Source organism: Leopardus geoffroyi, chromosome B2, assembly GCF_018350155.1.
Source record: "Leopardus geoffroyi isolate Oge1 chromosome B2, O.geoffroyi_Oge1_pat1.0, whole genome shotgun sequence".
NCBI lineage: Eukaryota > Metazoa > Chordata > Mammalia > Carnivora > Felidae > Leopardus > Leopardus geoffroyi.
This window is the reverse complement of record NC_059332.1, coordinates 14,303,954-14,375,573: the sequence shown is the minus strand read 5'-3', so window position 1 is coordinate 14,375,573 and position 71,620 is coordinate 14,303,954. Positions and strand designations below refer to the sequence as shown.

The following is a 71,620-nucleotide window of genomic DNA, read 5'->3' as shown; positions in this document are numbered from 1 at the left end:
GTTTACCTAATCGCAAGATTAAGTGGATCTCTTCTGTCCTAAGTCAGTTCTCCATCAACTTTCCCTGAAGAACTTTGGTGAGCAACCAAAGGGGGGGAGGGGGACACACTATGGTCCTATCTAAGCGCCTTTAACTCACAATCCCAGCAAGGTTGTCTCCCCACCAGCTATCAATTAAAGAAGAGAGGGGATAAAATAATGAAGCATACAGAAAACAGGGAGAAGTGACAAAAGAGCCACCAAACGAGGAGGCAGGAAAGTTAGAAACAACTTTATGAGAATTATGAGTTAGCGGTAAAGACCCCTATACATCTCCCTAAACCCTGGGGATATGGATACATATTTTTTGAAAACACTGTAGTATACAAAGTCCAAGTTTCTTGCATTATTGTATTAATAATTAATTGTTGCATTAACTAATGATTACACTGAAACTACTTAATCCTTTCTTCATAACTCACCTTTCATTGTTTAAAAGGCAGGAAATACCTGTGATATGTTTCAGTGAAGCTTTATGTTAAACACAGAGCGTGTGCGAAGGATAGCTCATCGTAAAAGCTTCTTGCTTTTTGTTTTCCACTATCCCTTTAAATCTGTGCTGTGGGATAATGGTTTCACTGTTGCTGGATGAAACTTCTGGAAATCCCCATGATTTTTCCGGTTCTCTTAGGTAAAGTCTGACAGTCCAGGGCGAGGGACCATTTCCTTGTGCCTTCTGCCTACAGAAGGCACTTATGAATCCTGAGTGGTCCCACCGAAGTCCTTCCTTGCTTTGGGGGGATTGGTTGCCTTATTCTAAAACCCTCCTTGTAAGCTCTGCCTTGACTTAGCCACAGCTGGGTGAAAGACCCAGGAAGTAGGGCACAGAAGTTGTGCGATAATTTTACAAATATTTTTGTCTCAGCACTTACGTCCTGGTCCTGTCTCACACCTCACTCTGCCATCTGATATTTATGGGATCTCGTTTCCTTGGTCCGAATTTCCAGTTTAACATTTGGTGACATTGGAAACTTCCCACGTAGAATAATATACGTTGGGGAGGGGAATGAAGTGTTCAGCAGCATGCAGAATTACGCATTTACCAAAGGGTCTGGATAGCTCTTTTACATCTCCTATGTTGGGAAACATCCGAATTTTTCATGAAATGTTTCCAATTTAAATCCAGCTGTTTGAGATCATGTAAGTAGCCAAAAGTTAGAAAAGTTAAGTTCAGAATAGCAAAAGAGCTCTGTTTTTGCTATCATTTTTTAGAATTCCACACTGGAATTATATACAATGGAATTATATATCAGAAAATCGAATGCAAGTCCAGATTTGGATGCTGAATGTTTCTATACCTAGAAGAAGCTTACTTAGGCTTCTGAACTCAATTTCTCCATAACCAATAAAGAGATTTATGTTCTGTATCCTGAGAATCTAGTAATGTAAGTAGCTACCCCGCTTGTGAAAGACTCATATTTTGTTCGGGACATAATTTCCAAACGTAACTTATGCCAAAGAACTTGTGTTGCTTTTACCACATGTCCCCAAAGCTTTTTGGTACTCCTTCCTTCAGAAAGTAGAGTCTAATTCTCTTTCCCTTAAGTGCGAGCAAACTTACTTCTAGCAAATAGAATGTCGACAAAGTGACAGCGCCTGGCTTCCGAGATAAAGACATAAATGGCACTGCGGCTTTTTCCTTTCTCTTATATCACTCTTTCTGGGAGAAGCCCGCCACCACGTCATGAGGACACTCAGGCAGTCCTACGGAAAGGTCCGCATGGTGAGAACCCGAGGTCTCCTCCCAACAGCACGTGAGGGAGCCATCTTGGAAACAGACCCTCCAGCCCCGGTTAAGCCTTCACAGGTAGATCCCACCATTGACAGCACGACTGCCATCTCATAGGGGACTCCAAGCCAGAAAGACCCAAAAGACCATGAGTGAGTTTTAACTCACTGAGCTTTAAGGTAATGTGGGTGCAAGCATAAGGAACGGACACAGAATTGAGCAGATGTTCTTTCTTTCTTGTTTTTTTTTTGTTAAGATTTTCTATTTTGTCTGTTCTGAGAATCAACAATCCTCATGAAATCGATGATTTAAAAACAAACAAACACAGAAAACAGAAAACCCACAAGTCTCACTTTTTTAATTGAAAGAATAGCATTTCTGGATGTTTATCATTGATGTTCTACTTAAGACACAATTCTCGAATGTGGTTCCTTTAAACAAATAGCTCATCGAAGGTACTGGGTATACTCAACAAATTCACATGGACACGAAAATTATTTTTAAATGAGCGGCAAAAGCACAGATTTTCACTACTCTAAACTGCTATGTTTGGGGCTGACACTGAAAACCTTAACGATGCATCTAAAGCCACTTCCGGATATGTCTTGTGTTGGCTTTTTTGTAAGGCTATCAGTTTGCTTTTTATTTATTTTGGAACTTATTTTTTTTTTAAGTTTATTTATTTTGAGAGAGAGAGAGAGCAAGAGTGGGAGAGGGGCAGAGAAAGAGGGAGAGAGAGAATCTCAAGCAGGCTCCATGCTGTCAGCACAGAGCTGGGTGCAGGGCTTGAACCCACGAAGGCGTGAGATCATGACCTGAGCTTAGATCAAGAGTGGGACGCTCAACTGACTGAGCCACCCAGGTGCTCCTGGAACGTATTTTTATTTATTTATTTATTTGCTTAATGTTTATTTATTTTTGAGAGAGAGACAGAGACAGAGCATGAGCTGGGGAGGGACAGAGAGAGAGGGAGAATCTGAAGCAGGCTCCAGGCTCTGAGCTGTCAGCACAGAGCCCAACGGGGGGCTGGAACCCATGAACCGTGAGATCAGGACCTGGGCAGAAGTCGGACGCTTAACTGACTGAGCCACCCAGGCGCCCTGGAACTTATTTTTTAAGTAGGACAGCAGATACAGGCTTCTTATGAGATAAAACTAATCTTTCATGAGAATAAGATCAAAAATTGCACTAAGGGCTCTAAACGATGCTTACGCAGTGCATAGAACAATGACAGCGGGTGTCTGTGGGGAGTTTACGGCTCCATGGTCATATCTCATTTAATCATCCCAACAAGACCAGGGAGGAGGAATTATTTTTCCCATTTTGCATACGTGACGGTGCAAAACCTACTTACGTGAGAATCGCCCACAACTCACCTCCTCTCCCACACTCCCAAAGATAACCCTCTGTGCCCAGTTTCTCCTTTGCTTTCCCCTCCTAGAGATGCAGAATGCTTCCTGGAGGGAGGCACAACCAGAAGTGTTGCGGATGCACAAGTCTCACCAGCTACAGTTAAGAGAGTGGAGGACAAGTCCTCTGAGACAGGATGTTAAGGACAGAGAGACATTGGGGCAGCTGTGGGGCATGAGCCAAGGAAGATTTTAATATATGTTATGGACTATGTATTTGCATCTCCTTTGACTTCATCTGAGACATGTGAGGAATTAGTAGAATTTGGTTTTGTTATTTTTGCCTATTGAACTGCTCCTTCAACACATCGCTTTACAACTCCTGGGTTTTCAGGCGGCACATTTAAGAATGTTCAGGTGCCGAGTGTATAAATGACCTTCCCGAGAATCCAGATCTTCTACTTAAATCAAGCGTTCCATCCCACTTCGTCACGAGGCCTTCTCGTTCGTTCACTCCTGCAACAAGCAGCCACTGATCGCGTAAGAGACCGGGCGCTATCCTAGGCCTGGGGGAAATGACTTGACTTGAAACTGCAAAATCGGTCCTTTTGAATCTCAGCAAAAGAGTGAGAGACCGAAATTCAGTCACGTTTGGGTCTGATTGTCCCCCATGTTTGGAATAAACAACCTGGGGGGACCCTTTAATCGCCCAAATGCAAAGCAAACACCCACCTGTTATTCAGAGCGGACGCTCAGAAATGACAGCGATGCCGTGTTTTAGGACGAGAACAAAAGCCTTCTCTGATTGTAAATTTTTACCTGCGGTTGAGCCAAAGCTTTTGTTGCTTTGCTTCTTTTGTTGGTGTTCTTTTATTTATTTACTTATTCGTTTAGAGACTGAGTGGCAGGAATATGCCTTTTCTCCACGCGGATCTGGTCGTACCCCGTGCCAGCGAACCTTTGTTTCTCCTGAGGAGAGAAGGACATTCAGGCGTGATCCTAACGTGGGGATAAAAGAAGGTTCACTATTGAAATGGGCTTTTTGCGGTTCAGGCTGTTCTAAGACGTGGGTGTCCTGCACACCGCGTTATTCAAGACCAAATAAAACGCGCCTTGGGAAATGTGTCAGTGTTGGAATACCGCGTTCCCCTGTGCTAGCCTGTTGGGCTCTTCCCACTGCCTTAGAACACAGAAACGAGAGCCTGAGAAGTGGCCCCAGGCCTGGCGGAAGAAGGAAACCGTGGACGTTTCTCTGTCTTCTTGTGCAAGCGTTCCACATTCCACCTGACTGCTTCCTCGATCCTGAAATTCTCTCCTCATTTGGCTTCTCAAACTGTCCTCTTTTTTGGTTCTCCTCCTACAGCCCTGGATCCTCTTGTTCAAACTACTTTTTTGGCCCTCTTCCTCAAGTTCAATGACCTCAGGCCCTGGTGGCTGATCTTTTTCTCGTCTGTAGTTGCACCCTGTGCCTCCGTGGCCTCAGCCTCTCCTGGGGCTTGAACTACCATCCCTATTTTGATGACTCTTAAATTTATATCTCCAGCCCTTAACTTTTCCTTGAACTTGAAACTTGCATATCTAACTGCCTTCTCGATGTGGACCCTTGCTAGCCAAGAGTCATCTCAACCGGAACTTCTAAGATGGCCCTTGATTTGGGTCCCAAGCCTTTCTTCCATAGATATTCCGCTTGTAATAAGCCCACTCATCTGCTCAATGAACAGTGAGTGTCAGGTTCAATTCTTCCCTTTTCTCCTGCATTCACAGCCGGTCAGAAGGTTGCTTTTGGTTCCATGTCCAATGCACCCCCACTCCTTCCCATGCCCATCTCCGCTGCTATCACGCAAGGTTGTTCCAACAGCCTCCGACTGGCCTGCCTGCTTCACCACTCTGCTAGTTATTCAACACCAGAGTAATCTCTTAAATAAATTTTAGCAAATCGTGACCTTCTTTGAGGTCTCCTGCTGCATTTGGAATCAAAGTCAAACTCCTTATCATGTCTGCAAGCCACCTGCCTCTCTAACTTCATTCCCCTTCCCCTTCACTTCCACCATGATGGCTTCCATTCAAGGGAAGGAAAACCTCGCCGTCACAACCCTGCATGTCGGACTAACAGTAACGGCACTGTCCCAAGGGGAATGGGTGGTCCTAGACCTGCTGGGAGACAACAGCGGGATCTCAATGCAGATCCTCAGGACAAAGAGACAGACGCAACCTCACAGATTCACCTCAACTGGGCACCTTGGACGTGGGGCACGCTGAGAAGCGCTGAGAGAACTGGAGAGGCCAGGGGACATCGGAAGGGGGGGAGGATGGGTTGCAGCTCCTACCTGCTGTAATCCACAGTATTAAGAGAGAGGTGACCTCACCACTTTGTGACAAGCACCTAAGGCATTCAGTTTTTCTACCGATGAATCAGCTAAAGCCGCTGCCCTGTAGGACTTTCCAGCCTAGTTGGAGAGACAGACAGATAAACAAATAATGGCAAAACAGTGTGATAAGTGCTCTCGCAGGAATAGCTAATAAGAATGATAGCACAAAGGCAGCACTGTGTAATACTTGTTCCAGGGGGGCACTAAGCAGACACGGCTATCGGAGGATTATTCCACTGTGGCTGGAGTGATGGCGCCTATGGGCTTTTCTAGAGAAAATTTCCAAATGATCACATTTTAGATGTCAATATTAAAAAAAAAAAAAAAAAAAAGACTAGTGCTATGTTTAGAGAGACAAAGAAGACCATCTTTACTAGATGGTGCTCTTGATTTAAAAGTGCCACCGAGGGACGCCTGGGTGGCTCAGCTGGTTAAGCGCCGACTTCGGCCCAGGTCATGATCTCACGGTTGGTGAGTTCCAGTTCTGTGTCAGGCTCTGTGCTGACAGCTCGGAGCCTGGAGCCTGCTTCGGATTCTGTGTCTGCCCCTCCCCGGCTTGCACTCTGTCTCTGTCTCTCTCAGAAATAAATAAATGTTAAAGAAATAAATAAATAAAATATTAAAAATGTTAAAAAAAAATAAATAAATGTTAAAGAAGGAAAGACAATTAAAATGTTAAAGAAATAAATAAATGTTAAAGAAAAAAATTAAAAAAAAAAAAAGTGCCGCCAAAAATGTGAATTTGCAATTTTTACCAAAGGTGGGGGAGAAACCCATGTAACTTGTATGTACTCTGTGTACATTTTCTTTTTTTTTTTTAATTTTTTTTTAACGTTTATTTATTTTTGAGACAGAGAGAGACAGCATGAACGGGGGAGGGGCAGAGAGAGAGGGAGACACAGAATCGGAAGCAGGCTCCAGGCTCCGAGCCATCAGCCCAGAGCCCGACACGGGGCTCGAACTCACGGACCGTGAGATCGTGACCTGAGCCGAAGTCGGACGCTTAACCGACTGAGCCACCCAGGCGCCCCTGTGTACATTTTCTAGTGCCTTGCTGATATGATCACCTCTTTCGGGATCTGTTTTTTATTACGGTCCCTGAAAATTGGGAAGCCACCCAGGCGAGCAGTGAAGATGCTTTAATTACTGCAGAACGAACACCAGCATTTTGAGGGTAGCAGGAAGGCAGACACAGGTGTGTGGACAACCGTTTCAAAAGCCAAGAGAGGCCAGCAAAGGCTGCTTTACCTCCTTTCCTCTGTGGCCCGAAGGACGCGTTTGAGTCTCCTGCCAGTTTTCCTCTGTGGGGAAAGTTAGAAGGGAAACTTCATCCTGAATATTTGTGACTCTTCTCCTGTGGGGATCAGAGATATTTTTCCTAACACTACTGTTGGGCAGTTTCTAGACTCGCTTCCATTCCAGAACTGTCATAATGGAGTAGCCTTTCCGATACACGGATGGGTCATCATTTTAATACGCCAACCATTTGCTAATGATAAGGAGCATAATTAGATTAGTTTTCTGGAGGCAGGAATCAATATCCTGGTGCATGAGGACCTGATTAGCCATTGCTAATTAGAGCTCTCAGACATTAATCAAATACCATGTTTAGGGTCAACCAACCTATGTGGGAAGCAAAAAAAAAAAAAAAAAAAAAATCTATAGTCTCCCCTTGAATTCTCCAACCTGGTTCTCCTTGAAATCAAATCCGAAGACAGAAATCCTGGTGTTAGGTCTGCATTAACTGAGCAGGGAGGCTGTGCTCTTTCACGGGTTCCTGGGCCTTCTGGAGTATAAGGTCAATGACGTGATGTCATTGCCCTCCTTCTTAAACAAACACACGCTCCATTCTGCAGCCTGGATGCGCTTCTCACGGACAGTGTGGCCACTATGGACATGTGCCAGCTTTAGGCTGGACCCGGGGAGTCAGACCAACACTCTTAGGCCTAAACAATAAATAAAAAGAAATGCTCACTAATATATTATTCATGAAATAGCCCAATTGCCCATCATGGCACGGACTTGTACTCCTACAATTATTCCTGTGTGTTTAAATAATGAATGTTATGGTTGTGTTTACCAACACAAATCACTCATTAATCAGTATTCAAACCAAACAGTGCCTTATACGAACTCTTTGAAAACTGTACTTGATCAGCTCGCTGACCTCAATCTGGGGACCGTCTTCATAACGCTAATTCTAAGACACGGGATGTGGCCATTGAATTTGACAAAATCTATTGGATACAGAGGGCTTGAATAAAGATTCTGCTGATAATGAGGGGCAAATCCAGATATGATTTAAGATTTGTGGAATATATTACAAATAATTCCAGCGCCTTTGTTCTTAATGCCTGATTCTTTAATGCTTCTAAATGTTACCTTGCAAAAAGCTATTTATTGCCCCACAAGCACTGTCAATGTCTTCATAATCTCTTTTAAAAAGATACTTTGCTAGAAAGCCACAGTATGTATGCATACTATCATTATAATTTCTTCCTTCAGAAATAGAAAGTCAGATTTGAATGAACTCAAATCCCGAAAGGCTTACGTGAGATTTGAAATTCACAACCTACAAAGACTAATCAGTTTTTAGGCTCGAGGAAAGCATGTTTTTCCAACCAATCTTTTTTTTTTTAACGTTTATTTATTTTTGAGACAGAGAGAGACAGAGCATGAACAGGGGAGGGTCAGAGAGAGAGGGAGACACAGAATCTGAAACAGGCTCCAGGCTCTGAGCTGTCAGCCCAGAGCCCGACGCAGGGCTCGAACTCACGGACCGCGAGATCGTGACCTGAGCCGAAGTCGGACGCTTAACCGACTGAGCCACCCAGGAGCCCCGACCAACCAATCTTAACATTATCAGTTCTAGACTTCAGCCAGGAGAGAGAAATGGACTTAGTTTCAGGGCAAACGGAACAGCAGTGGGAGAAGGATTGGTACCAAATAATAGTAAGTATGGAATCCCATGTTGCTTGAATCCTAATTGGCAACATATCAGTTGCATGGCCTGGACACAAAATCCGAATCTGAGTCTCTAAATTCTGAATCTCTAAGATGAGGGCAGCTATGCCCGAGGTCACAGTGTGGCTCTGAAGGTGATGTGAAGGTAATTATGAGGGTGCTTGCCACAAGGTGTCCCTAGAGTTAGACATCACCAAGTGCTGCTTCCCTCGGCCTCTTCCCTTAATTCTGGTTCTATAGACCAGAATGTTTTGGAAAGCAAGAATTGCATCTGTATCTTGGGTGCCTAGCACTGCGGTGCATACATTAGACTCAATAAACCATTATTGAGCCAAAATGAACTACCAGAAAAGCCACCAAAAGGACATTTAGGGGACATGTGAATGTTTCTTTTCCCTCTTTCCCAAAAGTCAATATTGCACAGAATCTCTAAGGCAGTCATTTCCAGAAATCAGAAGAAATATTCCAGAAGAGCCAAAGCAAATCCCTCCTGTAATTTCAGGCGTTGAAAAGTGTGGTTATTAGAAAAAAAAAATCTTCCCTTTCATTTCTCTGACCTCTTCCTCTCATAATTTTGGTGATTTTCATGCATGGAAAATGTTGGCCAGAGCACAGAACACAAATATGATGGGTATCCAAATTATTTATTTTAACTCCAGATAGACCGTCGGTAAAAACATAGAAGATGCATAGGTATGAGAGAAAAGGCAAAACTTAAACGAGGGAGATCATTAATATCTGATGGGATCCTTAAGATAAATATATCCAGTGGGAAGCATCTTGAGTGTTGATCAAGGATACACCATGAACTTCCACTTAATTCAGGTACTGAGAGGAGAGATAAAGCGGTGTATCTTTATAATGTGCCTGGGCCATCGAGAAAAAGGTGGTGTATATAGAAAAACAGGGCAAGCAGTCACTTATCAGACACTTACTGAAAGGACTGGCTTTGAACAAGGTCATAAAATGTAACCAAGGGCATGCCTTTCGATTCGAAATTATGTCCCTTTCTTAAAGTAAACAAATTCAGTACAACGTAATTTTTAAGCGGAAATTTATATTGCCCATATGTCATGATGGTGACCAATTAAGAGTTGAAAACCTTTACAGAAGTTAGAAATGTGTTGCCTTATCTCTCATCTGTTGATTCTTTCATGGATTCTCTAGCATTGCCCGTGTCCAACCAAATCCCACCGTGACACTTTTTTGCAGGCAAATTGGGAAGGAAGATCGCCCACCAAAGAGATCTCTTCTGCCAAGTTCTACGTTACTGTTGGTCTCAGCTGAACTGTCAGGTTTCCCCCCCCCCCCACACACACACACAATGATTCTCAATTTAGCAAATCACAAGTCTTTATTTACAACTTAAGAATAGCTAAACTGAATAGTCGGCACCAACTCTTTCTGTGTGCTTAGGAATTAAATCTCTGCCATTTGGAACCAAATTTCCAGTTCCAAAAATATTGGGAGTCCCCACATGAGCCCAGGGCTCTCCCAGGGACTCCAGAGCGTGGTAGAAATTCAACAGAGTCACATCGGAGAGCATCTGGCAGCTAAGCCTTTGCTACAGTGGTTGTTCTGTCTTTATTCAGATGGATATGGGCTTTGCGAGCCACTTTGTGTTCTAGAAGGAAAACAACAGATGCTGACGCGCAAGAAGGAGAAAGGGCTGAATTTTTCCTTAAAAATCCAAGCCTCTGAATTCATGTTTTCATCCCCAAACCCCCTTTCCAGTATTTCCCCTGCCAGAGCTCTATTCATTAGACTCCATCATCCCAAGTCAGTTCAAAGAGTCCAAATCTCCTATAATGAGGGACTGTTAAGACACAAACACTACACATCCGTGTTAAGTCTCAAGTCTCAAGTTTATAGTATTGGCATAACTTTAAATATTAAACAACCTTCCCAGCCTCTGATTATTGTCACTCGCTGCAGTAGACATATGTCATATTATCTGGCCCACATTGTTTCTCCTTTTCAGGCACAAGCACCCCCTTTTCTTTTAGGTAATTATCTTTCATGCCAATTCATATGGTTCCGGGGTATCTGGAGAGATAATGGCTGCCTAAGGGGAACCATCTGAGACCTTCCCCGGATTTTACATGTGGACACTGAGAGAAGACAGTCTTATTCTTTGAGTGTCACTCTCTGTGGCTTTAGAAAGCCTGGAGCTCTCTCTGAAGACTTGCCCACCCCACACCCAACCCCTGGCTGTCTGAAGGCCAACCAAAAAGATAAAGTAGAGACCTGATGACATCAGCTAGATCCTTGGATCTGGTCATTCTTGAGGCCACTTCAACCTCTGCACTGCCAACTTACCCGGGCCGTTATAAAGCTCTTGTAACTTCGAGTCTTTTCTATGACATGCACATTTTTTATTCCACAGATCCCACTTTTAGACTCCTTAATTTATTACTCAACATGTCTCCTACCCACAAGGCTGGGTTGAAAACGTCCTTCCCACACACCTAAATACAGAACATTGGTCTTTTCTTTTCTTGGGTACAGATCCAGCCAATTTCATTTCATGACAAAAGTGCTTGCCTTACCAATTTAGCTGCTATCCTTAGGGATCCGTCCCCCTGGAAAGTTCTAGCGAAACTTTCTTCTCATTAAGACATTGGGTTCTTGTTTTACTTCCCTGATATAACTGTCTCTAATTATACTGTCTAGATTTTCCCTTCTACTACTTTCTTGGCTGGTCTTATTTTCTTTCTTCCTTTGATGTCTTTTCTTTTCATGCTTTCCTACAGCAGGTTTATTAACAGGGTCTATAGACTATCCATTAATGGGCCTCAGGGATTTCTCAAAGTCTCTTGAAATTGTGTGCAAGTTTTGCATGAAAAAAAAATATATATATATACACACACACACGTATTAGTTATCAATCCTGTGTAACAAATTACCCCATAAATTAACAACTTTAAACAATAAAAACCAACTATTTAGCAGTTTCTATGGATCGGAAATCCAGACATGGATGAAGTGGGTGTTTCTGCCTCTCTCAAAATGCAATAATCAAGGCGTTGGTCAGGGATCTGTGTTGCACTCAAAGACCACAGTAAAGGAAAATACACTTTTAAGTTCACTCACAAGGTAGTTGACAGGACTCAGTTTCTCATGGGTTGTTGCCTGGGGACCTACCAGTTCCTTGCCACTTGAGTCTTTCAAAGGGCAGCTCATGACATGGCAGAACCAGCCAGGGACAGTAAGAGAGGGTGAGCAAGACAGAGGTCACAGTCTCTTTGCGATCTGATCTCAGTAGTGACATCCCATCCCTTCTACTGTATTCTGTTGGTCAGAGGCCAGTCACTGGGTTTGGGCCACAGTCAAGAGGAGGAGGTTACACACAATGTGAATGTCAGGAAGTGGGGATCATTGGGGGTGGTCGGTCATCTTACGGGGTGCTACAACACACGGCGAAGAGGAAAATGATCCGTACTTTTCATCATATCTTTTATTTCTGAATCAACGTTTGTATTTTCTCTTTGTTTCTGTCCCAAGGATTGGTTTCGCCCAAAGTCTTCTACATTTTCACAAGTTGCCGGAAATTGTCTGTCTGCACCAGGTTCTTCTTATTTATTCCCCTCTTACAACAGTCTCTCTACAATAGTCTTTGTATACCCTCCCCTTATCATTTTTTTAAGTTCATTTATTTTGAGAGAGAGAGAGAGAGAGAGAGAGAGAGAGAGAGAAGAGAGCACATGAGCAGGGACAGAGTTGGAGAGAGAGAATCCCAAGCAGGCTCCACACTGTCAGCACAGAGTCCAATGTGGGGCTCAAAACCGCAAACCATGAGATCATGACCTGAGCTGAAGTCAAGAGCCGGACGCTTACCTGACTGAGCCGCCCAGGTGCCCCTCCTTCCCTTACCATTTTTATGATGTAAGATCCTACGTTGTCACTCGTACCCAGACACACACACACACACACACACACACACACCACATTTTAGTCCATTGTCAGTTGTGAGAGATGGAGTGTTTTGATTAGACAGGATAAGATTCTTGTCTTGTAGAACACTGGTTCTCACACTTCTTAGTCTCAGACCCCTTTACACTCCTAAAAATCATTGACGACTCTGAAGAGCTTCTCTTTGTGTAAATTATATCCACGGATATATGCTGTGTTAGACATGAAAACTGAGACATTTAAAAATATTTATTCTTTTAAAAATAATAGACCTGTTCTACGCGAGCAAATATTTTTATGAAAAGTAAAAATATTTAGCTTTTTCTATAACAAAAAAAAATATTAAGAAAACTGACAATGTTTTACCTTTCTAAATTTTTTCTGATGTTTTATTTACTTTTGAGAGACAGCACGCAAGTGGGGGAGGGACAGAGAGAGGGGGAACCGAAGATCTGAAGTGGGCTCTGGGCTGACAACAGCAAGCCCAATGTGGGGCTCGAACTCACAGACTGTGAGATTGTGACCTGAGCTGACATCGGACGCTCAACCGACCGAGCCGCCCAGCTGCCCCAATACCTTACATCGTTAGAACTCTCTTTCGGGTCTGGCTACAGAGAAGACAGGTGGCGTCTCATCTCCTTCTGTACTCCAGCTTCACCACTATTTTGTTTTGGTGCAAGTATGTGAAAAAAATCTGCCATACAGTCACGCAGGTGTGTCACTGACAAAAAGCGAAATCTCTTTTTTTTAACGTTTATTGATTTTTGAGACAGAGAGACAGAGCATGAACGGGGGAGGGTCAGAGAGAGGGAGACACAGAATCTGAAACATGCTCCAGGCTCTGAGCCGTCAGCCCAGAGCCTGATGCGGGGCTCGAACTCACGGACCGCGAGATCGTGACCTGAGCCGAAGTCGGCTGCTCAACCGACGGAGCCACCCAGGCGCCCGGAAAAAGCGAAATCTTTCCATAGCCTCTTGATGTAATTATAGATATTCTTTTTTGATATTTTTCTGATACCCCCAAATTTGATAATGGTAGTTTCTTAAAGGCTGTGGAAGGCAACGTGAAACCATAATAAGGACTTCTTTTCACCTTCTGTTACACGAAAATCCACTGGCCTACCTCATTCGTAAAGTGGGTCTTTTACCAATGCATGATTTGTAACATCATGCATTGGCCATTTGAAAAATATATATATATACACCGATTCACTGAGATACACAGATCTTCACACGGCGACAGATTTTGTTCTGAAATATCAAAAAAAAAAAATCCCACATTCATAAATATCTCAATCTCATTATGAGCCTGGAGGTGTTAGAAAGCAGTCAAGCAGCTTCCTGATGCATGACACGAGGTTTCCGAAATTCTGATTTTTCACTTGAAAGCTCAAATTTCGTCATTGGTTATAAACCCTACTAGTTCTGTTCCTGGAAGTAACAGGCCCACTTCATTCATTTCTGAGAAAATATCTGCCAAATACCCGGTCTACAGAACCAATGTGAGTCAGTTGTTCGTTCAAATAAAAATAGCGTTCCACGGAAAAAGGGAGCTAATTCAACTCAGAAGGAGTGCTTCTCTTTGAGACATCCAATGAACTTTGGTACGCAGGATGCTTGATTCGTCCATCCCGTCTCATCACATAGCACACTAAAAAGATGTAAAGTGTTGAGATTTAATGAAATTAATCCTGTTTACTGCTTTGCCAAGATCACTTTGAGTGACCCTGGCTTTTCTGTTTGTCTGCCAGAATACTACAGTCCCCACTGGTGCAATCTGGTGCCAATGCCTGGAACCACCTTAAGACACGGGCACACCATCCACCGTGTTGAAGCTTTTGCATCAACAGTGGAAATGTCAACAGTTGACAAAAGTAAATCACACCTTAGTATTCTTTTGAAAACATTTTGAAAATAGTACTATTTTGAAAATATTCAACATGTCTTGGGGACCCCCCAGGGCTCTATGACTATACCTTGAAAACCACTATAATAGACCGTCTTAATTCTTTTTTTTTTTTTTCAACGTTTATTTATTTTTGGGACAGAGAGAGACAGAGCATGAACGGGGGAGGGGCAGAGAGAGAGGGAGACACAGAATCGGAAACAGGCTCCAGGCTCTGAGCCATCAGCCCAGAGCCCGACGCGGGGCTCGAACTCACGGACCGCGAGATCGTGACCTGGCTGAAGTCGGACGCTCAACCGACTGCGCCACCCAGGCGCCCCATAGACCGTCTTAATTCTAATACGTCATATTACACTGGGGGAGCAGAATTTGAAATATTATGTACTCGCGTCTGCTTATCTAGATCTGATGGGAGAAGAGAGTCCTCTAATAAAATTAGTGTTGATTTATTGAGCATGAGCCGTCCAATATTCCCCAAATGTCACTAATTCACAAGTTTTGCCCGAGAAATATAGCCATTTCTTATACTTAAATATTTTAAAAGACCTTTTATCAAGCTGAAGATGAATACCACAAATGGAAGAAATATATTAATACCCTTAAAATAAATATATAACTCCTCAAATTTTTAGAGAATTGTTCATCGAGTGCACTCCTTCAGATCATTCCAGTAACCACCACGGACGCTTCTGGAAAGCCCTCCCCCTAGCTTTGAGCTCCCTTGCTTTGCCAGATTCCCTTGTATGCAAATTTATTTCCATATTTCTTTTAGATTCTTCTATCTACAGATTCCAAGTCATTCCTGTTGGGAATAATTAGAAAAGAGGAAACTGGGGCGCCGGGAAAGACTAAAGGGAAATAAAGCAGATGGCAGCAAAGAAAAAGAAATTTGGGCGTGAAGGTCTGGGAGAGATAAAAGGAGAGGAATAGAGAGAAGCCTGAGCCCCTGCATTGCCCCCCACCCCCGCCCCAGGGCCTGGGAGGCAGCAAAATGAGATGATGGGAAAGGAACTAGTAGATGGTCTTCTGTGTGACAAGTGTGGGGCTCCGGCATTGAAAACATAAATGCCTACAAAAATGCCTCCCCGGCTGTGTTAAGTAAGGCTCAACCACAAAGTTTTTCCACTTGAAATATCCAAGTACTTTTGTGTCTGTGAGACTGAGGCAAGATTCAGAACACAGGCATCTCCAAGTCTCAGTCATACCAACAGAAAAGTGTCGGGTCGCCCAGGTGGCTCCGTCAGAGGAGCAGGAGACTCTTGACCTCAGGGTTGTGAGTTCGAGCCCCTCAGTGGGTATAGAGATTATTTCAATAAATGGAACTTGAAAAAAAAGAAAGAGAAAGGAAGGAGGAAGGAAGGAAGGAGAAGAAAGAAAGAAAGAAAGAAAGAAAGAAAGAAAGAAAGAAAGAAACTTGAAAGCGTCTTGTGACTGTGAGAAGAGATCACAAAACGTCTTCATGAAGCAAGAGAATGTAATGGAAATTAATAGTATAAAGTCCGTTATAACCCACTGAAGTTGCGAAAATGCCTTTCGCATCCTTATTTCTCCTGTTATGATTGTCGTTTTGTGTTAGCAAATATTTAATAAAGTATTTATGAAGCCTTTTACTGGTTCACTTGTTACCTTGGTTCTTAAAAACTATCTTTGCCATAAGGCAGTATTTAAGGCTGAATGGAATACATTAGGGGTCAAGGGTGGGGAAGGATGTGAGCCCTTTATCCTGCCTTCTGTGAGACCTTCTCTGCTTTGCATGTCGGTCTTCTCCCAAAGATTTTATCTGAAAATTGTGCTCTGGTGCTATAAAAGAAAAAAAACATTTTTTTTTTTTAAAGTAAGAAAGCCAACCAAATTCATAGAGTCTAAAAGTCCCCCAACAGGAATTCTCCTTCCAACTTTCAGTAAAATGACTAAATGTTACAATGCCCAAGGGATATGCAAAATAACATACAAAGACCTGAACAAGCACATCATAAAAGACACCCGCATAGTCAATAGGCACCTAAAAAGGTGTTTGACTCCTTTAGATGTCAGGAAGATGCAAATCGAAGCAACGAAAAGTGACATTGCATACCCGCCAGGAGGGATAAATTTACAAGATGATGATATGATATGAGGGTGTTGGCCAAAAAATGTCTTAAAGGTGGGGGGGGGAGACTGAAACTTTCACTGAACGCTGGCTGGTGTGCAAATTGGTACAAGCAATCTGAAAATCGGCAATATCTACTAAGGCAGAAAATGTACATATTCTGCAATCATGCAAACTCCCAGGTATATACCCAATGCACAGGCATCAAAGAAGACATTCAAGAATGTTCATAGCAGCACCGCTGTTAATAGGCAAAAACTACATACAAACAAATGCCATCAACAATAAGGTAGACAATTAAATAGCAGCGTATTTCTACAATGGAAAACTATACAGCAAACAAAAGGAATGAACTACTTATAGTTGTAATAACCTGGTGAAAAGAAGTCAAGCTCAGAAGAGAGAATACCGTATGATTTCATTTAATGTCTATTTATTTTTGAGAGAGACAGAGACAGAATGCAAGTGGGTTAGCGGCAGAGAGAGAGGGAGACACAGAAGCAGAAGCAGGCTCCGGGCTCTGAGCTGTCAGCACAGAGCCTGACGCGGGGCTCGAACTCACAAGTCGTGAGATCATGACCTGAGCCCAAGTCGGACGCTCAACCGACTGAGCCGCCCAGGCGCCCCTGTGTGATTTCATTTATACAATGTTCACAAATGGGCAAAACTAATCTATAGCGACAGGGGTCAAGACGAGAATTACCTTTGTAAGGGAAGTGACTGGAGGGGGTCCCAGAGGGGGGCTTTTAGTATACTGCCAGTGTTCCGTTTCATGATCTGAGGGTCATCACCCAAGTTCCCTTTGTGAAAATTAATCAAGTGGTATACATGTGATTTGTGCACATGGTTGTATTTCAATAGGAAATTTACTTGAGGAGGAGAATAATATATCATTTAATTTTTAATCATGTGGAATGTAATTTTTAATCATGGAGAATCCCCTAGTGTCTCGGTGATTCCCATTAATCCCCTCCGCCTTTCTTTCACTTTCATTTGCCAGAATCTGAACCGGTCACAACTTTGCTGGCTATTTTTCAAAAAGTACCATTATAATGGATTCCTTTTACTCTAAAAGCAGAAGAGCTGGCTCTCCTCATCCTTGTACGCCTCCCCTGAGAGATGAATTAATAAACTCATTCAAAACATGTGTCCTGAGCACCTGCTTGGGTGCCGGAAACGGGCAGGTGAGAGGGGCAGACACAGTTCTGGCCAGGGGGAGTTCGCTGTCTAACAAGGGAAATTCACAGTTAGAGCAGTTGTCCGAGAGCGTGTGAAGTGCCATCAGGATGCTCGGGGATCATGCGGCAGGGTAGATGTCTCTTCTCACTTCTTGGGGACCACCTTTTCCTTCCCCGTTTCGGAAGGTCGGTGGCACTTACAGTTAGGACCACAGAGCGTGACGACTCACAATTTTGCCTCTCATTGTTTCCTCTTGTTAACCTGTCACCCCGACTTGAGCGTAGGAAATTGGCCCGGTTCGGCATCTCCTGTTGGCCTTAATTCTGAGCCAGGACTAGACCCTCTAAAACAGCCGATGATTGGGGATTGGGGGGATGGGGGATTGGGGAGGAGAGTCTATGAAGAAAGAGAACTCTCAGCAGAAAAGTCTGCGTGGGAGGGCACTGCTGAGATACAGAGGAAGTGGGAGACACGACTTGCTGAAGCAAGTCAGAGGGCAGCAGCCTGAGGACGGTGGCAGGTCGTGGTCTCCCAGAGCTCTGGTGTCTAGGCACTCAGAATCTATAGAAGGAAGCTTCTAGAACTTGCCTACCTGGCTGAACAAAAACAAGAAAAAAATGACTCTGATTTAACTTTTCTGCTGTGGAAACAAGGATCTGTTTGAGGAGAGACGAGGATCACTCCAAACGTGGATCTGCCGCATTAGAAATGCCCTTGACAACTCATCTGTTGTGCGGCTAACACCTTGACATCCTCCTACCGCAGGGATTTGAGAGCTGGAGCAGGGCTTACTTGATAAGATACATGTAAGGAACTCGCACGGTGCCAGGACTCCCAGCAGCAAAACACTAACAGCATAGGCTCCAGAAGAGAGAAAAATGGGGGTGTGGGAGGAAGGAGAGAGAGAGAGAGGGAAGGAGGGAGAGATTGCTTGCCACAGCCCAAAGGCAACAGGATGCTGAGAGACAAAGGGATGGGTGCAGCGGTCAGAGGCCAAAAGCGACGCCGCCTTCATTTCTCAAACTACCAGGGAATGAGCCTGATTCCAACGTCCACCTGGTAACCTCACGAGAACATTCTATAACCAGCAGGGCCCCCATCAAGCTGGGATTGGGGTGGCCATTATTAATATGTATTACGTTGTGACATTCTACACCTACATTGTGCAACCAATCCCCTTAAATGCCACATACTAAATAAACGCTCTCCAGAACAGCGCGTCTCGTGTTCCTAGTTTATCAACAAATTATATAGTAGCTCAGGTCCGCCTACCTCTTTTCCATGATATTCAAAGCAATTAAGGAACAAACAAAACTCTAGACATCGTTTTTTAACTCCTATATAATAGGAGTCAAAGAAATGTAAGTGCCTCCCAAGATTCACAAAGTTGCGGTTCCTGCCTCTGCATTGATTCTCCGTCGCGAGCAGCATGAACCCTGGTCCCCTAACAAGCATTAACACGCCTCTGCGTTCAGGTTCCTGGGTTGCACATTAACTCCATATAACAGTTCCGGAGCCTGCAGCCCCGAGACGTTCATGCTTCCATCAACTTCCTATGGCAGGATCCGTATTTATAATTCATGCTTCTCCATTGGTTTCCTTTCCAGGTCTCTCTGGGCTGGTACTTAAACAAAATCTCTGCCCACATCAAGCACACGCTAGTCCTTCCTCAATTAATAATTAATAGTAATGATGATCATCGTGAGCGAATTTTTAAAGAGTTTATCTTTTGTCATTTATCTCAGGGTCGTGCCTATCATTGCTTTGGTTGGGGGGGGGTGGGCGGGGTCCTACCGAGGCATAGACACTCATACGTCCCTGAACATCACTAGCTAAGTTTAACGTTGCAGTTAACTAAACAGCCCAGAGAGCCCATGGTGGGAATGTGGAGGGCGGGGTTGTTTTCGTTTGTTTTGCCACCAGAACCCAACTCGTCACGTGGCAACACTATTACATTTTGATTTGAGGGAATGCTCTCCCCCATGCCCTACCCCAATACTCTGCTTTTGTCTTCATTTGAATCGGAGTCTATGGTCAGGCTACAGATATAGAAAATACCACCCAGAAGCCGTGGGTGACCCAGTCGGTTGAGCATCCAACTTCGGCTCAGATCATGTTCTCCTAGTTCGTGAGTTCGAGCCCCACGTCGGGCTCTGTGCTGACAGCTCAGAGCCTGGAGCCTGATTCGGATTCTGTGTCTCCCTCTCTCTCTGCCCCTCCTCTGCTCTCTTTCTCTCTCTCTCTCTCTGTCTCAAAAGTAAATAACATTAAAAAAGAAAGAAAAGGAAAGAAAATCCCACCCAGAAGTGCCTGGGTGGCTCAGTCGGTGAAGCGGCAACTTCAACTCAGGTCATGATCGCGCGGTCTGTGAGTTCGAGGCCCCCATCCGGCTCTGTGAAGCCAGCAAGCCTCGTCTATATCCTTGCTACTCGCGGTGTGGTTCTTGGATCACCATCACCTGGGAGGTTATTAAAAATGCAGAATCTCAGGTCCCCCCTGAGACCTTCCGACTCAGCGTGGGTCTTTTAACAAAATTCCCAGGTGATTCATATGCACATGAAAGTGTGAGAGGCAGGGAATCAAAGCCCACTTCACGGTAATTGTCCCAGCGGAGACAAAAGAGGTCACCTGGGACCAAGGAGATCGACTGCCCACACTTTCATGTTAGCGAACGGGAGGAAGTAGCTTCTCACAGTGACTGATTTTGAACCTAGAAGTTGTACTTCCTTGTTGTGGACAGAAAGGGAAAGGCTGCATGAAACCCAAGTCTACACAGAGGAAGCGAGAGACCATCGAGGCCCTCAATGACACCATTGAGCCTCTAGGTTCACCTGTGCCTAAAGCCACATCTATAATGAGACTATTCAGATACCTGAGACACATACTTGTCTTTTTCTAATGAAAGAAACACAAACTTGACTTTCTGTCACTTGCAACCAACAGAATCCTAACTGATTCGGGACCTAACTTGCTCCCAAAAGAAAGTATCCCCTAACCACGAGAGCAGACAGTTGCTGACATCCTAAAAGCAGGTCGAAGCTAGGTTTTTTTGTTGTTGTTGTTTTGTTTTTATTTTTTGTTTTTTGTTTGAATCTATTCTTTCAAAACATCTCCTAGGTTAGGATTTTAAAATACGTACCACCTCAGCAGAGGGGAAGTACCCACAGGCCAAAGGGTACCAAATTGCTTAAAGGTTTCCTTTCTGCTTTTAATATATTAGCTATGACCCTTGCTTCCCCTCTCTTCTTAGAGATAAAAGACTTCTTGGAAATGCCATGCACGCAGCTGTCATCTGGAAATGACAGCCAGCCCGGAGAAGGTTAATGCTCTCATCAAAAATGCCCATCCTCGGAGTTGGTTAAATGGATTTTTCTGGTTCGCCTGACTGCTTGTCCCTTTTCCAGGTAGCCCCGCATGTCAATGAAGGGTTCTAACAATTTTGCTGCCTTTGCCCAGGTGCGGTGGGCACCCAGGTTTTCCTGTGGGTCCCAGGGTTAACAAAACCCAACTACGGACCTACCAAGCACATGCCAAAGGGGGTGAATCAGGGCACGCGTCCTGGGGTTGTTGGCTAATTCTGCAGGAATAAAGAAAAGGGGGCCCGAGAGTGGCTGTTGTGGAGAATTTGTTCCCAAACAGGAAGGTCGCAACTCTTTGCTTCCGCTCCATTGAGTTCCCAGTCTGGCCACCATTTCTCAAATGTTGCGTCTCAACACACATGTCTCAGAATTGCTCGGGGTATGCATTTCAGCTGGGGGTCCCTGGGCCCCATTACCCCTCCTCCAGACTGTCTGAGCCCCAAGTTCATTATTTCACTGGACTTGGAATAGATGTGTTTAATAAAGGTCCCTTCTAACTCTGCAATTCAATGACTCTGTCAAGCAAGAAGGATAACGGCATCTCCGAGAGGCAGATGTTAAAGGGCATGGTTTACATGATGAGGAAGGAGCTCGCCACGATGGGGAAATGGACAGCAGTCTGGACTCTGCTACACCGATTAGTGATTCCGGGAGCTAATCGCGCCAGCCTCTCGGCGAATGAGACACGGAGCCAGGTGGCTTTACGGGACGTTGAGGAGTAGGTGTGGACCTGGAAAAGAAAAAAGAAAAAGCAAACATGACTATAAAAAGGAAAGGAAGGCAGCTCCTGTGGTCAGCTCCTTACCCCACCAAAGCACGGACACTCCCGGGGGGGAATTTATTGATACATCCAAGTATCAATGTGGACAGAGTGAGCTGGGTTTATGAGGCACCTTCAAGTGTAGTTGGCTATAAAACCTACAGACAGCCTGTCCAAAATGTTTTGGGGGCACTCTGTTTTTGTATTTGGGGAGACTTCCCCGCCATGGCTAGTTTTTCCCCACCATGGCTAGTTTTCCAGTTAGACCCGTTTCTTAGATATGCTTGAACAACGTCGCCTACTACCTGGGCCAGAGCAAATAGATCGGCGCCCGAATGCTCATGTTTTCTGTTGGAAGAGCTGTCATCTGCTCGGTGCTGCTTTATTCTCGGCGGGGCTCTGCTCTGAGAAATGGTCCAAGTGTGCAGATCGGGAACACGTGCCTTTGTCTCCCTCAGGACACGTGCCGGGGTGTTCCACGGGGCCCCAGGCGGCTTGTTAGCGAGCCCGCAGCAGCCAGATGAGGACCAGAGAGGGGTGTCCCCTCACTCTCAGCAAGTCCGGAGAGAAGAGTGTTCTAGTGTCCTATTTCTGCTGTAGCAAATCACCCCAAGTTCGTGACTTGTAGACAACAAGAATTTATTCTCTGGTTGCTCGTTTCTATTCTTATTATTCTCTTACTTATTATTATTATTATTGTTATTATTATTGTTCTGGGGGTCAAAAGTCTGAAGGGAATCTCCTGGGGCTAAAATCAAGGTATTGTCAGGACTCGATCCATCTGGAGTCTCCAGCGGAGAGTCCTTCCTTGCTTCCTCCAGCTTCCGGCAGGTAGTCAGCATACCTTGGCTTGTGGCTGCTCCCTCCAATCTCCTCTACCGTCAACATGGCGACTTCCCCTTCTGTAGTCAAGGGTCTCTCTGCCTCCCTCTTATAAGGATGCTTGTGGTTATGTTCAGGGTCCACCTGGACAACGCAGGATAGTCCCCTCCCCACCCGTCCCCATCTCAAGGTCTTTCATGTAACCACATCTTAATAATTTTTCCGGGTAAGATAACATCCACAGGTCTGGGGGTTGGGATGTGGCTCTGTTTGGGGGCCACCATTCAGCCGACCACAGCCAGGGCTGGGATAAGTGACTTCGGCGGAAGGGGCAGGCCAAGCATAGTGCTCCCCGGAAGCAGCCAGCAGTCCAAGAGCTTGCCCCTCTCTCACCTGGAAGAGCCCTTCAGGCCGCTATACTGGTTCCATCTCATCTCGCAGAGCTGGAGCCTCTAAGAGCCCCAGAGTCGCATATGCGAAGGTGACAACGGTTGCAGCAGGACCGTGTCGTCTGCTCTGGACCCACCTGACGTGGCCGGGCCCACGTCACTCTACACATCAGTAGAGGACGCTCCAGAAGCGGAAAGCGTTAACTCAGAATACCGTCCCCCCATACCCCATCCCACCCCCCCGGTGCTGGTCCATCTCAGAAGACCGTAGTACCAGGAAGAATAAAGGGAGAACATCTACTTCATAAGTTTGCAGTGGCTGCTGAGAGATGCGTCCTTCTGTGTGCATGAAAGAGACGGTTTGAGACAGTCTGGCTTTGTGGTCAGAGCCGGCATTTGATTGTGGGGCTTTATGCCTTTTTATGTTTGCCTGGGAGAGGAATTCTTTGTAAATCGATGACATTAGCCATATGAACAAATTACGGATGCTTTGAACTGAATTCCCACAAAGCAAAACAGAGGCTAGTCTGAACACATTTTCTGAAGTTCTGACATCATTTCATGACTCTCCGCCATGTTGAAAACTTCAGCTGGTGTTCAGACAGTCTGTCCCTTGCTGCCTTGCTGTCTCAAAACCACAGGTCAACATGTGGGATGGAACAGTTTGCAGTCTCCTAGGATGCACGTCCGAAGTCCCGACATAATCCAGTGCGCACGTCACTGCCCCCCAGGTCTGCTGGCTCTGGAATGCATTGGTTCCAAATTCCTGACTCCAGAAGACTGTAGATCATTCTGAGCCTGGCAGCCATTGTTACCCTTTCCTTCCCTCCCCTGTCTGACCTAGCCTCCTCTGCAAATACTCGTTTATTCTCTCCTCCTTCTGTCTCCCGGGAAGCTAAACCTTGCTTCAAGCTCTCTATTTTCTAGTCTAGATCCTTCCCCCTCCGCAAAAACTTCTGGCCCTGGGACACTTACTTGCGCAATCGAACAGCCTTACCGTGTGTCAGAATCCCACCCTGCGGAATCTCGGGGTTGAAATCATCTTATCTGCGGCTTCCGGACACGCAAATCTTTGGGCAAAGTTAGAATAGGAAAAGGCCGGAGGTGGCATAATCCCTTTGAGATGGCGACAACTCAAAAATAGATGTATCGAGTTGAGAAGGAGCTATGGGTTTCCAGAAAGACGGGGTTCAACTAGAGGCAGACAAACAATCCTAGAATTTATACTGCATAGAAGGGCAATAGGGAGCAGAGTGATTTGGAGAAATGAAGTTCACCCTTCAAAACTCCTTGACCTTAAGCACGAAGTCCCTTCAGAATGGTCCAGCAGTCCAGAAGGCAGACAGTACGGTTATGTTTTTAAGCCCGGCCAGCAGAGCTGTTAGAATTTAATAGGCTCATACCGATGCTACAGTGTTTTCGAAACACCTATTTCAACGGGTGTTTTCAAAACTGACTTCTCCTCCACCAAAAGCAAAGGTAACCAACCCATTAAGAAACAGGAAATTAACTGCACAGATCTGGCTGCAGTGACGTAGACTGGAAGGTTCTGAGTCGTGACTGTCGTCATTTGATGGAACTCGATCTGCACAGATCTGCTGGTCCTGTACAAAGAGAGACCTTGTCCAGGCCTCCACATAGCACCTTTAAGATGGACCCGGGTCACGAGGGGCCCCAGTTGGATCCCATGCCCTAGTCCCCCCATTTATCGTCAGACCCGGCATATGGAGGCACCTGGCCCCCACCTGCCCTCCTATCACAACCTTGAGGCCAACAACTAACGTTCACAGTAACCTTGTGCCTATTTACTATTATTGTTATTTTCCTATTTACAGACAAGGAGGTGGACGCTCAGAGAGCTTCAGTCACTTGCCCAGTCCCAGCAAGTGGCAGAGCTGGGGTCGGAGCCCAGGACCGTCTGCCTCAGGAGACAACAGCCAAGCAATGTTCCCTCGCAAATGTCTGAGGATGTTTGGCCTCTGTGATCGCTGGGTACCTGCCAGCAGCTGTTCCTCTGATTCTTGTCTTTGTTTAAGAAGAACTGATGAGCTTTGGCTGTTCAGCTGCTCACTTCGGAATTTGCCTTTTCTCCAGAATTTGTCATTTCTGCACTACAAACTGCCTGTCTCTCTTTTCTTCCTTCCTTTCTTTCTTTTCTTTCTCTCTCTCTTTTCTTTCTCTTTCTTTCTTTCTCTCTCTCTCTCTCTTTCTTTCTTTCTTTCTTCTCTCTCTCTCCCCTTCCTTCCCTCCCTGCTTCCTTCCTTCCTTCCTTTTTCTCTCTCTTTCTCTCTCTCTCTTTCTCTCTCCCTCTCTCCCTTGCAACGTCTCATGCTCTCACTCTTCCTCTCCTCCCTGGAAACAACTCTCAGGCCATTGAGTAAAGTATTTATGCAGGAAAAAAAGCCCAATGTTTAGAGGATAGGAATAGAACAAAGACCCCAGTGACTTTTGTTCCTTTTTTGTCTTCTTGTCTGTTTTTTTGTTTTGTTTACATCCAGTACCTTTTTTCAGCCTCCCAAAAACTCCTCGAGGTAGACTCTCATTACCTCATTTTACAGATGAGGAAGCTAAAGATCCAAGTCATGAAGTGGTCGGTCCAAGTTGACATGACTAGTTAAATGGCAGAGACAGGATTTGAACTCCATTCTGGGTGACTTCACCACTATATTCCTTCATTTCCACAGTTCTGCCCTTCTGGCTCCCAGAAGAGGGGAGGTAGGTGTGCCCCCTCCCCGACCCGGCGGCCCGCACGTGACCCTGATGCACTGTCCTCGTGCCTGGGCTCCCCCCCGCCAGCCGCTGGGTGTCATGGGATCCCCGTTTGGCCATCGCTGTGGGGCGGTTCCAGAACATGCTGGCAGCCTGAGCCCAGCAGGCCGGGCAGTTCTGAAACACAGGTCTCCCTGACGGCAGTGACCTGGCCCTCCAGCTCATTTACAACAGGCACCGCAAGGCTTTGGATGCTCATGCTGGCCGGAGAATCCGCGTGTCCATCCGTCACAGGCCTGGCAAACCCAGCCTGGCTCAGCTGCCCTCGGACTATGGAAGGACCCTGCCCGCCAGACGGCTGAGCTTCGTAACGCGGGCGAGGCAAACCGAGGTGCCACAGGCTTACGCAGAGGACGCCCAGGGTGACAGCTTCTGGCCTCCAGCTCAAAGGAGACCCAGAACGTGTAACGCCAGACCGGGGGTCACGCGGGCCGTGTGGCCAAACCTCAGGCTTCCAAAGGCCTCCGTGATTCATTTGGGACTCAGGCCCAAGTGAATATAATGAGATTAACTGACGTGAGTGGAAATCCATCTCATTACAAGGCCACCCTACTCCTAGTCTACAATAAATGAGCATTTTTAATACATCCTATGCTTGTTTATGATTCAACGCCGCATCGTTGCCTCTTTGTGATAAGAGAATTCATTTGTTATCAAGGGTCAGCAAATTTTTTCTGTAAGGGCTAATTAGCAAACCTGGGAGGCGTTGTGGGCACAGAGAGTCTCTGTGGCCTATTCTTCTTTGTTTTCTGTCGGGTTTTTTTTTTTTTTTTTTGGAGGGGGAGTTGCTTTTTATGACCCTTTTAAAATGTAGAAACCGTTCTTAGCTCACAGGCTGTTCAAAAACAGGCCGCAGGCCAGATTCGGCCTGCAAACCATAGTTCGCCATCCGCTAATTTCAGACATATAAAATATATTACAGCCATTTTATTATACCTCCTTTTTTTTTTTTTTTTTTTTTTTTTTTTTTTTTTGCTGGTTGCCTCAAAAAAATGATATAAGTGACTGGAGTTGAGGCCCAGCAGACCCCAGCCAGACCTCATGGGGAAGGGCCCGTGGTCCGCTTTCACTGTCCTCGTCAATGCTTTCCGCATACTCCGTGGGCACAGGAAGCCGGCAGCAGGAGGGAGATTTGGGAATGAGCGCCACAAACATTAAACTATGGATTTTATTGTTGCCTCTGGGTGGATCTTTGGAGAGCACCCACCTCTCCACTTCAGTCGCCCCATCTGCGCAATGGGTACGATAACGCTGGCGTGGGCCCCGGGCAGGATGGCCAGTAGGTTAGTCGTGTTCCTGTGGTCTGGCACATTCTCCTCCGTAACAACAAGCTTTTAGGTCAATTCCTACTCTGTGGCTTTTCAGTGGAAGCCTTCACTATTTCCTTTGGCAACGGTGGGAAATGTTGATGGGAGGGTGAGTGATCTTGAGTCAGCAAAGTATTTCAGAGTCGGGAATGGCATCGGCTCCGAGACTCCCGTTCCACTGTGTTCTGTTTATCGTGCACCGATCTGAGGTGACCCTGGACCACGCCAAGCTCCCCTCTGCACTGACCCCTTTTCTCTAAACACACCAAGGGCGTTGGGAGCAACCCCAACACCCCGTTGGCCAGAAATCTCAGAGGGCCTTGACCAGTCTCTCCTATAGCAACTCTCCTCCCAGTTTTGTGCAGAACAGCCCTGAGTCCCCAGGGAGGTAACAAGCATCCTGCAGAGCAGTGGTCCCCACCTGGGAGCCAGCAGACCTGAGTTCGAGTCCCTGCCCTGCTAACTCAGCAACATATTACCTTAGGAAATTTCTCAATCCCTCTGAACCTCATCAGATAACATGAGGGCTTGAAACTAGATGATCTATCTTTTGTGTGTGTGTGTGTGTGTGTGTGTGTGTGAGACAGGGGGGGTGGGGGGTGCAAGTGAGTGAGGGGCAGAAAGAGACAGGTGGGAGAGGGGAGAGGGAGACAGAGAGAAGCAGGGTTCACCCATAACAGGGTTCACCAGATGCGGGGCTCAAACTCACGAATCGTGAGATCATGACCTGAGCAGAAGTCAGATGCTTAACCAACTGAGGCACCCAGGCGCCCTGAACTAAATGATCTCTAAGGAACTCCTGCCTCAAACTTCCTAAATCCCACTAGGCCATCTCACCCCACCCCACCCCCAGGAGATGCCCTCATATAAAATCAGTTACTTCCTCCTGTTTGAGTCTTCAAGCTCCCTCTCTATCTGTCCCCTCTCCTGGCTGTGGTAACGCATCCCAGTGACCCCATTCCTTTTTTTTTTTTTTTTTCAATGTTTATTTATTTTTGGGACAGAGAGAGACAGAGCATGAACGGGGGAGGGGCAGAGAGAGAGGGAGACACAGAATCGGAAACAGGCTCCAGGCTCTGAGCCATCAGCCCAGAGCCCGACGCGGGGCTCGAACTCAGGGACTGCGAGATCGTGACCTGGCTGAAGTCGGACGCTCAACCGACTGCGCCACCCAGGCGCCCCCCAGTGACCCCATTCCTAAACCACCACCATGAAACCCCCCACTGGATCCCGCCTCCCCGTCTCTCTGATGGTCAAGAGCCACCTCTAGGAGTTCTGGCAAGTGGTCCTGAAGTAGTATGTTTCTGAAGCCCCGGGGAGCCTTCCTCTGCTGTGGCACAGAGAGCCCTTTGAGGAACGGTCCCTGAAAAGTCTGCTTCTCAATCCAGCTCCCCCCCCCCAGCCCGTGCTGACAAATGTACCCGGAGGACCCTCCTCATTGCCGTGTCTCAGAACCTGCCACAGTGCTTCGCACACGGTAGCCTCCTCGTCGCTTGTCCTGAGCTGCAGGGAAAAGCGCCAAGGAGAAAAGAAGGGATAATCACTTCTGGAAAACCGCACCCTGTCTCGGCTTGGAAAAGCTGGACCTTGCAAAAAGGTCCAGCTTTACTCCCCCTGGTGAACGGGGCTCTGTAGCATTCATCTGTTGGAATCCTTATCGCCAGCCTGGAATGCAGGACACGACAGAAAGGAAGGCTTACGTGGTACTTGTATTTTCTGGCCATGGTTTCCCTCTTTCTCCTCCCTCTTAAAAAAATAAATAAATAAATAACAATAATAAGGTGGGGGGGGGCAATTAAGAGGCTGAAGTTTTACACCTCCCCAGAGGTCAAACGAGTTGCATTTTTTGCTACAAAGGGGGGGGTGGGGCAGATGGTAAATCGGCGGCAGAGACCTTTCCGGTGATGTCTTTCTCGAGAAGGGGGGTGGGGTGCCCAGCTTGCAAAACCGCTGTGCACAGGAGCAGCCCCTCCAGTGGGCAGATCCGATCGCAAATAGCGAAACAAGACGTGCCGGCAGGAGCCTCACCAGCTGGGAAATTATTTCCTAATAAAACTACAAAGGGAAGGACGATAACTGGGCACCGCTGACAAGTATTGTTGTCTTGTATCAAAATCTCTTTATAAACCTGTTTGAAGAACAGAGCTGGCTTCCCTTTGAAGTCCTAGTTCAAAGCCGTTGACTTGCAGGGTTCCCAGCCACGGTGGGGGGATGGTGAGGGGGGAGGAAAGAAGTCAGGAGGAACTGAGCAAACTTAGCGTCAATTCACAGCTCAACAGTCTAGGGCAGTTTTGGGGCGAGGTTTTCTGCTGAGCTCCTAATTATTGACGAGCCCCCACATTGAGCCCCCCCCACTCTGTACCAGCCGCTGCCTGCAAACTATCTCATTTAACGCAACAACCCTAGGAGGTAAGCACTGTCACCCCCCTGTCATAGCTGAGGAAATGGGGGCTGGATCCTCAGCCCTTCGTCGGACCCTAAACCGGCTCATCCTCCCGTCCCTGAAAGTCTGGCCTTCCGGGACCGTGCATGGGCTAGGTTGCCACATGGACCCCAACGGTCAGTTCTGTAATCAGCAGCACCAAGCTCAAGGAGTCAGGACTGGGATGGAAGGATAAGGTACCAGCACGGTTCTGCCTCCCAGCAACCTGTCCGTTCAGCCTGCACAAGACCTCCACCCAGGCCCTGTGTGCGGATACGGGCAGAGGGCTCCTGTTTTCCCGGGATGCAATGGTCCACCTCAATTTCCCCACAACCAGGTGAAAACCAAGCCCCCAAAGGCAGGGACCTGAGCCCATCCCAGAGGAGAAGAAAAATCTACTGTTAATATGTTGAATTGTGCCCCCCCCAAAAAAAGAGGGTGAAGTCCTAACCCCCAGGACCTACGAATGCAGCCTTATTTGGAAATAGGATCTTTGCAGATGATCGAGATAAAATGAGGTCCATAGAGTGGGCCCTGATCCAACGACTGGTGTTCTTACAAAAGGCAGAAATTTGGACACAGACACAGACACACACAGAGGGAAAGGACTTAAAGACACAGGGAAAAGGCCACTATAAGCCAAGGAATGCCCGAAGCCACCAGAAGCAGCATAGAGACCCGGAACAGATTCTCCCTCACAGCCTCAGAAGAAACCAGTCCTGCTGACCCCTTGATTTTGGACTTTCAGCCTCCAAACTGAGACACAATAAATTGTTTCAAGCCACCCAGATTGAACCATTGAACGACTCAGGGGTTACGGATCCCAGCCCCCTAAGCAGGCAAAAATCTGAATATAACTTTTGACTCCCCCAACACTTAACTACTAACACCCTACTGTTGACCAGAAGGCTTCCTGATAATGTAAACAGTGGATTAACACGTATTTTGTATGTGATGTGTACTCTATACTGTATTCTTATAGTCGAGTAAGCCAGGGGGGAAAATATTAAGAAAAGCATAAGGAAAATACATTTACAAGACTGCAGTGTATTTATGAAAAAAGTCCACGTATAAGTGGACCCCCACTGTTCAAACCCGTGTTGTTCAAGAGTCAACTGTGCTTTGTTATACGGCAACCTTAGGAAACAAATACACCCATCCTAGAAATACCCGCAGGGTGCCAGAAAAGGAAAAACTTGTGACATTTCTGGAGTCTTGAGGGTGAAGAGCGTTTCCCCGGAGGCACCGCTGCCCACGGGGAAGAATACGGAAGGCCGAGGAGACGAGCTCACACCCAGAATGGGGACAAGAGTTACGTTCCCGACCCGGGGTCACCCCCGCTTACCAGCTCCCGGTCATGATCGTGCCCCGAATTCTCTTTATCTGGATGCCACTCTCTTCACCTACGGCCCTGCCTCCCTCTCCTGGTGCCTCCCTCCAAAGGCAGGCTCGTTCGTTCTCAAATCAGCGATTTTCTAAGTGGGGGCTCTGGACCAGCCGCATTGGCATCACCTGGCAAGCTGTTAGAAATGCACATTCTTGGGCCCCACCTGAGACCTTCTGCATCTGAAGCTCTGGGAGTGGGGCTCAGCAAGCTGCAATTTAAGGAGCCCACCACAGCGTTCTGATGTTTGAGAATCACTGTTGAGCCAAAGGCAGCCCGCAGCTGGGTGTTGTTTTTCCTAAGACCCCAGGAACAGGACACTGGAGCTAGGAACCCACAGTTTGCCCAGACGTGCGTGTCTCATCATAAATCCTCGGTCCAGCCATTGAGATTAATAAATTTCAGCAAGACTGGGGCGCCTGGGTGGCGCAGGCGGTTAAGCGTCCGACTTCCGGCTCAGGTCCTAATCTCGCAGCTCCTGAGTTCGAGCCCCGCGTCGGGCTCTGCGCTGACAGCTCGGAGCCTGGAGCCTGCTTCGGATTCTGTCTCCATTTCTCTGCCCCTCCGCTGCTCACGCTCTGTCTCTCTCTCTCTTTTTCTCTCTCAAATATAAAATAAAACATAAAAAATAATTTTTTTTCATTTCAGCAAGGTTAATAAATTACACAAATTTTGAGGACCTCTTCGGGGTGTCTGCTTGAGGATATACTTGGCCCGATAAAAAGCTCAGAGCTTTCTATTTCACCACGCAAGGTCATGGGTCTTATGGCCCTTAGACTGACCATACTTCGCTCCGGAATTAGCTCGCGGGATCTCTCGCGAGGCGTCCACCGGCCAAATCAAGTGAGTCCTCTCGTCTCAAGGAGAGAGAAGAAGCCTTCACACTTTGCTCCTGTGTCTTTCTGGTATAGATCGGGGTGAAACTCTCCCACTTGAGAGTGTCTTCTGCGTTCCCCGTGTCCCTGTAACTCGGATAATGCTCACCGTATGGTGCAAGTCTGTCCTGTCTTCCTTCCACCAGATCTGAGCAAGCACATTGTCGGCACGCCATCATCCTCCAAAACCCGTCTTCCGTCCCTCAACAGTCTATGCCCATCCCACTCCAGAAGAACAGCCCCACGCCGCCGTGTTTTTAACCTCCTCTGTAAGAGAACCGCCTGGCAAATCCAAGCTGTTGAGGGTACAGAGCGCTCCTCGGGCCCAGAACGTTCGAACGCTACCCGCCGTGAAGTCATCCAGCCATCAGCGTCTTGCATACGCAGCTTTCTGACTCATAAAAATGTCACCTCCCACGGCTCCTCATGGGCCTGCTGTCGGGGGAGCAGAGGCCACAGCTTTGGGGCTGACAGAAAGACGTGGCAAGGAGAAGGCAGGGCGTTGAGACGGGCATCTGTCGTCCCCAGCAGGTCTCCCCCTTGGCAGAGAATCCTCGAATCTGCTCTACTTGGTGCCATGCAAATGAGGTGCTGATGAGGTCACCGCATTCTGCCGGATTATTATCTCTGACATTTTATTCATAATAATTATAGAGCCTTTCCACCTTCAAAGTGCTTTGCAAACAATAATTAATTAATTAACACTCATAACACCCTGGCGAGGTAGCTTAGTATTATTAATTTATCTCTACAGTAGATCATTATCCACCGTTCCCCCCCTCCCCCCCCCCTCCCCCCCCCCACAAAAACGACCGTTGTTGAACTTGTGTGCTGGGTTTCCAGTCCTTTCTGGGCCAATCCTTGCCATTTCCTGCTCAGTCTTCTGCTCTGCTCGGCAGTGAGAGGCATACATACGTCCCCTTTAGATGTGAGACTGAGATGGCTGCAAGCAACCACCCCCGCTGGTCCTGACGTTGAGTTGAGGTCACGGATTTTGTTTCTCCCTGGTCCCAGCAGCTTTTATGAATGCAGTTCTCCGGCCCCCTCCTCTCCCCACCGCCTTGTCTGTGGTTCTACCCTGTTCCTGCTGTATTTCTCCCACCTCCAACTTCGCGTTTTTATGACGCTGGTACGAACGGTGTCTCTAACCCCTGTTCTTGATCTTGTCCTGTGTCTACACTCCACCTACCAACTGGCCCCCCATCCATCCTCCTAGTTCTTTGGAGTTGAATGATGTCAGTTAGACTTCTCTGAGGGGCGCTTCTGGGAGGGCTATCTTTTAACTCCTTCTCCCCACTCCGGCTCCTCATTTTTTAATCTCATGTTCTTCTTGCGGCATTTTGTCCTTTCCCTGTCCAATCCTGCTGCCCTCGGCCCTTCCCTTTATTCACGTGCTGGCTCCACGCCGGGGACTCAGTGCCTGCTGCAGGCAGGGGAGAGGACAATGACCACAGGAGGATCTGGGAAGCTCCACGGGAATTCTAGGTGGCGATTTGCTGTAATTCCGCCCGGCGGGTAGGAAGAGGGGAGGCGGCACAGGAATGGCCACAGAAGTGAGGGCATTTCAAGATTGAGGGGGTTGGGTTTTGCAGAGAAAGAGGGAAAGGTCAGCCCAGGGGTCGGGAACCGTGGGAACAAGGGGATGTGTCATTGGCTTGGATGACTCAGCCTCTGATTTCACCTTGAGCCATCTGTAGGCAGGCACCTCACCGCCACCCGTGAAAGAAGAAAGAAGGAGTGGGGAAGGGGGGAGGAGCGGGGGGGAGGAGGGACGAACACCCCAAGCATACAAGGGGGCAATGCTTCAACCAAAGATTTTATAGGGAGAGCGAGCGGGGACACCTCGCGTCGCGTAGCAGGCAGAATTTCTCTCGGAAAACCTCCCTTTCACATTCTGGTCCTCCCCTCCAAAGTCCCCTGCAAACCATCTCGGATTGTTCTTTCCCTGGACCACACAGCCTCCGGGGCCCAAATCCCCAGCCCTGCACATTTTCCCAGGCCCGTTACACACTCCCTTTTGCAGCCCAGAGGTATTTTATGTATCACCCTTCCTCTGTTCTGGGTCCTCTCTCACTCTGTCACCTCAACTGTCTTCTGGGGTACTGACGCCCCACAAACAAAAGCAAGCTGCAAGTACTCGGATCTTAGCAGATTGGGAGGCATAATTATAAATATCAAATAATTTCGTGCTATGACAAATAATATTTTTTTCGTCACATCTGCGGAATTACAAAGAGTCTGGTGTGGCATCATATGTAGCTAAAGCACGTGTGTGTGTGTGTGTGTGTGTGTGTGTGCGTGTGTGTAAAGGACAGTGAATTTCAAATACCAGGCTAAAAAGTTTGGTTGGCTTCTCCAGGCGATGAGGATAGTATTTGTTTCCGAAGTCGGCCAAAGTGTCACAAACAGGGACGGGGGAGGGGGAGGGGCTTAAACCAACCGGAATTATTGTCTCACAATTCTGGAGGCTGGAAGTCCAAAATCAAGGTGTCAGAGGATTGGTTCCTTCTGGGGCTGTGAGGGAGAATCCGTTCCGTACCTCTCTCCTAGCTTCTGGCCATGGCTGGTAATCCTCGGTGTTCCTTGGCTTGTGGATGCATCACTCTGAACTCTCCCTCCACCTTTACATGGGGTCCACCCTGGGTGCCCGTGTTTCCATATGTCCACCTTCTTCTTTTTTTTATAAATTTTTTTATGTTTATTCATTTTTGAGAGAGAGAGAGAGAGAGACAGAGCGCCAGCGGGGGAGGGGCAGAAAGAGAGCAGGACGCAGAATCTGAAGCAGGCTCCAGGCTCCGAGCTGTCATTACACAGCCCGATGCAGGGCTCCAACCCACAAGCCCTGATATCATGACCTGAGCTGAAGTCAGACACCGAACCGATGCAGCCACCCAGGCGCCCCTCCCTGTGCTCACCTTCTTGTAAAGACACCAGCCATATTGGATGCTCCAACATGACCTCGTCTTAAATAATTCCATCTGCTACAAGCTCATTTCCAAGTCAGGTCCCATTCTGGGGCTCTAAGGTTGAAGGCCCCAACGTATCTTTTCAAGGGGACACACGTCAACCCGTAACAAGAATCAATAGCAGGTTGTTAAGTCAGGCAGTGGCCCGACTAGATCCACATCTAGGTAGAAAGGCAGCAGCCATGGGGGGCGGGGGGCGGGGGGGACAGATAAGATGTGAGAGACAACCAAGAGGACTGAGGGGCACTCAGGCCCCCTGCTTGGGCTGACCCCCAAGGCAGAACCCCCCTTATCTCCTCCATGCCACCCCGCAGGGGTCCAGCTCTAAACATCGTAACAGTAGGAGCAGCTGTTAGTATTTATTGTGCCTTAGCTGTTTACCAGGTACTGTGCTGTGGCCCTATGAGCAGCATCTCATTTAATCCCCCAAATTACTTTGTGAAGTAGATACTTACTTCACAATTATATAGCACCATTTCCGTGCCAAGCACTAGTCCAAGTGCTTTTCAAGTATTGAGTCATTCAGTCCCCTGTTGAAAAAGATTTCTAGACCCCAGACGGAGGCGCTTCTGCCCAAGGTGCCGTGTTAGCAAACAGAAGCTTAGCCTGGAGAACTCCCGTGTCCCTGTTAATGCCGTGCTCGGCCAGAAGGGCAGTATCCCCTAGGAGTGCTGATGCATAGGGGCGCGTGTACCCCAATGTTCATAGCAACTCTATCAACAATAGCCTAATTATGGAAAGAGCCTAAATGTCCATCAACTGATGAACGGATAAAGAAGATGTGGTTTATATACACAATGGAATACTACTTGGCAATGAGAAAGAATGAAATGTTGTCATTTGCAGCAATGTGGATGGAACTAGAAGGTAGTATGCTGAGTGAAATAAGTCAGGCAGAGAAGGACAGATATCATATGTTTTCACTCATATGTGGAACTTGAGAAACTTAACAGAAAACCCTGGGGATGGGGAAGGGGAAAAAAGTAGTTTCAAACAGAGAGGGACGCAAACCATAAGAGAGTCTTGAATACAGAGAACAAACTGAGGGTGGTTGGGGGGCAGGGGGCAGAGGGGGAAAATGGGTGATGGGCATCGAGCAGGGCACCCGCTGGGGTGAGCGCTGGGTGTTGTGTGTAAGCGATGAACCACGGGAATCTGCCTCCAAAACCAAGAACACATTCTCTACGCTGTATGTTAGCCAATAAACTATATTAAAAAAAGGAAAAAAAAAAAGAGACGCGGTATCCTCATCCAGCCTGCCAATCCCCAAACGCCAAGTCTTCTCACCCCAAGCCAGGTTGCCTATGTGGCCCCAGTCAATCGGGTGTTTTCTGTGTTTCTCTTCCTCATTCTTTATCGTGTATCCTGTGAAAGCCTCCCCCTGCCCTCCGCCGGCTGTCCGACTCATGAAGCGTTAAATAAAGGTTGTTTGTACCGCTTACGTTGTATTCTTTTACTTAAATAAAGTTTGTTGGTACCACTTGAATCATCTTCTTTTATTATTTTCTTAAATTTTTGATTTATTTAGAGTGCTCGCAGGCAGGGGAGGGGCAGAGAGAGAGAGAGAAAGAGGGAGAGAGAGAATGCCAAGCAGGTTCCGGGGCTGTCCCCCGACGCGGGGCTTGATCTCACAAACTGAGATCGTAACCTGGGTCAAAATCGAGAGTCAGACGCTTAATCGAGCCACCCAGGCGGCCCCTGAATCGTCTTTTTTAATCCTTTTTAAACACTTCCCAGCAGTCCAGTGAGGTAAGGCTGTCGGTGCTCCGGTTACGGACGTGGTAACGGGACTGCAAACTTACCCACATCTTCAACCCAGGCAGCGAGACTGTTGGGCCCGCCCCGGCCCCGGGGGGAAAACACCATTCTGTCCCCATGCGGGGGCACAGACAGCCCCAGCCAGCCAGAAGTTGTCCGCCACTGGGACCCTGGGCCCCCGCAGGAGGCACAGTGGAGACACCGTTCTGTGGGCCTGGGCCGGGAATGAGTCCTGCCCGCAGAAGTGGGGCGGCAGGTGGGGGGGGGGGGCCCGAGAAAAGGTCTGTCCCCGATGCCACTGACACGGTAGCAAAAGCAGACTCTCGAAATGACAAATAAGGCCAAGCACACACGGGTTGAGGTACACAGATGGCTGAGTCACCAGGGAGGAGCGGGGAGAGGGGGGTGCCACTCCCTGTCCTGCTCCCAGGGAGCTGTGAGAGCCAGGGCTCCTGAGACCTGCCTTCTCTTCTGTGGGCGGGGTCCTGCCTCTGTGCTCCACTCCATCCCCCCCACGGCAGCCTGGGTCCCCTTTCCGGAACGCCAGTCCGATTATGTAACCCTCCCCTGACAACAACACTAATGGCTCCCCCCACCTACCGGATAAACTCTGAACTAGACAAATTCCTCCCCTGGTCCCCCCTTCTTTTTGTTTTACGTTTATGTGTTTATTTTGAGAGAGAGAGAGAGCAGGGGAGGGACAGAGAGAGAGGGACAGAGAGAATCCCAAGCAGGCCCCCCACTGTCAGTGCAGAGCCTGACGTGGGGCTCCAACTCACAAACCAAGAGTGGAACTTCGGTTCAAACCTCGGGCACACACATGTATGTGGGAGCTGCCAGTGCACCTGAGAGGACAGAGATTAAGCCTACAGTGCTTTGGGTTCAAGATCCGCTGCTAGGAAAAATCTCTGGGTAACCTCAGTGAGGTGACGAAAGGGGACTAGGAGGCTGTTGGGAAGGTATTCACCCGAGGGCTTGGACAAATTCACCAAAGGCCAAGAGCCAAGGGGGTTATGGCCCTGAGTCTGCACGGAGGCTGCCCCCGAAAGGGTGCATCTGACTCCCTGCCATGCATATCCCCCACCCCCGGAAGGAGGATTCTCTCTCTCTCTGCCCCTCCCTCACGATGCTTTCTCTCTCTCTCTCTCTTTCTCAAAAAAAAAAAAAAAAAAAAGGAAAGAAAAGAAATGAAAACAAAGGAAAAGAAAGGAAAAGAAAAGAAAAGAAAAAGAAAAGAAAAGAAGAAAAGAGAAAAGAAAAGAGGAGGGAAGGGAAGGGAAGGGAAGAGGAAAGGAAAGGAAAGGAAAGGAAAGGAAAGGAAAGGAAAGGAAAGGAAAGGAAAGGAAAGGAAAAGGAAACAGCTCTTGGGGCACCTGGGTGGCTGAGTCCTTTAAGATCCAACTCCTGATTCCGCTCAAGTCATGATCTCATGGTTCGTGAATTTGAGCCCAGGTTGGGCTCTGTGCTGACAGCACTGAGCCTGCTTGGGATTCTCTCTCTCCCTCTCTCTCTCTGTCCCTCCCCCCTCCCCCCCCCCCCGCACATGTGTACACGCTCTCTCTGCCTCTTGAAATAAATAAATAAATACACTTTTTAAAAAATTTTTACAAAAAGAAAAGAAAATCTGCATCTATTAAACAATACCCGCGCCCGCCCCGGCCCATGCCCCCAATCCCCTTTCCCCCGGTGCCTGGAAACCACTGTCCTACCTTCCGTCTCTACGAATTTGGCTTCTGTGGGCATCTCCAACCCCCGCTTTCTGTTGTGTCATGGGTTCAGGGTCAGAGTCTACTACTCCAGCGTGCAGAATATTTTTATTTCAAACCATCTCAGTCCCCTCTGAGCTCCCGTCCTGCCGGGGTGGCAGGAATTCTAGCACAGTCATTACCTGTGGTCTCCCCAGCGGTCAGGCTTCGTCCATCACCAGAGCGCTGGGGAGCCCCTCCCCTCCCCGGGCAGCTTTTCCTGGTCCCCAGAGTCCTCCACCGTCCCGATCCCCGTGGCCAGTGTGTCCTCCACCTCGGGGTCTCGCTGGGGGAGTTTGGGGCGAGGCGGGGATCCCCTGTGTCGCACTGGCCTCGCTAGATCTCCTACAGCCACACCTTTGTGATCTTAACACGTTTCCTGGCTTCTCTGCCCTCCTCCCTCTCTTTCATCATGCTCAAAGCTCTCTCTCGCCAGCCTTTGGCCTTTAGAGCCATCTCTGTCTCTTCCTGAAGCCCTCAAAGGCCTCCTCTCTCCCCTCCCCGCCCTCCCCCCCCCCCCCCCCCCGGGACCCCAGCGTCCTTTCTTCAAAGAACTTGGGAGTTTTACAAAAGCCTTTGACTTCAAGCAGCTTCTGTTTTCTGCCCTGGAAATATCCCGAGGCAAGGACAGGCAAAGAGCCAATCTACCTGTTGACCTGAGGGAACGTAAAAATAGAGCAAAATACAAAACAATCGCTCCGAGTCTCATTTGCCGTATTTCTGTATTTTCATACTTTTCTCCCTGTATAGACTCAACCTGCCTTCGGAACTAAGCATCGTCTCCTCTTTGTATCCCTGCCGTCTCTATAACCAAAAGAGCCTCTCGATCAACTTGGTGAACATAGATGAATGAGTGCGTGGCTCACGCTGACTTGGGGTTTCTCGACCCCCAACTTCTCTGCCCTTAAAATGCACCCAGGTGCCCCAAAGACCTGGTCTCGGGCTCAGATACCTGGGTGTAATCCCACCTCCTACAATATCTATTTCATCCTTGGGTTTCCCCCCGACTAAAAACGGATACACCATTCAAGATCTTAAAATAGTAGAAAAATACATCTTATTGCAAAGCCTTGGTGTGTTGGGAGAGAGGGAGGGCGGAGAAGCAACACAACGGCCTCCTTCTATGAGGCAGGACGGCTGTTCCCTGCCACCTGCTACTAACCCACGAAGGAAACAGAACCTCCCAGGTTCTTGCTCTGGATCCACGCTCCGGGAAGGGAGTAACAAGAGGGAGAGGAAAGAATAAACGAATGGCCAAGGGATCTCACGCTGAAATCACACACACAGGGGCACCGGGTTACTCCTTAGCCGGTGAAGGCTTCCTGTCGTCTGTGCCCAGTTGGGAGCCCGGAAAACCACAATCTTCTGGAACCTTGGCCAGCGCTGATATGAAGAAAGCTATACGGGGCCGCCAGTCTCGTAGAAAATCTCAGCTCCGACCGTGGCCTCTCTGGTCCTGCCATCTGGAATGGCCGGCTTTATTAACTGACCCCTGGTTCAGCCCATCCTATTCATTTCAAAGGATGCCCCGTGAGGGCAAGAGACAAAAGGCCGTCAAGGGGGACTTGGGGGGAAGGGAGGGGATTGGCTAAATAATTAGCCCTCCAACCTTCAGAGTACTCTATGATCATTAATTAACCCACCCAACTGGGATCTGTGGGCAGATGGACGCTCCCTAACCACCCTGCCGCACCCACCACTAAATGTGGCGTGGGGGTGCTGTTGGTGCACCTGAGAGGACAGAGATTAAGCCTACAGTGCTTTGGGTTCAAGATCCGCTGCTAGGAAAAATCTCTGGGTAACCTCAGTGAGGTGACAGAAGGGGACCAGGAGGCTGTTGAGAAAGAATTCACCCGAGGGCTTGGGCAAATTCACCAAAGGCCAAGAGCCAAGGGGGTTACGCCCCCGAGTCTGCACGGAGGCTGCCCCCGCAAGGGTGCATCTGAATCCCTGCCACGCATATCCCCCCGCCCTTGGAAGGAGGCTCCTCAAAACTTGAGGACCCCTGCCAGGATCCCACCAGCAGCCATAACAGCAGCCGGCACCCCTTGAGCGGAACCCCTGAAGGCGCCCAGGAAATATGTCCGGGACAGACACGTGGGCTCAAACAGCAGAGACCTGCTCCAGCCTCCCCTCTGGATCCCGCCACAGGAGAATTTAGCTGGGGCAACGTTCATTGTTCTGTCCGCCTTCCCACCGGGTCGCCCATCTGTCGCTGGCGACCATCAGTCCTTGAGGTCTGACCAACCAAAATAAGGTCGTGGGTTGAGATTTCTTCCCCACAGATGAGTCTTCGCAAGTAAGCTACCGAAACCCCACGACTACAGGAACTTGTTCCAGGTTCCACACGTTGTAAATGGAAGAGCTGGTTCTCCAATTCACAAAGGACTCCTATGTCCGCGTCCCGACCACTCCTGTCTGTGGCCAAGACGAGTGTGAAACGCCAAGCAAAGAGATGCCCGCGTCACCTTGTGTTCGCTCCCGCCACCAGGCTTGGGGGGGAGTCTGATTTTCAGAAAGTTGGTCACAGCCAATGAAGTCAGAAAAGGGGGTCAAGCCTCCCTCTGTCGCTATAGTCTTCTCTGCAGCTGGGCGTGCCTGCCAGGCCACCCCCCAACAGAGCACCACCCTCTCCCGGCTCGGGTGGCGGGGGGCGGGGGGCGGGGGGGGGTGTCCCGTCCAGGGTCCCATTTCTGTTTAGTCACTGTGGCTTGCCACCTGCTTCTGAGGAACCCTTCGCCAACCCGGCCACGTGCGGGCTTCTGTGTCTTTGCAAATCGGTGGTTTCCAAAATGATCTTTGTTAAAAATGAAGGAGATACTCTGTGATTCTAGATACCCCACCACGTAGGGGTATCTGGAACAGGCCAATTCATAGAGACGGAAAATAGAATCGTGGTCACCAGGGGCTGGGGGCGGGGGCGGGGGGGAGAGGAGTTACTGTTTAACGAGCACGGAGTTTCAGTTTCGGAAAGTGAAAAGGTTCTGGACATAGTGCCGGCGGGGGCACAACATTGCGAGTTAAGTGCCACTGAAATGTACACCTAAAAAAGGGTTAAAATGGTGGGGGCGCCCTGGGTGGCTCAGTCGGTTGAGCTTCCAACTCTTGGTTTCTGCTCAGGTCAGGATCTCACGGTTCGTGAGTTCGAGCCCCGCATCCTGCTTGGGATACTGTCTCTCTCAAAATAAACATGTGAACTTAAAACGATTTGTTATAAATGGTTACGATTTAAATTTTACCTTAGGTATATTTTATCACGACGAAAACATCTTTTTCTTAAATGGGAAGGAGGCTGCTTTGTCCGGCACACCCCCTGAAAAGAGTCTCCCCAAAACTGAGACGACCAGGAGCCCCAGTGCCCCAAATACGGGTGGCTGGTTCCCCTCTATCCTCTGGGAGGAGCTTCCTCCTTTCCTGGGGATGGAAAGACAGGACCAGGCAGGACCCAGAGCGGAGACAAGTGGGGCTCTCCTGGGCTCCCCAGAGCCCCCACTGTCTCTACAGGACTGGCTTGCACATCGGCCCTCTTTCTGGAGCCACAAGCCTCCGTTTCCCCAGCTCGGCCGTCTCGCCAAGGGGCCACTTCCTTGGCAGCTGTGAGGGCACTGCTCTTGGCTACCTTGGGGTTCCAGAAAGGTCTGCCATCCTGTTTCCGTTACCACTATCTTGCTTTCAGAAAACTCAGTGTTCCCTACCCTAAATTTGCCAACAGGTGAGTCATGACTATGCTCCTTCAGGGTTCCTTCTGGAAAAGAAAAAAAAAAAAAAAAGAGCCCCTCTTCTGCGTAAGATATAACAATACATGTTTTCAAAGACCACACGCCATTTCTCAAGAGCAGGCACTTTTCCTCAAGGCAGAGAGACTGACAGTAGCCCAGGGCCCCAGGACGGTGGTCACCATGGCCTCTTCCAGCCCAGGAGAGACAGCGGCCACCCTCGCATCCCTCCCACAGCCAGTCAGAGACGGGAGAGAACCCAACCTGCAATGTGCAGTCTCTGACCCTCCTCTGAGATGTGTGTATGTGGGGGGAGGGGGGGAGAGTAAAGAGTGGGGAGAAGGTAGAGGGGGACAGAGAGGGGGAGGGTGGGGGAGGGTAAAGAGTGGGGGAGGAGGGTAAGGAATTGGGAGGGGGAGAGGGGGAGGATGGGGGAGGGTAAGAAGTGGGGGTGGGGAGGGGAGAGGGAGTGGCATGGGGGAAGAGGAGGATAAAGAGTTGGGGGAGGGATGGGGTGAGGGGAGGGCTAGGAGTGGGGTTGGGGGGGGAGCATGAGGAGTGGGGGTGGGGAGAGGGGGAAGGGTTGGGGGGGATCACCGAGCTTCCCTTCCTGCAGCAGCTCTCAGAGCCTGGGTGCCACTTCCCAGAGGAGGGGGGGCTCCCAGTGCTCCCAGCAGGTGGACAGGACTGCAGCAGGTGGCCATGTGACTTACAAGTGACACAAGGGACTTTAAGTCCACGAGGCCCACTTGCAAAGTTAAGAACTCGTGCCAGGCATGCTGGAGACGTCCACACGCTGGCAGGAAGGAGGGCTTGACCTCAGAAGCCTGCCGGGGACAGCGTGTTCAAACCCCCCCCCCCCACCCCGCCATAATCACCGCCTGCCACAGGCCTGCCTGTGGCCAGTGGCGGCTGATGGGGGCCCCTCCGTCTCAGGTGTCCCGCCGCCCGCCGTCCAGAGCTTCAGAGAGTGCTGGCTTTGTGACTGGAGCTGTCGGCCAGAGAGATACATTTTAAAATTCATGACCTTTCCCATCAGGGTCCAGAAACGGATCAGACTCTGAGATGAAGGCTTAGTTTATTCTTTCACGGGTCCTGCCGGCCCCCTCCCACCTGCTGCCCCCAGCCCCTTTCCTCTGTTTCCTCCCCATCTCGCCCTCCCCAAACCAAAGCAAAACGAAAATTCTCCTGTTTCCAAACGGAGCGTTGGTTGGGGCTTGCAATGCACGTCTGGCCATCAAGGGTCTCTCCCTGTGTCAGGGTGAGGTCGGGGGGGGGGGGGGGGCACGGCTGGCCGGTGGAGACAGAGCAGAGGCTTGAATGCAGAGGGGGTCGGGCGGCGGAGGGCTGTGGCGGCCTCATGTTTCCAGGAAAGGCATTTGCTGGGGGGCCCGTCCACCTGAGGCTGGGGGAGGTGGGGGTGCAGGGTGGCCAGGCAGACAGGATGGCAGCCGCGAGGCGCCTCAGACCCTGCCAAGGAAAATTAAAGAGCATTATGTTTGCTTCCTGCCACCGGTATAAACAACAAAGATTCTCTGGGTGGCATTCTTGCCCTGCCATTTCAGCTGTCCTCAGCCGCCCTTCCCTGCGGTATTTCCCCTCCTGGGCCTCTACCGAGGCCGTCCATGGGAGGCAGCGCCCAGGATCCTAATTTATCCTGGGAAACAGGATACATAAATCTCCTCCCAGACGCGGGGGGGCCACACAGGAGGCACCCAGACTTTACGGCAGCCGCAAGAAGCAGATGGGACAGAACTCAAACCTGCCGGCTGCCAGAGGGCCGGTCCACGGACAGAAATGACCCGTCCGAGCCAAAGCCAGAGACGGCACGTCCAGGTCTGGGGAAGAACAACGGGTAATATGTAGCCGGAACTTACCTGTGCCCGGCAAGTTCCAAACTCTTTTTCTACATCAGCTCACAGATACCCCCCTTCAATCCTAGGAGATAGATCTCATTAGCCCCATGTAATGGCTAATGCCATATGTCAACTCAGCGAGGTCACAGTACCCAGATATTTGGTCAAACACCAGTCTAGATATCACTAGGAAGGTACTTTTTAGGTGAGATTAGCATGTAAATCACCAGACATTGAGTAAAGCAGATTACCCTTTATAATGTGGGTGGGCCTCACCCAATCAGTTGAAGGTCTTAAAGAAAAAAAAAAAAAAAAAAAAGCTGAGGTTCCCCCAAGGAAAAGGAATCTCTGCCTCCAGACTGCCTTCAAACTCCAGCTGCAACATTAGCTTCTCCCTGGGTCTTCTCCCAGCCTGCTGGCCTGCCTGCAGATTTCAAAGTTGTCAAGCCTCCGTCATCACTCGACCCGATTCCTTAAAATACATCGATTTCTATACATAGAAATAGGATTGTGTGTGTGTGTGTTTACATGTGCACACACACATCCTATCTGTTCTGTTTCTCTGAACAGCCCTGCCTAACTTGTCCCTCTTTACAGATGAGGAAACTGAGGCACGGAGAATTTAGTTCCCTGGCCCAAGGTCGCGAGGCCAGTAAGTGGTGCAGGCAGGACGGGCAAGCAGACAGCCTGGATTCAGAATCGGCTGACTTACCCAGACACTCACACACAGCCCATCACCAGCGAGCTGAAGTCAGGGAGAGAAGTGTAGGGGAAAATGTAGTCCCGTAAAGTTTAGCTGGGTCAGTGACATGGACAGGACAGACTTTGAAATCGGTGAGGTTCGTTTTCAGTCTAGGCTTCGAGCTGATGTCTGTGACTTGGAGTGAGTGATTCACATCTCTCTGGGCCTCCACTCTCCTGATCTGCAAAGCACCATGAAAACGTCACAAGGTTATTGCGGGATTCAATGGGATCATTTTGCGTGCAAATAGTTACTTCCCAGTCTGCAAGTGAAACCCTGCTCTAAGCCCTCACCAGCTTGACTTACCAGAGGCTTCTATAATTCCCTCCCAACGTTCTTCGGTTCCTCAAATGCCATTTGACCTGCGTCCATCTCGGGGGCAGGGTCCCTGCTGGTGGAGATCACTCCCACCCTGGGTCACCCCTGCTGTTCCTCCTGCGGACACAGGCTGGGTTCCAGAGTGGGGGTCCGCTGTCCCACACAGTTGGTCCTGCCGGGCCAGCTGGACCTGTCAGACCCCTCTTGCTCCTGGGGACTGCTCATCAGGGCCCTCCCTCACTGTCCCCATCTCTAGCCACCAACCTACCACATCTGTCTCTCTCTGCCCAAAGCCCGATGGGGAGTGAACAGGGCTCCTGTGTTTCTCTCTCAGAGGAAATAAGCATGTACGTTGTCCCCCAGGAAAATAAGGGCCCACGAGAGGCTGTGCAGGAGAAAGATACTTCACCAGTAACAACTCTGGCCCCACTGGCCCAAAGAACCAGGAACCCAGTTTAGGGGGGTTAGTTCGCTTCTTGGTTTTGTTTTCATTGTTACTTCTGACAGATGTTGGAGAACGTTCCGTGTGCCAGGGACCACAGCAAAGTATTCGACCCGCATTATCCAATTTAATTCTCCCAACCCCTCTCTTGTGGTATCATTACTGTTTTTACAGCATGAAGGAGAAACTTAGGGCTCAACACGCCCCCGCCTCACACACTGACAGAGCCAAGATTCACACTTAGGGCCGCCTGACTCTAGAATCCTCACCCTTCCCCACCTTTATACTGGGCGTGTCTCTCCATCTCCGAAAAACATGAGTTCTCGTTTCTGGAAGGCAAGAGACACTCTATCCCAGCTCCGTCTCTTAGAAAAGCAAATGGCTTCCGGGGCGCGTGGGTGGCTCAGTTGGTTGAGCGTCCGACTTCGGCTCAGGCCACGATCTCGCGGTCCGGGAGTTCGAGCCCCGCATCAGGCTCTGGGCTGATGGCTCAGAGCCTGGAGCCTGTTTCAGATTCTGTGTCTCCCTCTCTCTCTGCCCCTCCCCCGTTCATGCTCTGTCTCTCTCTGTCTCAAAAATAAATAAAGGTTAAAAAAAAAAAAAGTACATATTAAAGAAAAGCAAATGGCTTCCAACCAGTCACTTGGTCAAAGGAGGGGAACAGAATGGAAGGAGCTAATGACGTCCTGAAGCTCCAAACACTTCGAGTTCCAGGAATGCGTAGCCAAAGGGCCTGAACTAAGGCACTTATACCACATCCTTCTCAGCTAGTACTCGGCATCGGGGAGATTTCTTAGAAACAGAAACAAAAACAAAAATATTAGGTATAAGCTATCTGCCAGATTTACAAATTATATTGCAAAATTTATTGTGTTCCTCTTTCTTCCCCGAATGGGAACATCTAGGTCCAGGATATATGGTCATAATATCGCTGGGATGGGAGTTCATACAGACTGGCCAAACACATTTCCAGTTCCAAGAATCTTCTCTGAAATCACTGACTTGATGATGCTAATATTAAAATCCCCCCCCCACCTTCACCCAGTAAGCAATGGGGAAAAACATTTGTCTTTCGTATTCCAAAATAAGTACTGAGAATCTCTCTCTTTTTAAATGCTGAAAATAATCACGGAGATAAGTACCACCAAAAACAATCTTAGAGAAGAAAAGAGAGAAGGAGGGAGAAATTTGACGTAACATCTTTCTCTTTGTAATGGTCCCCTTTCTTTGGCTTACGGCCACGTCTTTCACGAGTACAGACTTGGAACCCATGGCAGATGACGTCTTACCCCGTGTATGGTAAAGGTACTTCCCAAAATCAACAGGCAGGGAATTTGGGAGATGCTGTTGAGGTCATTGAAATCAGTCACCGCTACATGCATATTGTACCATTTTATTCCCTCCACCTTGGCCTTGGACACCCTTATCATAACTCAGTAAAGACTTTATCATTTTGATCAGGCCTGCGAGGGCATCAGTCAGAAGAGGCCCCTTGTCCCACGCTGGTACTCACACCCCAGAAATCTCGTCTCTCTAATGTCTCATTTTTAGCTGTTGTAATTCATCTGTGTATTTATTGACACATCGCAAATGCACAACGGCAGGGTTCTTGAGGCAGTCAACTTACAAAGAGAGAGTAAACCTTCGTTTGTTCTCTCTGCAAATATTTACCACGTGCCTTCTGCGTCACAGGTGTCTATACAGAAACAAAAAGACAGTCGCTGCCCTAAGGAACCACCTGCAGCATTCAACCCGGGGGCCCTCTCCTCCGGGATGCCCTCCCTAGCACCCAGGTCAGGATGAGAAGCCCCCCCTCAGAGTCCCTTGACCTTAGCTCCTCTGCGTCCGGACCTGCGTCTTCTGAGTGTTAGTTGGCAGCTTACTTGGGCAGGCTGTCCTTGCTACAGCTCGAGGGGGACGGGTTCAAATAGGATGCATCTCACAGCGCTCTTGGACAAAAATTGCAATAATGATGATGACGACAATGAAGAGGTTGCTGATGATACAGCAACAACAACAACAAAAAAAGGTAATCCCTTTTCCAAGAAGGATTGCTTGCCTGTGTCCTTCTGCCCCAAATCTCCGGCTGTGACTACTTTCCGCTTACAGGGGCTCAGCGCGTGTCTCAGAGGTTGCTAAGATGACAGCATGAAGTCAATTTCTTGCGAGGTTCTTCTCTCCCTGATTTGTACCGTCCTACCTAATAGACTTCAGCTGTACTGAAATGAAAAATGATTAGGAAGTAGATCTTGCTGCTAAAACATATGTGTCAGAAAATCATTATAAGTATTAAATTACGGCAATAAAATGAACCAGAACTAATTTTGCAAATTAAGATCCAATAAATTTTTTCATAGCCACACCTTTTCTTTAAAAAAAAAAAAAAACCGTAAGAGACTCTTAAAAACTGAGAATACACTGAGGGTTGATGGGGGGGGGGGAATTAATTTTGCAAATTAAGGTCCAATAAATTTTTTCATAGCCACACCTTTTCTTTAAAAAAAAAAAAAAAACCGTAAGAGACTCTTAAAAACTGAGAATACACTGAGAGTTGATGGGGGGGGGGGGGAGGGGAGGGAGGGGAAAGCGGGGGAGGGGCGCGGAGGAGGACACCTGTTGGGATGAGCCCTGGGTGTTGTATGGAAACCAGTGGGACAATAAATTTCATATTTAACAAATAATAATAATAGAAAGAAAAAAAGAGACAGAAAAAGAATTTTTTAAAAAGGGGCAAAATAAGATTTAGCCTAACGGTATTAAAATTGAGTGTAGGGCTTTTGGGGGTGGGGTGGGGTGGCGTGGGGTGGGGATGTGTATAGAACCAGAAATTTCCATATGACAAGCACATTAACATCTGAAGGGTGCCCCTCCCCGTTGTAAGAACACTGCCCCTGTGCCAAACAGCATAATGATCAGTTTTTAAGCTGACATACCTATGTATTTTACATGTAAAATTTATGTATACATATTCCCCTTCCTCTCTTCTCCTCTCCGCCCCACCTCCCTACTCCCTAGACAAGGTTCTGCTGACACAAGAAACGAGTAAATTTCTAAATTTCTGACAACCGCTTATTTTTAGAAGAGACTATTGCTGTCGGTCAAATTAACGCTGAAGCTATAAACAAATCTTTAGAGCTTTGCCTGTTCTGGAAAATAACAGGATGTCTCCCTCCACCCTCCAGCATGAGAAGGAGCCCGTAATTAGCTCACTGTCCATGAATAGGCACAAAGCGGGCCGTACAGGAATGCCCACTCCCTTTCCACCTTTCCACGGGAGATCTCGGGGCGGATGTGAATTAATCAAGTGAGTAACTTCCACCTTCTCCTGGGAACACCGTTGTGCACAACTTCTCCTTCCACAAGGGACAGGGAGGAAGAGGATCAAATACCTTCCCGGCCAAGGACTCGCAGAGAGGGTCCGCCGAGAAGAGGAAGACGCGGGAGGAGGCACTTCCCTCCTCCTGTGGCTTCCCTCCTGGCTCTGACAGCCCTGAGCCCAGCCACTCTGCTACCCCCAGCACACCAAACTATTTATAGCCGCACAATCATTATAAATAAAGCTGTTTATAACACCGAACCCCGGCCCTGCATTTACTTAAAACTGGAGACTGGCGGCTATAAATAACTCTGTTACACGTTCAAGTGTGACTACTGACTGAGACTTCCTCAAATTGTGACAAATGATGACAAGTTTGTTTGACAAACATCCTACTGACATTCATCTGATTTTGAATGAAGTGGTGCTGCTTTTTTAATTTGGTCCCTGAGGCCCAGGATCTCGAGAACTTTCTTTACTCTTTCCCTCTCTCGCCTCCTGCCCCCGAAATCTCTGTCCTGGGTATAGCTGTTTCTCTGTCCACCGCCCCCCCCCCCCACCCGCCCCAATCACTGGGAAGGATTTGGGGCCATTTAAGGGGAAGTTTATTAAATTCACCGTTTCTCTCATGGGGCAGTTCTGCTGTGGGGGCTTTGCGAAGGTCCGGGGAGTTTTGTTAATGACACAACAGCAATAGAGAGAGGGAGGGAAATGTGGGCCAGCCCCCGGTGCTGGGTAAAGTCGGAGAGAGGATCACAAGGGAAAGGCAGAACTGGACAGAGGGATTTACCTCCCAAGGCACCTGTTCTGAGAGATCTTGACTGATCCTTCTTTGGGTCCCCCTGCTGGGGTTCTCGCTTTAGGTAAGCTGATATTAACAAATGTCGGGAGTTACATGGGACCTCGGAACTCTAGTGGACGTTTGGGATGTACCTCACCCTTGTACAGGTAGAAGAGTTGAGCCAGAGCCCCCCACAACTCCCCACAACTCCTTAAAGCCCAGCTAGACTAGAACTCGGCAATCTGGGCTCCAGGCACAGGGGGACGGGGGCGGGCTTCTCTGGCCATCTTGAAAGGGATTAATGCGTGTAAAGTGTGTAGAACTATTCCGGGCTCCTGGCACGCTCCCTGAGTGCTAGCTATTTATTATGGGAGCGGTGATAATCATCCAGTGCTCGTCTGTCTGAATTCCCTCTTTTGAAAGGCACTCTTATACCACTCCCCACCTCCCATGGGCTGTGTCTTCTCCGTCTGATTTAACTCTTAATTATAACATTCACACCATCTCCCCTCCCACCCCCACTTTTTCCCATCTATCTTAAACAGAGCTTGTAGAGCAATGCCTCTTCCCTCTTTCCAGAACACACACCCTCAGATAGTTTTTCATCCGCTTTGGCGAGGATGCCCTCCTTTTGCACTACAAAACCCTCATCACCCTCATCTTTTAAGACTCCTCCTTGCAAATGCCCGAGGAAGCTTGGGCTGACGGTCGTGCAGCCGTGACCCTCTTTCCTTGGAGTCCCTGTTACCTTTCCGTGTGTGTCTCCTTCAGCACTGACCTGTCTTAATCCTGCGTTAAGGTTACTGTGAACGTGCTTATGTTTAATCTTCTCTAGTGGTGAGGTGAACCATTTAAAGAGTCTGCTTACTAAAAGTGCAAGCAAAAACAAAAACAAAAAGGCTTTGCAAGAGATACATGGCAGTATTAACCAGTGAATAGTTGCTAAGATGTATAAATAAGTAGCCAACCGGGAGCAGCTGGGTGGCTCAGTCAGTTGAGGTTCGGAGCTCGGGGTTCGTGAGTTCAAGCCCCACATCGGGCTCCCTGCTGTCAGCACACAGCCTGCTTCAGATCCTCTGTCCCCCACTCTCTCTCTGCCCCTCCCCTGGTTGTGCTTTCCCCAAAATAAATACAAAACACGAGGAAAACAAATAACAAACCTACAATGGAGCCATGTGGCTTGTAGGAGCCCAGCCTTCTGTAGTTCCAGGAAGGCTGCATGAGGAATGTCCACCCGGCAAATGCGTGCATCCTTGGTGCTGACAATGGAGGCAGATACTAGAAAGATCTAGAGACGAAAGAGGTTGGATAAGTGACCAACCCAGGCAGTTAAACAGGCTGGAGGACAAAGGGGCAATATTTCATCAACCCATCCGTCGGCAGGCCCTCAAACATTTATTTAGAGCCCGTGAGTTTCATGACACAGAACTACGCTTACAGAATAGAGGTTTTCCCTGCCTCTGGGAATGAACAATCAGCTCCACTCTCCGTGTTTATTTCCCTTACCTTTCAGCTTTTATAACCCCGAGACCCTCCAGCTCCCGTTGACCCCCCCCATTCTTATGTTTATGACGAGAGAACCGGCCAAGCTTTGTCCAGCCTCCCAGTGGGATCCCCATCCACGTGTGCTCCAGGGCCGACACATCAGGCTGCCAGGACCCGAAGCCATTTGAGACCCGCCCCCCCCTCTCCTTGACACTCCGTGGACTCACGGCAGGACTCACCCATCCCAACCAACCCGCCCCCGGAGGAGAAGCAGATGAGAAAACTTCAGCTGACCAGCTGACCGCTAAAGAGGAAACGCACAAATCGAACATTCCTGCCAGAGCCCTTTCTTCCTCAAAAGCAACACAAACAGGAGAGGGGCTCCGAGTCCCTTTGTGCTACTCCGTATTAACACAGTCACACTTTGCTCTGCAGATGTCACTTTCAATAAACACCAGGGCTGTCCCGGGCCTGGACTCTAATTGAAGGGATTGTTACTGTTGGTGAATGGCTGGGGAATTAATTAATGCAAAGCCAACCACTTCATAAATGCCTGCTTTGTGAGCGGTCTCAGAGTCCTGGGGACCTCGGTTCCTGTGGTCAGCGCAGCCCCAGGACTCCGTGTCAGCAAACGATATTTATTATCGCCGTCAGCCCTTTTCTAAAACCAGAGGAACGAGGCCTCACCTGGAGCCTGGTGGACACAGCCAGCCAGCCTCCAATTTCTCTGCAGCTGAGCACGAAGCATGGAACCCCACCACTCCCCCACCCCCCGCAAATGTTCTAGATTTTTCGCACGCCACCTTACTTTTTGAAGAAAGGCTTCGCTTGCAAGTTAAAGACGGGAATAGGAGTGCAAACAGATAAAAGGTCTTATCTCTCCAGCCACCTCATTCGTAATCTGGCGACTTGAGCTCTACGGAGGCACGAGAACATACGTATGCACACTCACGCACTCACACTTAAGAACGCCGCACACACAGGCAGGGTGTTTCTGCTCAGAATTACTCAGTCGGCACCTACTTTAAAAGTCGGTTCCGGTTTGAATGAACTCTTTGGGTAAGCTGCTTCCCAGGAATATCGTGTGAAAAAGGAAAGGAGGTTGTGCATGAACACGCCAAGCCCTCAGCCTCACACACACGTACGTCACTGAATACACACAGGTGGGTGCTTTTTTCTTCTCCCAGGTTCTGTCCCCACGTTCAGACCCCAGTTGTTTTTGCTGTGGTGGCTTAGCAGTCTCCTCAGGCCAAATTGCCACAGTCTTGAAATCTCCCTTTAAATTAAAAAAAAAAAAAGCACCATGATGATAACAGTGGTGGGATTGAGGACACGTTTGCTTTTTTTTTTCTTTATACTTTGTTGCAGTATCTGAATCGTCTACACTGAGGGTATATGTTTTGTATTGGAGAAGAAAAAAAAAAGCATGGTGCAAAAAAAAAAAAAAAAAAGAAAGAAAAGAAACTTATTTTTGTTTTATAACATCCTTCAAGATCCCGAGGTTTGCTCTGGCAGCTTTATCTGATTTCTGCGGAAGGGACTTTCTGGTCTTGAAAATTAGCCTGGGTCATAAAACAAGGAGACTATGACATTCCCTGAAATTGGATCTTAAACCACTGATTTCTGTCTAAACGTAGTGGAAAAAGCTCTAAGTAAAGGAAAATTTATCTTTGGAAACTCCATCCTTCCCTTTCCAAGCTCTTGTCCCATGCCCCCCACCCTTTGTGGTTCCCATCACTTTCCCTGATTTGCTTTGTTTTTTCCCTTTTCCAAGTCTTAAAACACACTTCAAGGATAGGGCCTGGTGTCAGTCATTTACACCTTAGTATGAATTAGAATAATCAGGATTTATTTAGCTACATTATAAGTGTATATGTGCATTTTAATTCTAACTCCAACTGTATAATGAAAGGTGTGGGCTAATGAATGAAAGAGGTCATTATCTCTCTGCATTTCTGAAATTAGACACCTAGGTTTTCAGCTCTTCTGTTTGCAGGAAAGGCAGGCCCCAGGACCAGTCACATAGCTGACGGCAGTAAATGTTTCTACTTTACCTATAGAATCCCACGTTTAATGTCTCTGTCCCTTTAGAAACAGCATACACCCCAAAGAGCTTGCTAAATGTAGGAATGGTTGAAATAATGTGCAGCCCGCAAAAATCCTCAGAGGCCCAGGGATTTTCAAAAACTTTATTCTATATTATCACTTGGAAATTTCTATTTGCTACCCATGGATATTGAGTATACATATTGAATACCAGATAAATAAACATGAGTAATGATTTTGAGTGCTGGATTTTGGAAACAGATGAGGAACCTGTATCCCTGAGAATTTAAATAACTGCCAAAGGTCATTCACTGGTCAAGGTTGGGCTTGGCCGAGAGAAAGGGGTTTCTGGTTCCTAGCCTGGGCTCGTGTTTCAACACATCATCTCCCAAACCACCTAATTCAAGTCCCAGACAAATCTGACTGCTTCGTTCTGACGGGAAGCTTCAGACTGACCCTCCTAATTCTCTCTCCCTTTTTGGAGTAGAATTCTTGGCAAGTTGGCTAAGAAATGAGGTTTGAGTGAGCAAACACCATGTTTCTGACCCTCCTAAGCTTTCCCTCCTCTTTAAACTGTGCTCTGCAGATAAAAAGGGCAATGCGGAAGGAAGAAATACTTCGAAAGAAATAATCGCTCGTCTTTCCTCCTATTTCCATCATTCTGGTCCAGATCACAGTATGGTTGATCCCTGGTTCTCCACACACTGCCTGCAACCTAGAGAGAACGGCAGGGCCACTGAGAAGCTTCCCCAGGGTCTACCCCTTAGGCAGAATTTCTCAGTGGAAACCCACTTCCCAGCTAAAGGGTGAATTCGTGACGGCCTCGTATTACTCACAGGTGGATAATCCACAGTTGACTCTGGACCCATGGTTACATCTGGGGTCACCTTCCACCAGGCCCCACGGGGGTAGCATCTACACCCCTCCGGTCATCGTGTACCCTGTATATTTGCCACATGACCCTGTCTGCTGTCACCTAAAACCAAAATAAGGCCTTGACCTTGACTCGCCAACGTGCTGCCTCATGAAGTTCAGCACCTGCCCTTTATAGATTTGTTCATTTATCCAGCTAAAATATGGTTAGTGGTTACCGTATCCCAGGCACTGGGCCAGGCTCTTGCTGTATAAAGAAACCAGACACACACCTCTTGCTTTTGACAAGCTGATGTGAGAATCAGAAAGAAAGGGACAAATGACAGAGAGCCAAGTTCACTTATACCCAAATCGACAAACGCCTCTTTACTCTTCAGGACTCGGATCAGACATCGCCCTCTTCAAAAGGCTTCCCGTTCATCTGCAGACAGTGCCTTGCTTCCTCTCCTGTGCCCTGATAATAGGCGGGTTGTTCCTCGACTACAAAATTTTTCACACGGCGAAAGTTATTTCTATGTGCGTCTGCTTGATTTTTTTTAGACTGTGTGTGAAAAGGCGGGAGGACGGAGAGAGGAAAGGCAGACGTTGTTATTTCACACCTCCAAACACCCACAGTACCTGGGGCTTTCCAGATGGACGGACGGATGGATGGATGGATGGATGAATGAATGAATTTTCAAGCTCTCGTGTCCTCCGCGTAGATTTCCTTGACCCAAATGTGCGCCCACCAGTCCAAACAAGAAATCAATTTCCGCGTGGCCCCTTTAATATGTAGAGCACGGTTATTTTCAGTTCATGGCTCAAACTTACAGGATTTGGAGAAGTGAGAACCTCATCTCGCTCAGCCAAGAGCTCTATTTTGTTGCCTTTGTTTATGTTTCTCCAGGAGCATCATTAGAGGATGTGCGAGCATGTGTGAGTGTGGACGTGCACCAGTCTGCACGTGATTGGGTGACGTCCTCCATAACAGGTGTCCCTCCAGTAGGTCTCAGTGGTGATGGAGGGCATGGAGGGGTGTGCCAGGAAGATGGGGCGACTCAGTCTGCCAAAACCAATCACGTTAAATCTCAGCGCTCATTCAGGGCCTGTCACAGGAGGAGAAATGTGATGAACACCCGAATGTCAGGGTGGTTATAGCGTCTGTTAAATGGCTTGTTAATGTGATTGTTGAGAATTTTACACAGAAATGACACCGGTTCCAATCAAAGCAAGGCGGGCCTGGCTCCCAGCCAGCCTCTACCAAGCCCTGCTTCTGCTTCAGGCCAGGTGGATGGGGGTTCTGCTGCTACCTGGCCTGGCCTCCTGCCACCATTTGGGCTTTCTCTCTGTCTTGTGATCTGTTTCTTGTAAGAGGACGCTGGCAATCACCCCCGACCCCCCCCCACCCCCCACCAAAAAAGGATGCCATACTGTCATGAATTTTACCTGTTCTTACAAGTGGAACAAAGATCTCTTACACCACACAGCAGGAGAGCTTGGGGACCTATCGGGACCTATCGGACCACATTTCGCGTTGATTTGGGTGCTTCACTAAGAAAACCCTTCCACAGGCTGAATCTGTTTCCTTCAGTATCCAGGCAGAGATCATAGAATCTCAGGGGTCATAGGCCCTGAAGGTGACCCAGCCAACTTTAGGTTTCTCCTGCAGAGTGAGTGAGCTCAGCGTGCCGGGCAGGAACAATCGCCCGGATACCCTGGTGGTCAGCCCAGCTTCCCCCCTCCGCCCCGCCCCCCCCCCCCCCAGTTCCCACACTACCCACAATTCAGATGCCTTCACAGCTGCCTTCAGTAGCAGGAAACACAGGCTGCTCTCTTGGACCCGGCCCTGGTCCCGAGGACATCTCTGACCTTTCCCTGCCATGTGCCGCGGGGAAAGATGCTTGGTTCTCCAAAGTGCCACGCGGGCCCCCACCGCCCCCCCCCACGCCTGTAAGGATCGAGTCCCCGTGAGGCAGGGTGACCCCCGGCTGGGCAGCCCATGACACTCCTGGGAACAGATGAGTCCAAGCGGCTTGCTACCATTACTTACTTGGGAGGACCAAACCTTCCCACCCGGGGTCCCCTTCCTTCAACCCTGGCTAGTGGCAAAAGATGGTTTCTCGAAGGCCTGGCTTAGCCCGTACCGTGTTCTGTTTTGCACTGAGGCACTCCTGTCCCCCACCCCCCCCACCCCCCCCCCCCCCCACCGTGTGTAAAGCCTTGAAGTGTTTTTCTGGTCCATTTAAGCGCATACCGGAGGGCACGCTCGGGGTCTCAATTATGCGATTGTCGTAAAAGACAAGCCCCAGCTATTCCAATCCTTTCGCCTAGGTTGAAACTCCCTTCAGTTCCTCAAGACCCGTGGGAATGAAGAGCTGCCCTCCCAATGTCTCTTGACAATTCAGTTCCTGGTCCCCGGGCTCCACCAACAGGAATCCTTCCACCACCCTCCCCTGTGTCTCCTTTGCAGTGCTCTGAACGGAGCTCGGTGCATGGGATTGAATGGCTTTTCTTGAAGGCAGGTTACCCTCTGTATTAATTTCCTGGAGCTGCCGTGACAAATTACCATCAACTTGGGCACTCAAAACAACAGGAATGTTCTCTCTCGGGCTTCCAGAAGCCACAAATACAAAATCACGTTATTTGGCGGGGCCATGCTCCCTCTAAAGACTTCCGGGGAGAATGCTTTCTTGTCTCTTCCGGTTTCTGGTGGTCCCAGGCGTTCCGTGGCTCGTGGATGAATCGTCCCCATCTCTCCCTCTCTCTTCACACGGCCACCTCCTCTTGTGTCTTTAAGGACCCTTGTCATGGGGTTTAGGGCCCCCCCTAAACCGGGGATAATCCGGGGTGATCTTATCTTGAAATCTTTAACTTAATCACATCTGAAAGGATTTTCTTTTTTCTTCCCAGAACATTCACAGGTTCTCTGGGTTAGGACGTGGATATCACTCTTTAGAGAACACCATTCAACCCACGACACCCTCTTGTAGCAACGGGAGGCTCAAATGCCACTCCCCTACACCAGAGTTGAAACGCTGTACTTTGGAGTTACTAATGATTCGCCCATTACTGGAGGCTGGATATTAGTCTGGCCTCAGACATACGAGATAAATAAGGCATGCTTCCTGCCCTCGAGGAGTTCTTAATCTGATACATCAGACAGAAAGCAAATAGGTCATTACAGCACGACTTGAACAACAATAACAACAACAACAACAACATTGGAAAATGCCATCACTCGAGAATTCCATGGCCCATTTCCCTAATAATTCCACATTCCAAGCAGTGCTGCTGGTTTCTTGTGCATGTGCCGCTGAAATCCGCTTACCCGTAAAAATGAGAACTGAAGGAAAAAGGGAGGTGTCACGGGGGACAAGGGAGATTTCTTCCCTGAGGAGCTTCCTTTAGGCCGCGGATATGTCTGTCTAGATAGTAAAAGGAAGGGCAGACAGTTGGCAAAAAACAGTGCACTAGGGGCATGATGCTTCTGATGTCTGAGCAGAGAGCATCTCAGAGTCAGAAATGGCTCACACACGGACAGGAGTGATGGCTCCCTGAAAAGCCTTCTGCATATTTGTGCACAAATCGACACCTTGGACAGACGCCAAGGAGTGAGCTTGTTCTTTCCCTGTTGAATTGTTTAAGCATTTCAATACTTGAGTTATGTGAGGCCATATCTGAGCTCCCGTGTGAAACCCCGTCCATTCAGCACCCCCGTCAGGAGATGGCCTGGCCCACAGACAGAGAAATAAGGAAGCAAAGAATCTGAAAACCCCCTCCTAAATTCCTAAGGGGCAGGGGAGGAGGGTGTATTCAAGATGATAAGGACACCAGGTGGAGAGAAATCAAAATCATACCTTGTCAACTGGTTCTAGAAGGTTCCTTTCTCACAACAGAGATGTCTTTCTCTACCAAAGCCTTCCACAGTTTAGGAGGCAAACTCCGGAGAATACTTATCCTTGAGAGCTGATACATACAGACATAAAAAAAAAAAAAAAAAAAAAAAAGACAGGCAGATAGTCAAAGTACAAATTGGCTAGAATATCGTGATTCAGAAATAATCTCTCGCTAGAGTGATTCCTTTGCTCTGTACTTTTTAACATGTACATGAGGAGCATCTTATAGTAAAATGACTTTTCTGATTTTTTCATAGCTGAGACTCAATGAGTAAGACATAGATAATCATCCTAAACCAACCCTTATCTTCAGGGCTCTGCCGTTATCTTTGAAAACTAAATTATGTCCTGGAACATTTCTAAGAAAATTGGCAGAGATCCACCAGCTGTCCAAAGAAAGTTGGAAGTAAAACTACAAAATGTGCTCAGAAGCCATGCTTTGGTGACTCTGCCCAGTAAAGAACTTTTCTGCCCCCAGATAAGTGGCCACTTAGATAACACCGTGTTGCGATTCCAACCTTTGCTCCTAAAAAATGATACATGTTAAGTCCCGAGTGTAACATTTTGACCAATAAAAACAATACTATGCATAATTGTAATCATATCCTCAGAACTACAAAGAATACCTCCATACACCTGTTCACATGGCTGAGAAATATTATGAAGTTGGGGTCGGCCTGGCTAATGCCCAGATTCTCCCAGGGTACACTGTAACCACAAGAGGACAATTTAAGCTGACTTTATCTAGTTCTTAAAGATCAGGGTGACCCCAGATGGACGCTGAGTTCCATTATGCCAGGGGGTTCACCACAAAGATCAGTTCCAACCCAATTCTCGTTCCTAGTTCAGTCTACCAGAAAAAGCAAGAAACGCCATCCTTCAAAGAACAGAGAGAAATGCAGGTGCTGAATTTTGTCTACAGACCTCATCTAAGAAAGTGCCAATGCACCATTCATCAGCCCAGCATGGCCATCCTACGGGCGCCTGCCGCCCCAGACTGTGTCCGTTGTGTCCCCCCACCTCCCACTTCTGCCCCAGCTTCGCCAATGCGTCTGCTGCCTCTTGGACTGCCCTGAGCAAAAGGTAGGCACAGTAAGACCAAAATGCAAGACGGCCTAGGGGGTCCATCCAATTTCAGGTTACGTAGCAGGTTAAAGGGAGGCTTCCTTAAAGATATGTCCATGCCCTGGACACTGTGAATGTGATCTTATTTGGAGAAAGGGTCTTTGCAGACATGACTAAGCTAAGAATCCGGAGACGAGACCATGCTGGATTATCCAAGTGAGCCCTAAAACCAACGGCAAGGGTCCTTACAAGAGACACAGAGAGGAGACACCCATGAAGAAGAGCCACGGGAAGATGGGAGTAGAAATGAGAATGACACAGCCCGAAGAATGCCTGGAGGCACAGAAGCCGCAAGGTACAAGGAAGGACTTTCCCTAGAACCTTCCAAAGGAGCACCAGGCCCTACCGACAACTTGATCTTGGACTTTGACCTCCAGAGAGGATCCATTTCACCCAAGTGGGTGGTAATTTGTTGCAGAAGCTCTGGGAAACTCATACCCCTTGCTTCATTTTCAAGGGCAAACTACATCCTCACCTTCCAGAAGGCCACATCAAGCTATTACCAAGCTCATAGGTTTGATTTGAAACCTCGCTTTCTATCATCATGTAATTGGTCATATCCCTCAAACTAATCAGTCAGTAAATACACTCAACATCTACTAATTTGAAAGCAAGAACAAGATGAGCTAGAAAATAATGCTGGACACATGCTTAAGGTTTTCACTACAATTCAGGATAAACACGCATGTGCTCAGTGCAACTGAGGTGGTCTGTCCTCAACAATCGAACCCCTTTTTCTGAAATTCACGCCCCACACTCTCAGAGTTGTGTCCAAGACCTGTTGGAATCGCATGACTCCTCCGCACCTCCTCTTTGACCAGTTGTAATTGATCGGAGCAGGGCCAGACCTTGACCCAAGCTGCACCAATCCCGCTGTCTCTCCGGGAGATTTTAAGTTGCAGTGAAGGTAGCTGGGCAAACCGAGCCGGCTGGGCACAGAGGAGAAGGACACTCAGCAGCCATCAGGAGGCCATCTCCCTGCATGTTTACAACCACAGGTCAATCTGGCCGGAGAAGAAGGTGACAAGTGCCAAAGAAAAACGGAGATCAGAGACACAGAGAGGGTCCTCTCTGGGTTCCTCCCAGCTCCTCAAGCCCTCACTGTAGTCTCTCAAGGCGCCCTGAAGCCCTTGGATTCTGCACAACATTCCAATATCATCCTCACACCTTCTTTTCAGCTTCTACCGGTTCAAGCTGATTTCTGTTGTGAACAACCAGGAGAAACTTGCTTCACACCCTAATGAGCTCCAACAAAGAAAATGAGTAGGTCAAGATTTACGTTTCACAACAGACACACGTAGAGGTAGTCCGTCTACCGACAGATATCTGCCTTGCTTTATCAACATACAATACATGCGACATTCCGCGGCCAAACACAAAGTACTTCCGGATGTAAAAATTGAAGGAATCCTCAAGCTTAGCGTCCTCACTTTAAAGCAACTGTTCGTTTTATTCCACCCCTTCTTTCTTGAATTGGAATTCCCCTTGGAGTCCTTATGACCCAATTAAGAAGATAAAATACACACTGTGACCCGGTGCTAGGATGTCACCTCGTCACAATTCCTGGTAGTTTGCGACTTCCACTAATCGAAAACTTCCCCGCGCCCCAACCCCTCGCCCATTTTTACAGTGACACCTCTCAGCCGGCTTTTGCAGGCCCACTCGAGATCTTCATCAATCAGCTGAGAAATGAGCATTTTGAGCTCTTGCATGGTGACACCGTCAGCCAAGAGCTGAGTTCTGGCACCATCGCCGTTTTGATCCGCACAGCAATGCTTCCGCAATTATTTGAAAGTCTTTATTACATTTTGCCCCTACGGCTTTATAAAAATAAGTGGGGGAAATGGAAAAATGAGAGCACTTCCGTGTAATTCTCATGAACTTAACGCAGTCAAGACAAAGGTGGAAAGAGGGCAGCCCCATGTGGGTAAATACGCACCCGATTGAAACTGGTGCAGGAAAACAGCGAAACGAAGGAACCGTGAGGAGCCCCTGCAAATGTACCTTCAAAGAGTGGATCCGAGAGCAGAGGTACGACTAGAGATTTGATCATGCTTGCAGCCTTTGGGGACTGGGATGCCCTCCTCTTCTGTCGTTCTGTTCTCACACGTCGCTGTGAGTCGGGAGTTGTGGGGAAGGCATTGCCCACGGGAGTGGTAAACCTTCTGTAGCCCGGCGATGGGGATCAGAGGGGCTCACATCTGACTTCCCCTCCTACCTCTTTCCTCTGCTCCGTGGTGAGGTAAGGAACGCACCAACAGACTAACTGGTTCTGCCCCCTTTTTAGTTCATTTATTATGCCCAGCGTAATGCCTGTGCGATAGCTCACAACTGGAATCTCCGACCAGCCCGGTGGTTCCCAATCAGGGACATTTTTGCCCTCCAGAAGACATCCGGCCACATGCGAAGATACTTTGATGGTCGAGACTTGGACCAGGGAGGGGTGCCACTGGCAGGCCGTGGGTAGATCTCAGGGATACTGCTAAGCATCCTACACGGGACGGCCCCCTGCCACAAATTTTCAAATAGCGCTCCCAAGTTGGGACAACCACTAGCCCCTAAACTCTGATCTTAATTTAAGGAATTCTCCTTCCATTTTAAAATTCTCTGAATCCAGTTAACTAATCTCTCTCTGGACAATGAGTTGTCCTCTCTAATTTCCACGGGATAAGACGGAGGTGGGGTCGAGAAGGAATTAAGGAGCTGTCCTTTACGGCGCACTCACTCCCAGCTGGCCAAACACTGTTCTAGGAGCTTTGCACACATGACCACATTTAACAGCCCTGTATGGTAGGTCCATTATGATCCTCTCAGACGACAGATTCGGGGCTAAGAAAGTTGAGTGAGGTGTTCAAAGTGACAGAGGTCTTGGGACGCCTGGGTGGCTCAGCAGGTTAAGCGTCTGGCTCTTGATTTTGGCTCAGGTCACGATCTCACGGTTCGTGGGTTCAAGCCCCACACCGGGCTCTGTGCTGACAGCTCAGAGCCTGGAGCCTGCTGCGGATTCTGTGTCTCCCTCTCTCTCTGCCCCTCCCCTGCTTGTGCTCTGTGTCTGTCGCTCTCTCAAAAATAAATAAACATTATTAAAAAATAAAACACACACACGCACGCACACACAAAGTGACAGAGGTCTCCCCCCCCCCAAATTGACAGAGGTCTTAAGTCCCAAGCCAGGGCTGAAGGAGGGAGTCTGACTCAAAAGACAAGGGAACAGACTTGGAGAATGCTCAAGAAGCCAGAAACACAGATAAATATCCAGCCCAGCACGTAAGGGAAGACTGAGGAGGGGAGCCAGGTAGAGATACACTCGGGGAGACCCCGCGGGTCCGGAATAAGTCCACACGTGCCCTCACACGGTGGCTGTCTCAGGGCTTCTGCAAAAGAGGCGTCTCTCCCCTGTTCAGGCTCATCACGTCCTGTTAACCCAGAACGTGTTTTGCGCGAAAGCTGCAGAACCGTGAAAAGGAGCGGAACGCACGGACGTGTTTAAATACGCCAGAGCAATCTGCTGACCAGCGAGGTTCATTTCTTAAAATCCTCGTGTGGGGTGAAGCCCACGTGAGCTTATGTCAGCTGGTTTCCGGAGAGGCCCTGTTTTCAAGATCGGGCTGCTGTCTGTCTCCTTTACGGAGCTGACAGAGGACATTCCGGAGAATCCATTATGCCCCAAACGTCTGTATTATAGAAAATCAACAATAAAGAGCAACAGCTCCAAATGCAGTTAGTACTCTGAAAGGCTTTTATCTGTCAATAGATTAAACCGTTATTTTTATCTAAGGAGGAGATTGGGGGAAGAGTAAACCGCTTTAAGGACAGCAGAAACTGACCTGCTCTTTTCTGCTGAGTTATTTTTGCACAGCGGGGAGGGAAAAGGGTGGATGTCTGTTTTGTTTTAATCGATGTTTTGAAAGAAAAAAAAAATCCTTAAGGAACTACCCTATCCCAAATCAGAGTACTTGGGCAGATTTTTTTCCCCCTCTATTATTTCTCCTACTGGCAGGCAGGCTCTTGAATGAAACACGATGCTATGGGGTTTGCCTCTAATGAAGAACAGGGCTCCCTCTACGCCTTCCTATTTAAAAGCCCCAGAGTGTCACCGGCGTACCCAGAAGTGACCAGAGCTAAATCTGTCACCGACACCATCATGAGGATAGTAATGACAACAATAATAAATTGCTAACATATACCAAGCAATACTACGGCTAGGTATTTTCCGTTCGTTATTTTAGTCCTCGTATCTCTGTGAGCTTGGTATTGTCATGATCTGGCTTTCTTTAATCAACGTTTTATGACAGCGTAACGTGTATACCGGCAAATGGCACAAATTCTAAGCATGGAACTCAGCGCATTCCGCAAACTGAACACACCGCCATGCCGCACGAGAGCACGTCTCCGGCCCTCTCCTGTCTCCTAGTTATACCCCCTTGAAGGTAACCGCTGTCCCAACATCCCAGAACATGGAGCGGGTTCATCGAGCTTGGAACCTCGCGTAAGTGGCGGAAAGTGGCATTACACAATAGGTACCTTTGTGCATCTGGCTTCACTAACGTTACGTTGTGGCCTCAACGTTACGTTGTGAGATTCATCTATATCTTTATGTGCAGTTTTAGTATGTAATTGCACCGTGCATTGTGTGGGGTTATAGTGTGTACGTGTATTGTGTTTTGTGCAGACCTGTGTATTGCGCATAGCGTGGCTCATCCTCCCGGCTGCAAAATATTCCCTTGTGTGACTACGCCACAATTAATGTTTCCATTTTCCTGTTGATGGGTTTCATACACGCTTTAACTTTGAGGTTAAAGTTCTAGGCGGCAGTTGAAGGTTAAGAACACCGAGACTCAAGGGGCGCCTGGGTGGCTCAGTCGGTGAAGCGTCCGACTTCAGCTCAGGTCACGATCTCGCAGTCTGTGGGTTCGAGCCCCGCGTGGGGCTCTGTGCTGACGGCTCGGAGCCTGGAGCCTGCTTCGGATTCTGTGTCTCCCTCTCTCTCTGCCCCTCCCCCGTTTATGCTCTGTCTCTCTCTGTCTCAAAAATAAATAAATGTTAAAAAAAAAAAAGAACACTGAGACTCAAAAGGTTAAAAAAAAACAAAAAAAAACAAAAAAAAAAACGCGCCCAGGTTCACGAAGCTGGGAAACGGTGGGTCCAGGATTACAACTGAAGCTGGCCTAACTCCAAAGCCCACGCTGTTCAGCACCATGCTGTATTGCCTTTCAGAAAAGCCACGTTTGCAGGAACCCCTCCCCGATGGGCGGTAAGGTCTTCTGTTTTTTGTTTTTTTAATTTTTTTTTAACGTTTATTTTTCAGACAGAGAGAGACACAGCATGAACGGGGGAGGGGCAGAGAGAGAGGGAAACACAGAATCGGAAGCAGGCTCCAGGCTCTGAGCCATCAGCCCAGAGCCCGACGCGGGGCTTGAACTTGCAGACTGCGAGATGGTGACCCGAGCTGAAGTCGGACGCTTAACCGACTGAGCCACCCAGGTCCGCATGGTCTTTTGTATAAATAATATAGGAGGCCCAGGGGAAGAGGCCGTTTGAGTACTGTGACATAAACCCAGATCTGCCCACCTCTGCAGAGCTCACTGCCTTTAGATGTGTCCCCGTGGCTTTGGGTCTCGTCTCCACTTCCATTACGTTGACTGACGATTCAATAGTGCCCCCCCCCTCGCCCCAGAACCTCACGCACTGCGGGACTTGACTGAGTAGCACAGACTGGAAACACATCATTGCACCTGAGACCAAGAGACGATGTGGAGCGTATGACGCGCGCTTAGGGAAGCAGCCACAGAAAAGGCGAAGGCTTCAACAGCTATGTAAGCAGAAGCGGGTTTGGGCCCGTCAGATTTGGTGCGTGCGCACAGTTTGTACGTGCGTCTCTAACTCACGGGTTGGCTCTCTCTCCTCCCTCTCTGCTGTTCTCCTGCAGACAATTGATTGTGCTGTTTTCCAGAACGCTTGCTCGCGTCTTAATTGCTTGCCCCCTTCAAATGAAGAGAAATCCAATAAAGAGGTTTTATTTAGCCCCGTAAAGAGGGAGCATCGATGTTAGGCAACCTTTTGGGGCCCACGCTTTGCATCCTTCTCAGCCCTCATCTTCCTAAGTGACTCCGGCTAAAGACGCACGGAGACTAGCCACCAAAGAACTTACAAGAACCTGGAGGAAGGCCTTCACTTCAGCGCAGCTCTCTTCCACTGCCTCTCAGCCGAGCTCCCTGGTGATTTTCTGCAGACGGGCACAGATTTGGTCACGCCGCGCGTCTACTAGGTTACGTGGCCAGTTCGCAACCAATCGTGCAGCAAATGCACAATTATTATGGGCCAATGAGCACTGCTTGTTAAGATGATAGACTCCCTGGACCAGCTGAGCTAAGGCCAGTTGTTCTATTTATGGAAACACCACTGGACTTTCCAAGTATTCTGCCAGGAGAAGTCCAACTCGCTTTGCAGGGCCTCGAGAAACCTTCTCTTCTCTCCACTCCCCTGGAGGAAAGAAGAGGCTGCTAGTGTTGGCCAACTCTACTCATTCACTACGGCTGCTGCCACAAAACACTACAGACGGGGTGGCTTGGCCAACAGAAATTATTGTCTCACGGTTATGAAGACTGAGAAATCTGAAACCCAGCTGTTGGCAGGTTTGATTCCTTCTGAGGGCTGTGAGGGAAGGATCTGTTCTATGCCCTCTCAATGGCTTGCCGATGGCCATCTTCAATGGCTGTGTGCTTCTCCCTGGGTGCATGTCTCTGGGCCACATTGCTCCTTCTTACATGGACACAGTCGTGTTGGATTAGGGACCACCCTCTTGGCCTCCCTTGATTACTTCACTTGATCACCTCTGTGAAGACCCTATCTCCAAAAAAAAGGGCCACATTCTGAGGTACTGGGGGATTAAGACCTCAAACCAGGAATAGCGGGGGGACACAACTCAACCCATAACACTGACGCCCACGAAAATTCCTTCTTCTCTTCCCAGTGCCTAATTGATTCCACTGTCTCCAAAATCTGAGGTCTGCATTCTGTATGCTCTGACCTCAACCCAAAAAACTTATGGAGGAGGTGAGAGTGAGCTTGACATGGCCCCGGCTCCAATTTCCTTGTGGTCTTCTGGGGTCTTATCACCACGAGGAATGACGTTTCAGTTGTCAGGGTCTCCTGAGGTTAAAGGAGTCAGAGGCACCCAGGTAACCTCTGGTTCAGTCTTCCCCTATCCCCTTCCACACGCCTGATGGTCCCACCACTGGACCTCCCTCTTCGGGTCACACAGGCTCACCTTTCCCTCCCTTAACCGATGCTACTCCCGCTCTTTGCTCCTCTTTCTTTGCCCCTAGAGCAATCTTCTAAGATCTCACTCCCTCCCTATCTGAACAGACAGCATCTTGTGTCAGTTTGTTTCACGTGATTTGATGAAGGAAAATGGTGGGGCATTTTCTCTTTCCATCTGCAATTTCTCAGCCGCTTGCTGTGGCTGTCACTGACATTCCAACTCCGTGCCTCAGTTTTCTGGGGCCACGGATTTCTCTTCCAGGTATCCTGCCTTTGAAGCTGCTGTTAGGCAAGCAGAGACTGAACCGCTTGATCGCATGGATGTTTGACTGCCCCTCTTTTCTGATGGGCTGCAAGAACCCAGGAGATTTCACCCTTGGTTAAATGAGAGGAGAGTCAGTACTTGATTTTTACTTTCCTGCATGAAAATAGGATTTTTTTAAAAATCTTACTTTGACTCCAGCCCTAGTTTTCACGAGGTCTTTTCTTTCAAATTGACTTTTAATTTCAAGAAGCTGCTTCATAAAAAACTCCCCCTGTTCCAGGTACAAGCGGAATCAAATCCTGGAAGGTCGCTCACATGGAGAGAAATGAGGAAGTATGTTGATGGGGATGACTTGGAAGGTGTCTAAAAATATAACATTTGACTTCATTTCTTTAAAAAAGATGGAGATCTCTTCTGTGAGATATGAAGCTGCAAATGCATGGGTAGATAGATGCGTGTCGATTAGAGGACTTCAAAACCATTGGCGACACCTGGTTAGTCTTCCCAAGGAATGAGTGCCTGTCAAGGAGAAACTCAGGCATAGAGAGAGAGGGGAAGCCACTCTTTCAAGATGGGAATCCACTCTTAACAGCACTATTTGCTAACCGATCTGATTACCGATCCCCAATTAACCGATGAAAAACGGTCAGAAAGAGACAGTATACGCAAGTGTCGAGCCCCAGACCAAAGAGATAACTCATCCCATGTTACATGAGGCAAATCTTAATCTGAATGGAAAAGTATAAGGGCAAAGACAGAAATAAAAGATGTGTTTCTGGGGTGCCTGGCTGACTCAGTCAGTTCAGCGTCTGACTCTTGATTTCAGCCCAGGTCATGATCTCACAGTTTGTGAGATTAAGCTCTCAGTCGGGCTCTGAGCCGACAGCGCAGGGCCTGCTTGGGATTCTCTCTCTCCCACTCTCTCTGCCCCTCCCCTGCTCACTGGCACTCACACACCCATGCAAACTCTCCCTCTCAAAATAAAGAAATAAACTTAAAAAAAAAAAAAAGATGTATTTCCTAACCCAATTCAATTCAATTCACTAAATAGCCTGATCTTTCATACAAAAATATAAACGTGTGCTGCTCCATTTAGTAGCTATGATGCAAAGAAGCTACGTGTTCCAAGTATTTTGATGCATACCTTTTCCTTCCTTTGTGCAATGAAAATGTATTGAGTACTTATTATGTGCAGGCAATGGAAGTAACTTGCGGTCTGATGGGGACACAGAAAAGGTAAAGCAGTTGCAGTATACTGTGTAGGACCCTGTAGGCAGATCAGCTGATCCAGTCCTGAGGGGTAGAAAATTAAAAAAAAAAAAAAAAAAGTGCCATCCAAGCTGACTACTATCTAAGATGAGGCCTGATGTTAGCCAGAGGGATTGCAATAATCCGGAAGTGAGACAAAAGTGGTCTGAGCAGAGCATTGATGGGGAAGATGGGAGAAAGTAGTCAAATTGGAAGAATTTCAGGCGGAAGGGTCTACAGGACTCGGTGACGGCTATTTCCTGTGTCTTACAGGTCCCGGTACCGAACAGGGAAGAGGAATACTCACAAAGGTGATTTAGTTTGCAAAGTGAATTGCCATATACTAATACATCGGCTTTATAAATCTCTATTTTTACACATAGCAGCCTTGTTTACAACCATGCTCTCTGGCACAGCAGCTTTGATTTAACGGAACCTTTTCGTACCAATAAATTTCTTCCACGGTCTCCCACGGATAGCCTCGCTGCCGAGACGGATACCTGAATTTGGAGTGAAATTCTTCCACTTTCGGTCCGTGTGAGCAGGAATCAGAGGCTCTTTTAGGCTTTGCACAGTAGGCTGAAGGGGCACGCGGAAGGTGAGCAAACACTAATTCGTTTTGCATGGATAAGGTATCATCGGTGTAGCCAATATCTAAATATTGGAGATTTTCCAAATGAATAATGCCCCTGCTCTGGAGCTTATCGTGTAGTAAAGACAAACCGAGTAAGTGATATAGTAGAGGCATGGACAGACACCTGTGCTCACAGAGTGGCGAGCCTGTGCATTGAACCTGTGGTTGGGAGTAGCAAGGAGGGAAGTCTCATGGAGGAGGGGCAGGAAGGCTGGATAGAGGAATTGGCTGGAGGCTGGAGGCACTCAGCTAGAGGGGAGCTTAGGTGACTTCCAGGGAATAAAAAACGCTGTGAACAAAAAGTCAAAGCGTGAAAGTAAAGGGAAGATTGAAGGACGGTGAACAGACCACATGGCACAGCCAGAGGGTGTGGGGTCATTGAGGAGAGTGATGAGAAAAACCCTGAAGGCAGGACAGTATGAAGGGCTGTAAGTGCCCTGAACCACATGCATGCAATCCCGAGATTCAACAACCGCCCCCCCCCCCCGCCCCGCAGACTGGACCACATGAGTCTTTCTGTCTTCTCTGGGTTACGCCGCGAGTCAGAGTTGCTTTTAGAATGAGCAGCAGATGCATTTTCCAGCTGTTGGAAGGGCGTGACGTGCCTGACAGTCATCTGCACACAGGAGACAGGGGACGTTTTTGGAGGCAGAAGGTGAAGAGTAGAAGGGCGACAGGAGGATGAACGTTGGTTGCACCAGTGTAATGGGACACGGGGCAAGAGACGCAAACAAAGGACACGCCAAGAGAGAAGTCACTGAGTGCGGGGACAATGGAGTGAGCGCAGGGCCAATACAGAGGTCAATACGGAAGGCACTTTGGGAAACACGAGAACATCACTACAGTGATCGCTGGAGTTTGCACCTCGGAGGTCGATGCCAGGCTCTTCCTAACAATTACCGCAGAGCCCTGGGGACCAATGTCGGCACACCGAGGAGATAATGAAAAGCGTAAGTAGAGGACAACAGAAAACAGCAAAGATAAACACTTTTCATTTATTTTTTGAAGATTATTTATATATTTTAGAGACAGTGCTAGCATGAGCTGCGGAGGGGCAGAGAGAGAGGGAGACACAGAATCCAAAGCGGGCTCCGGGCTCCGAGCTGTCGGCACAGAGCCCGACGCGGGGCTCGAACTCACAGACCGCGAGATCGTGGCCTGAGCCGAAGTCGGACGCTCAACCGACGGAGCCACCCAGCATGCAGTGGTGCTATATTTGCTGGATAACCTGAAAAGTGAATTTTATTTCCTTCTTCCTGTTATCGGCTATTTTCAAATTTTTCTGAGTTCCTTTGGAGGCTAGAGGATGTATCGCCTTTTCACTTAGGGAAGAAACCCGTCAAGCTCTATCATCATTGTTGTAGCGATAGTGTTTGGTGGGGTGTAAAGAGAGGGCCACTGAAGAGCAGATGGTAATACAAGTAAAGTGGGAGCCATGGTTGGGAAATGCAGACAGTTGGTGTCCATTTTTATCATGAAGCGAGAAGAGCTATCACCCCCGGGAGCCGGGGGCAGCATTAGGGTCTAGAGGAGGATGGCAAAGATGTGAAACAAACGCTTGAGAAACCGGAAAGAGATGGTGATAAGTAGCTGAGGTTGGGGACCACCGAGCCCCCCGGATCATCATCTTCTATGGAGCCCATTAAAATGTGGGGTGGATGCCTAGAATTTTTTTGCCTGTCCACCAGGCACCTCCCGGCCCATTGGTTCTCTTTACGACTCCGTCCGTAGAGGAGCATGGAGCAGGGAACGGCTTGTGTCACACAGGCCTGCGGAGTGTCCCCAACGTCTGCAGAGGCCATCAGCCCGGTCTCGCCCTACAGCCAGAGCCTTGTAGTAAAGTAGGAGGCACAGCACCTTTCTCCAGATGATCACCACTTACCCGCTGCCTTTAGTCCTTACTTAAGCCCAGGGAAAACCGTAGCCAGATTTGGGGGTACTGATGTCAGCTCCTGACATTTCTAAGGGCGCAGTCCTTTGAAACAGTGTAAGACAGCGAAAAGTGCCCAAGGCATCTGCTCTCCCTCCGACCACATCCTTCCCCTGAGGCAATGAGGATGGGAGGGAGGGGCTGGAGGAGGGAAGCGGGAGGACGCAGGTTCACTTTTCAAAACCCTTAAACTGACAGCCGACTGCAGCACCCCCCCCCCCCCCCCCCCCGGCCGCTGGAAGTGCGTGTGCATTAGTGATTCACCCGGACGTCTTTGTTCCTTCCAGCCTGTGTCCCCGGCTCTCCCCATCTCTCTGCCTTCTGGACACACAGGACACGCCAGTCTCCTCCGGGCCCAGATTTGAGCAGCTGTCATTCCCCGTGTAGCCGCGCTCAGCAGGTTGCTGATAAAGGACCTGCCGGTCCTGCAAAGAAGTGATATATACCAAAAGGGACTGCATTCGGCTCTTCATTAACTGGAGGGCCAATAAGTTTATGAAACTCATGAATCAGTTAATCCATTACTTAGAACGATTAATGGCTAATTAACACGAGGACGAGGGCTGACCCGTCTATTTATCTCCACTCACTCCTGAACACCCACTTGCAGACTCCAGGGCAGAAGACGGGTCTCAGATCGGCTCTCAATTCAGATCGCGAGGGGCAGAGCGAATGGGATGGGCCAGGGACTAAATGCAACTTCCTCTTCACGTTGGGGCTTCCTCTGAGGGCCTAGGCACTTGTTAAATTTTCTACTATTGAAATAGTCGAACACGAAAAATAGGTAAAGCACAATGAAGGCAAGGTACCCATCACCCACCTTCAACAACCATCAATACATGACCACTCTTATGTCATCTTTGTGCCCCATTTCTCGGTTATTTTAAAGCAAATCCCAGACCTCATGTTATTTCATCTATGCCTATTCAGTACCTATCTCTAAAAGAGAAGGACTTTCAAAAACTTGTATCCACAATGCCATTATCACCCCTGAAAATGTCTAATAGTTTCTTTACCCAAAGGATATGAAAATGCGCCCCCTGATTCCAAGGGGCACACGCACCCCACTGTTTATAGCAGCACTATCAGCAATAGCCAAAGGACGGAAAGAGCCCAAGTGTCCATCAACGGATGAATGGATAAAGAAGATGTGATGCACACACACACACACACACACGCGTGCACATGCACCCACACCCACAATGGAATACTACTCGGCTATCAAAAAGAATGAAATCTTGCCATTTGCAACAACGTGGACGGAACTAGAGGGTATTATGCTAAGCGAAATAAGCCAGCCAGAGAAGGACAAATATCACATGATTTCACTCATATGTGGAATTTAAGAAACACAACAGATGAACACGGGGGAAGGGAAGAAAAATATGATACAAACAGAGAGGGAAGCAAACCATAAGAGACTCTTAAATACAGAGGCAAACTGAGGGTTGCCGGAAGGATATTGGGTGGGGAGATGGGCTAAATGGTGATGGGCATTGGAGAGGCCACTTGAGATGAGCCCTGGGTGTTACACGTAAGGGACGAATCACCAAATCCTACCCCTGAAATCACTACTACACTATATATTAACTAACTTGGATTTTTTTTTTAAA

At 48.3% G+C, this 71,620-nt stretch overlaps 2 long non-coding RNA genes across 3 annotated transcripts; both read right to left on the bottom strand.

Moving 5' to 3' along the window:
• Nucleotides 1-42,650: 42,650 nt before the first annotated feature.
• LOC123609684 lies at nt 42,651-45,552 on the bottom strand. Of its 2 annotated transcripts, XR_006717896.1 has the most exons (4): nt 45,446-45,552; nt 44,713-44,841; nt 44,377-44,587; nt 42,654-44,154 (listed from the first exon to the last, which is right to left on the bottom strand). It is a non-coding gene; the product is annotated as an uncharacterized LOC123609684 (long non-coding RNA). The 2 variants fall into 2 exon arrangements; XR_006717895.1 differs by lacking the exon at nt 45,446-45,552 and having other exon boundaries at nt 42,651-44,154; nt 44,713-45,437.
• A 234-nt stretch (nt 45,553-45,786) lies between these two features.
• On the bottom strand, nt 45,787-48,902 carry LOC123609683. The gene is made up of 3 exons (XR_006717894.1): nt 48,486-48,902; nt 46,794-47,385; nt 45,787-45,958 (listed from the first exon to the last, which is right to left on the bottom strand). It is a non-coding gene; the product is annotated as an uncharacterized LOC123609683 (long non-coding RNA).
• Between the last annotated feature and the right edge of the window lie 22,718 nt (nt 48,903-71,620).